The sequence below is a fragment of the Pelodiscus sinensis genome, chromosome 23 (assembly GCF_049634645.1).
Source record: "Pelodiscus sinensis isolate JC-2024 chromosome 23, ASM4963464v1, whole genome shotgun sequence".
Lineage (NCBI taxonomy): Eukaryota > Metazoa > Chordata > Testudines > Trionychidae > Pelodiscus > Pelodiscus sinensis.
The window spans coordinates 1132902-1202919 of NC_134733.1; the positions used below are offsets into that span (position 1 = coordinate 1132902).

At 55.4% G+C, this 70018-nt stretch overlaps 1 protein-coding gene across 1 annotated transcript; it reads right to left on the reverse strand.

Annotated features, from left to right (window-relative positions):
• Positions 1–11976: 11976 nt before the first annotated feature.
• EPHA2 (EPH receptor A2) lies at positions 11977–51731 on the reverse strand. The gene is made up of 17 exons (XM_075906114.1): positions 51519–51731; positions 39077–39144; positions 35177–35837; positions 27801–27956; positions 26731–27063; positions 26193–26317; positions 25467–25626; positions 24976–25075; positions 24326–24381; positions 23463–23588; positions 22992–23174; positions 22411–22472; positions 20247–20456; positions 19324–19473; positions 18371–18564; positions 17191–17346; positions 11977–14622 (listed from the first exon to the last, which is right to left on the reverse strand). Exons 1-17 carry the CDS (start codon positions 51601–51603, stop codon positions 14517–14519), a joined length of 2931 nt encoding a protein of 976 aa, XP_075762229.1. The 5' UTR covers positions 51604–51731; the 3' UTR covers positions 11977–14516.
• Between the last annotated feature and the right edge of the window lie 18287 nt (positions 51732–70018).

Here is a 70018-nt window from a genome sequence, read left to right on the forward strand (position 1 = left end):
GCGAGAAAGCGACGTGCTTGTCCGAAAGAGCGCGTCCGCACACACCAGCGCAGCGAGAAAGCGACATGCTTGTCCGAAAGAGCGCGTCCGCACACACCAGCCCAGCGAAAAAGCGACGTGCTTATCCGAAAGAGCGCGTCCGAACACACAAGCGCAGCGAGAAAGCGACGTGCTTGTCCAAAAGAGCGCGTCCGCACACACAAGCGGAGCGAGAAAGCGACGTGCTTGTCCGAAAGAGCGCGTCCGCACACACCAGCGCAGCGAGAAAGCGACGTGCTTGTCCGAAAGAGCGTGTCCGCACACACCAGCGCAGCGAGAAAGCGACGTGCTTGTCTGAAAGAGCGCGTCCGCACTCACAAGCGCAGCGAGAAAGCGACCTGCTTGTCCGAAAGAGCGCGCCTGCAGCACGAGCGCAGCGAGAAAGCGACGTGCTTGTCCGAAAGAGCGCGTCCGCACACACAAGCGCAGCGAGAAAGCGACGTGCTTGTCTGACAGAGCGCGCCCGCAGACACACGCGCAGCGAGGAAAGCGACGTGCTTGTCCAAAAGAGCGCGTCCGCACACACCAGCGCAGCGAGAAAGCGACGTGCTTGTCCCAAAGAGCGCGTCCGCACACACCAGCACAGCGAGAAAGCGACGTGCTTGTCCGAAAGAGCGCGTCCGCACACGCCAGCGCAGCGAGAAAGCGACGTGCTTGTCCGAAAGAGCGCGTCCCCACACACCAGCGCAGCGAGAAAGCGACGTGCTTGTCCGAAAGAGCGCGTCCGCACACACCAGTGCAGCGAGAAAGCGACGTGCTTGTTCGAAAGAGCGTGTCCGCACACACCAGCGCAGCGAGGAAAGCGACGTGCTTGTCCGAAAGAGCGCGCCCGCAGACACACGCGCAGCGAGAAAGCGACGTGCTTGTCCGAAAGAGCGCGCCCGCAGACACACGTGCAGCGAGAAAGCGACGTGCTTGTCCCAAAGAGCGCGTCCGCACACACCAGCGCAGCGAGAAAGCGACGTGCTTGTCCGAAAGAGCGCGTCCGCACACACCAGCGCAGCGAGGAAAGCGACGTGCTTGTCCGAAAGAGCGCGTCCGCACACACCAGCGCAGCGAGGAAAGCGACATGCTTGTCCGAAAGAGCGCGTCCGCACACACCTGCCCAGCGAAAAAGCGACGTGCTTATCCGAAAGAGCGCGTCCGAACACACAAGCGCAGCGAGGAAAGCGACGTGCTTGTCCAAAAGAGCGCGTCCGCACACACAAGCGGAGCGAGAAAGCGACGTGCTTGTCCGAAAGAGCGCGTCCGCACACACCAGCGCAGCGAGAAAGCGACGTGCTTGTCCGAAAGAGCGTGTCCGCACACACCAGCGCAGCGAGAAAGCGACGTGCTTGTCTGAAAGAGCGCGTCCGCACTCACAAGCGCAGCGAGAAAGCGACCTGCTTGTCCGAAAGAGCGCGCCCGCAGCACAAGCGCAGCGAGAAAGCGACGTGCTTGTCCGAAAGAGCGCGTCCGCACACACAAGCGCAGCGAGAAAGCGACGTGCTTGTCTGAAAGAGCGCGCCCGCAGACACACGCGCAGCGAGAAAGCGACGTGCTTGTCCAAAAGAGCGCATCCGCACACACCAGCGCAGCGAGGAAAGCGACGTGCTTGTCCCAAAGAGCGCGTCCGCACACACCAGCGCAGCGAGAAAGCGACGTGCTTGTCCGAAAGAGCGTGTCCGCACACAGCAGCGCAGCGAGAAAGCGACTTGCTTGTCCGAAAGAGCGCGTCCGCACACACCAGCCCAGCGAAAAAGCGACGTGCTTGTCCGAAAGAGCGCGCCCGCAGACACACGCGCAGCGAGAAAGCGACGTGCTTGTCCAAAAGAGCGCGTCCGCACACGCCAGCGCAGCGAGAAAGCGACTTGCTTGTCCGAAAGAGCGCGTCCCCACACACCAGCGCAGCGAGAAAGCGACGTGCTTGTCCGAAAGAGTGCGTCCGCACACACCAGCGCAGCAAGAAAACGACGTGCTTGTCCGAAAGAGCGCGTCCGCACACACAAGCGCAGCGAGAAAGCGACGTGCTTGTCCGAAAGAGCGTGTCCGCACACACCAGCGCAGCGAGAAAGCGACGTGCTTGTCCGAAAGAGCGCACCCGCAGACACACGCGCAGCGAGAAAGCGACGTGCTTGTCCGAAAGAGCGCGTCCCCACACACCAGCGCAGCGAGAAAGCGACTTGCTTGTCCGAAAGAGCGCGTCCCCACACACCAGCGCAGCGAGAAAGCGACGTGCTTGTCCGAAAGAGTGCGTCCGCACACACCAGCGCAGCAAGAAAACGACGTGCTTGTCCGAAAGAGCGCGTCCGCACACGCCAGCGCAGCGAGAAAGCGACTTGCTTGTCCGAAAGAGCGCGTCCCCACACACCAGCGCAGCGAGAAAGCGACGTGCTTGTCCGAAAGAGTGCGTCCGCACACACCAGCGCAGCAAGAAAACGACGTGCTTGTCCGAAAGAGCGCGTCCGCACACACAAGCGCAGCGAGAAAGCGACGTGCTTGTCCAATAGAGCGCGTCCACAGACACAAACGTGTCCACACTGATTGGACGCTCACTCACAGAAAAGGCCACCCAGAACCACTTCAGCCAGGGCTTTACGTCACCAGTTGCTTCCGAGTGCTGGTGCCGGAGCCTTGCAGAGACAGCGCGTAACGGGACCCCCTTGCCCCCGACAGCCGTTTCTCTGCTTCTGCTGGCTGCTTGCTCGCTCTCTGAGGGACGGCGAAGCGTTAGCGGTGCCTGCTGTGGCTGCCCTATTCTTTTTTTGACACCACCGCCTTTTCCTTTGTGCCATGGAGCCGGAGCTGCCGCTGGGATGCGATGGTCCCTCCCGGCCATGCTACAGTGTTTGCAATATGTTCAGCCAGCCACCTTCCTGGTCCTGCACAACCTGGACCCCGAGCTTATTCTGGGAACCCTCTCGGTGGCTGCAGCTGCTCCACTCTGGCAACTGCACCCCACTGTGGAGACGCGTTTCTGGAGGCTGGACACCAGTTCGGACTGGTTGGACCAGCTGGTCCTGGAGCTGTGGGATGACCAGCAGTGGCTCCAAAACTTCCGCATGCCATGTGCCTGGCTCGCCCCATCCTCCGGAGACGCAACACCCACCTGTGGCCGCCAGCCCCTGGAGAAGTGGGTCGCACTGGCCTCTAGCAGCTCGCCACCCCCGCCAACTACCAGTCAGTGGGCAACCAGCTGGCATGGGGGAGTCCGCCACTGGGGCCCTCCTCCTGGAGGTAAGGAGCTCTTGGGCTGCAATCCCTGTGGGGCAGGGGGCAAGGGAGAGTCTTGCATAAGGGGGACTCTCGGGAAAGGAGGGCTGGGGATTGTGGGGGAATGGAGTGGGGCAGGGGAGCCCTGTCCTCAGGGCTTGTGCCATCCCACCCTCACACAGCCCTGATTCTGGGGGAGGGGCAGCCTCATAGGAGGAGGCTCCTGGGGTGTTTGGGGGGCCGGGGGAGGAGAGCAGGGTGGGCACCTCCCAAGAGCTCAGGCATCCCCCCTCATTCTCTGTTTTGTGTGTTTGTCTCCTCGTGCAGGTTGTGAGGGCCATCAACTCCCTCCTGCTGTGGAGGGTCACCCGTCTGGGAGACCTGGACATGGCCGTGGCTGGATTTGCTGCTCTGGGGTTCCCAAACTGCGGGGGAGTGATCAATGGGACCCCCACGCAATCCGTGCACTTCAACATAGAGCGGCCCAGTATATGAATCGAAAGGGCTACTTCTCCACGGTGCTGCAGGCCCTGGTCGGCCCCCAGGGACACTTTACAGACATTTTGGTTGGGTGGTCGGGCAGAGCACATGATGCCCGCGTGTTCAGGCGTGTTCTAGCCTGTACTGCAAGCTGGAGGCAGGCACTTTTCCCCGTCGCTGGTGGGGATGTGCAGGTGTCACTATACATTGTGGGGGACGCGGCTTACCCCCGATGCCGTGGCTTATGAAGCCGTACACCGGCCACCTGGATCCCAGCATGGACCAATTTAATGCCCACCTGGACCGGGCCTGGATTCAGGTGGAGTGCGCCTTCCCCCATCTCAAGGCACATTTCTGTGCTTCCTCACTCGCCTGGACATGGGGGAGCACGTCACCGAGGTGGTGGCAGCATGTTGTGTCCTCCACAACATTGTGGAGAGGAAGTGGAAGGCCTTCCTCCTGGGGAGGGGGCAGATCTAGCCACAGCGAGGGGCCGAGCCTTCCTCCAGCCACAGACGGCTGCCATCCGCCAGGCCCATCAGGCCGAGGTGCGCATCCGGGAGGCCCTGAGGGAGAGGTTCTCTTAAGGATCCCAGTCATTCTCAGGGTCTCTCCACCTGTGGCCTGTGTCTTGCAGCCCTACCCCTTCCCCACCACAACCCCCCCCCCCCTCGCTCGTTCCCTGACCTCCCAATAAACACACCTGTCTGGGGTTTTTTAAATGCAGTCTGTTGATTATTCCAAAAAGGTGGGCGGGGGAGAGGGCTCATCACTGAGAGGGGGGGCCCTAGGCATCACGTGGGGAGAGAGCAGAGGCATAACGGGGGGCAGGTGGCGGGGGAACGGGCACAGCAGGGGGGCAGGAGGGTGGAAGCCAGGAGCAGCGGCATCAGGCGGATGTGGCACCATGCGCGACATGCTGGCACACATGGTGTCACACCGCTGCGTCAGTTGGTCCCAGGCGCGGTCCTGCCACTGCAGGTCAGCTCATACCTCAGGGGCGGCCCTAGACGAGCTGCCAGCAACGGGCGCCCTCGGCGAACCCTGCGATCGACGCCCCCCACCCCAAGGGCAGGTATCGACTGAGGGTTTGGTTCTGTGCTGGGGAGAGGGGAGCTGGGGATGGAGATCTGTAGCCGGGGGGGGGGGGGGCGGGGGCTGGGGATGGAGTTCGGGGGCTGGGGAGAGGGAACACGGTGCCAGTCGGGGGAGAGATTCCCCTGCACCCGCCTCCTCCCAAGATCACAGCCCCCCAGAGAGAAGCCGGCAAGCACCTCTCCCAGGGCGACACCCCCCCCCCCGTATTCCTCCTCCCCCGGGGCAGACATCTCCCCCCCCCCGCATTCCTCCTCCCCCCGGGGCAGACATCTCCCCCCCCGCGTTCCTCCTCCCCTCGGGGCAGACATCTCCCCCCCCCCCCCGCGTTCCTCCTCCCCTCGGGGCAGACATCTCCCCCCCCCCGCGTTCCTCCTCCCCTCGGGCAGACATCTCCCCCCCACCACGTTCCTCCTCCCCTAGGGGCAGACATCTCCCCCCCCCCGCGTTCCTCCTCCCCCGGGGCCGACCCCCCCCTCCTGTGGCACAGGGGAAACCCTCCCCCCCGCGTTTCCTCCCCTTCCTCCCGCGTGCTGCCTCTCCCAGGACTTACCCCCTCCTGGCCGCAGGGAAGCCGGGCTCCGGGTAAGGCAGGGAAAGGGGCAGGGAAATGGAAGGGGCGAGTTTGGAATTTGGCGCCCCATGTGGCTGCCTAGTTTGCCTGTAGGCAGGGGCTGCCCCGTCCTACCTTGTGTGCCAGGGTCTGGTGGTCGTCAGGAAGGACACTGACATGCTGCCGTGGCAGGTCCTTGTGCACCCTGGCGCCCTCGGGACCCCAGGCCCTGGCAGGTGGCTGTGGTGCGAGGCTCAGCCCTCAGGCCTGGCTGGTCCAGCTGTGGGGAGAGGGGGTCAGTCATCCCTGCAGACACTGTCCCTGAGGCTGTGTCCTCCTCTGTGAGCAGCCCTGAGGAGGGGGCTGTTCCTGGGGCAAAGCCATGTGTGGCCTGCACAGCAGGGCCTGTCTCACAGGGGCCCCAACATGCCCAGGGACCATGCCCCCCCCCCACCTCAGCCCATGGACAAGCAGCCAAGGGAAGTGTCCAGTCCCAGTGGGATCCCCTCATGGGCGGCAGAGGAGCTGGGAGAAACCTGGGCCTCCCTGGGGTCTGCACACACAGGTGTGTGGGAGCGGCTGCTGCCTCCCATGTGCAGGCATGCCTGTGTGCCGCGTGTGGAACTCCTCCGTCCGCGTGGGATCACGCCTGCGCGTCGCGTGTGGAACTCCTCCGTCCGCGTGGGATCACGCCTGCGTGCCGCGTGTGGAACTCCTCCGTCCGTGTGGGATCACGCCTGCGCGCCGCGTGTGGAACTCCTCCGTCCGCATGGGATCACGCCTGCGCGCCGCGTGTGGAACTCCTCCGTCCGCGTGGGATCCTGCCTGCGCGCCGCGTCTGGAACTCCTCCATCCGCGTGGGATCATGCCTGCGCGCCGCGTGTGGAACTCCTCCGTCCGCGTGGGATCCTGCCTGCGCGCTGCGTGTGAAACTCCTCCGACCGCGTGGGATCACGCCTGCGTGCCGCATGTGGAACTCCTCCGTCCGCGTGGGATCACGCCTGCGTGCCGCGTGTGGGACTCCTCCGTCCGCGTGGGATCACGCCTGCGTGACGCGTGTGGGACTCCTCCGTCCGCGTGGGATCCTGCCTGCGCGCCGCGTGTGGAACTCCTCCGACTGCGTGGGATCACGCCTGCGCGTCCCGTGTGGAACTCCTCCGTCCGCGTGGGATCACGCCTGCGCGCCGCGTGTGGAACTCCTCCGTCTGCGTGGGATCACGCCTGCGTGCCGCGTGTGGAACTCCTCCGTCCGCGTGGGATCACGCCTGCGCGCCGCGTGTGAAACTCCTCCGTCTGCGTGGGATCCTGCCTGAGTGCCGCGTGTGAAATTCCTCCGTCTGCGTGGGATCACGCCTGCGCGCCACGTGTGAAACTCCTCCGTCTGCGTGGAATCACGCCTGCGCGCCGCGTGTGGAACTCCTCCGTCTGCGTGGGATCACGCCTGCGCGGCGTGTGTGGAACTCCTCCGTCTGCGTGGGATCCTGCCTGTGCGCCGCGTGTGGAACTCCTCCGTCTGCGTGGGATCACGCCTGCGCTCTTGTGGCTAACCTGCTTCTAGCTGGGGTTCACCCCCTCACGCATCCATGGGGCAGGATGTGTCGCAAGATGGGATGAAGATGGACAGCCCGTGGTGGGTAAAGAACAGGTTAGGAACTATTTAGAAAAGCTAAACGTACATAAATCCATGGGTCCGGACTTAATGTATCCGAGGGTTCTGAGGGAGTTGGCAAATGTCATTGTGGAGCCTTTGGCCATTATCTTTGAAAAGTCGTGGAGATTGGGAGAAATCCCGGATGACTGGAAAAAGGCAAATGTAGTGCCCATCTTCAAAAAAGGGAAGAAGGACGATCCAGGGAACTATAGGCTGGTCAGTCTTACCTTGGTCCTGCAAAAATCATGGAAGGGATCCTTAAGGAATCCATTTGGAGGCACTTGGAAGAGAGGAAAGTGATTAGGAATAGTCAGCATGGATTCACAAAGGGCAAGTCGTGCCTGACCAATCTGATTAGCTTCTATGATGAGGTAACTGGCTCTGTGGACATGGGAAAGTCAGTGGATGTGATATACTTTGACTTTAGCAAGGCTTTTGATACAGTCTTCCACAATATTCTTGCCAGCAAGTTAAGGGATTGTGGATTGGATAAATGGACAATAAGATGGATAGAAAGCTGGTTAAAAGGCCGGGCCCAGCGGGTAGTGATCAATGGCTTGATGTCAGGTTGGTGGTCGGTTTCTAGCGGAGTGCCCCAAGGTTCGGTTCTAGGACCAGTTTCTTTCAATATCTTTATTAGTGACCTGGATGAGGGGATGGATTGCACCCTCAGCAAGTTTGCGGATGACACTAAGCTGGGGGGAGAAGTAGATACGCTTGAGGGCAGAGATAGGATCCAGAGTGACTTAGACAAATTGGAGGATTGGGCCACAAGAAATCTGATGAGGTTCAACAAGGACAAGTGTAGAGTCCTGCACTTGGGATGGAAGAATCCCAAGCATAGTTACAAGCTGGGGACCAACCGGTTAAGTAGTAGTTCTGTAGAAAAGGACCTGGGGGTTACAGTGGATGAGAAGCTGGATATGAGTCAACAGTGTGTCCTTGTAGCCAAGAAGGCTAATGGCATATTAGGTTGCATTAAGAGGAGCATTGCCAGCAGATCCAGAGACGTCATTATTCCCCTTTATTCGGCTTTGGTGAGGCCACATCTGGGCTACGTCTACACTGGCATGATTTTCCGAAAATGCTTTTAACGGAAAAGTTTTCTGTTAAAACCATTTTCAGAAAAGCACGTCTCGATTGGCAGGATGCTTTTCCGTAAACGCACCTTTTTCGGAAAAGCGGCCGTGGCCAATCTAGACGCAGTTTTCCGTAGAAAAGCCCCGATCACCATTTTCGCGATTGGGGCTTTTTTGTGGAAAACACAACTGTGCTGTCTACACTGGCTCTTTTGCGCAAAAGTCTTTCGGAAAAAGACTTTTGCCCAAACGGGAGCAGCATAGTATTTCCGGAAAAGCACTGATGATCTTACATGAGATCGTCAGTGCTTTTCCAGAAATTCAAGCGGCCAGTGTAGACAGCTGGCAAGTTTTTCCGCAAAATCAGATGATTTTGTGGAAAAACCTGGCAGTCTAGACACAGCTCTGGAGTATTGTGTCCAGTTCTGGGCCCCCCACTACAAAAAGGATGTGATTTAGTTGGGATTGGTCCTGCCTAGAGCAGGGGGCTGGACTTGATGACCGTCTGAGGTCTCTTCCAGTTCTATGGTTCTATGATTCTATGAATTCCATATCTTAAAATTGAGGGGGAAAAAAGACACTTCGAAAGTATCTCAGGGCCAAGGCAGGCAGGAGAGGAAAATTCACAGGTCCAGGAGCTCTGGGCATCTCTTTGTCTTGAGAGAATGATGGAAGGTCAGATCTTCTAGCCCTTAATCAAATAAAACTTCTCTTGTGAAGCACCTTCACTCAGGGTACATCAAGACTACAGGCTTTTGTCAACACAAGTTTTTGTCGACAAAGCTTCTGTTGACAAATAGCATCTAGACTACATCTAGTTCTGTTGACAGAGCAAGCCGCTTTGTCGACATGAGAGTGTAGACGCAAAGGACAGTGTAGATGCAATAACCCCTTCTGTCGACAGAACTCTGTCTACAAAAGGCGTTATTCCTCGTGGAATGAGGTTTACAGCCGACAACAAAACTGCTGAGTTCTGTCAACGTTATGTTGACCGAACTCAGCAGCAGTGTAGACGCAGGTTTAGTTTTGTTGCCAAAGCCCACTTTTATCGACAAACCCTGTAGTCTAGACACACCCTCAGAGACATTCACATGTGCTCAGTAACTCTCCGCTAGCCCAACCATCCTGTCCAGAAGCAATAGGTGTGAGGTGCTCACACACTATGGGGATGGGAAACATAAGCACCCCAGGGAGAGTGGGAACGTCTCTCTGCACTGCTGGCCTTCCCTGGGTTTAACCCCTTCTTTTCACCGCTGCCCTCACATCTCCTCTTTTCCGACTGTGACGCTGGTTCAGAGGGCTCGGCTGTTACTTCAGCAGAGTTCCCTGATCTTGGCACCGCCTCCATCCCCTCCTGAGGGATTCCTACTTTCCAGGCCATAACTAGCCCTTTCATATCCTACTCGCCCTGCCTCTGTAAACAAAACCCCCCTTCCCTGCTCCAGGGGCCCGCTCCTTTGCCGAACTCATATTCCACACCAGTGCCCATGCTGCAACTTAGCAACTCTGCATAGGCAGGTATCAAAGTTGGGGGGAGGGAGAGACTGCAGCCCCCCAGTAAGGATCCACGCCCCACGACTGTGACATTGGCAAGATACTGGCAGGTTCCTTCCCTTGTGCAGGGATGCAGCTGCTTGGAAGCAGAGCTGTGCTGCTGTGTCCTAAGCCTTGTACTGTGAACAGACACCAGACTCTCCTCTAGCTCAGCCAACAGGGACCCGGCTGCTGGAGAAGGTAGCATGGTGGGGAGTTCCCACTGGGCGATGGGGGGCGGGGAAAGATTTATGGCACTTCCTAGTTGGAAGGCTCTTCTGCCCCCCCCCCCCCCGGTTTATTGCTGAAATCCCAGGAGTCTTGGCTGGCAAGGGCTCATACAAAGACAGAGCCAGCTCCAGTGGCTGGGAGCAGAATCCAGACTAGGCCTAAATGCAAATTTCTAGGGAGTGTAATTCACCACTAGGCCGACTCCCTTCCATAGGCCATGGCAACTCCTCAAGAGGTGGCTGCAAATCAGCGCCAGGTGACCTGCTCTAGTGCAGTCCCCAGGTCTGGGCCTGTGCAGGAATCGCTGAGGGAGGGTCTTTTGGAACAGAGGCCAAGATCCCTTCTGATCTCACCGTCCACAGATCTGTGAAACAGCCAGGCTACGGCTACATTTACAGCTTCTTGTGCGACAAATATGCAAATGAGGCTAAGCATGGAATACAGCCAAGCCTCATTTGCATACCTAATGAGCTGCCATTTTGGAGCTGTCTACACACAAAGGCATTGTGCAAGAGGGGTTTTCCTTGTGCAAGAAGGGGCAGTGTACACAGCTCCCTCTGGTGCAAGAGCCTCTTCCGCAAAAAAGGCGGCTCATTAGGTATGCAAATGGGGCTCGGCGATATTCTTGTGCAAGAAGCCGTGAGTGTAGACATAGCCTGGCTGGTTCCTCTTTCCATATCAACAGCTTTCGCCAAGGGACTTCTCCCCTCCCTCGCCATTATTTGGAGGAATGCAACAGATGATGGATTTATTTTTCTTGGTTTTGAAGCGGCAAAAATGGTCCCTGTTTAGCTGCCTCCCTCCCCACGTGCAGAAAGGCCAAGCCACCCGGAAACCAGAGCTCAGCACAATAATTGAATTTTGAAGCCATCGTTTATCCCACGATTAGATGAGACGCTTGGGTTTGAAAAGAACGACAGGCTGAGGAGGGAAGATGCTCAGGGCTGAGCCAGAGCTCTTGGCCCGACACACCAACAGGGAACAGCTCAGCAAGGCCAACACTGCTTGGTTGCCATCTCTGAACCAGGCTTCAATTTAAAGGTGGAATCCGAACCTAATTGAATTGCTTCTGGTTAACAATCCAGGCCGAGGCTCTGGGAGCTATGCAGCTCCTCCAGCCAAGGGACACTAACTTGAGAGCTCTTGGCAGGCTGGGCGAGGTTACATTCCTGCTCGCTTTAGGCAGACATTGGTTTGGAGAGAGCACGGCCACTTGGCACCACGGTGCTTGCCTTAGCGCAGCTGGAGCCGCTCAGGGTAGAACCACAGTGTGGCCCCTTTGACAGAAGGCAGCCATGCAGAGCCACTGACTTGCCCATGGCAGAGGCAGAGGGCTTCAGCCCTAATGGAAGTTAGAGCCTAACTCCAAGGACTTAATGGGAGTTAGGCACCGAAGCTCAGGGCCCGAATTGGGACTCAACTGCCGGCCTGTAGTGCAGCTGCGTGAGAAAGGCTGCTTCCTATTCATTGGCCCAGAAGCTCACAGATTGATTGATTGGTCCCTTTGTGACATTCAACTTGCCATTAAACTTACCCCATGAAACTACCACCATCTTAGTCAGTCCTTGCCACGTGTTGCTGCCAGAACTCTGCAAAGTCTCACGCTGGGAAGCTGCATGTGCTTCTGTGCGCAGGAAACGCTCTTCCATGGGCCCTTTGCCTTTCCAGTTTTATCTTGTAACTGTCATTTGGGAGCCAGTCTCATGGGAACAGGCTTTGGCCGAGTCCTCATGTGCAAAGCCCCCGGGGCTCCTTTAGGAGCATTCAGAGCGGGGCTGGACCGATTTGTACACAGTGCTCAGGCACAATTCTTTCGAGGTAGTTTTGCAATCTCAGGAGGACGCTGCTGACTAAGCCGGGCTCAGCTGTGCAAATAAATCTCCTTTGCCTGCCTCTGTAAAATCCCGACTAACGGCCTAAGAACTGGCTTGGGCGGCTAGCAGAGCCAATTTGCAGCTGCAAGCACAGACCCGTTCCCACACAGCCAGCAACCTACAGACACCTCTGGGAACATGTGGGACATGCAAGGGGGAATGGGCTGGTGCCTGGCTCTGCAAAATCAGCACTGATACAACTCTGCTGTGGGCACAGATCTGCATGGCCGGGCAGGGAAGGGAGGAGAGCCTGGGCAGGGAAGGGAGGAGAGAGAGGAACACAAGGATTTCTCTGCCACCGCCCAGGCCTCTTCTTGTATGGTCTGAAGAGTGACTCGCCCATGGGAGTCACACCTAGGAGGTGTCTGACCACCCACCTGGGCTGAGTGGAGCCCTAGGAGCTCCCCTACCTATGCAATGAGCCATGGCTGAGCTGGCACTGGCCTGCCAGGGAGCTCACCAACTCCCACACTGCAAGGGGCTTGTCTACACAGAGGGGAGAGGTGCTCCACAGGACTGATTTTCCAAAGCAGGCGAACGCATTGGGCATGAACCGGACTGTGCAATGAAGTGCAGTTTAACCCAGTGCTATGTTACAGCAGGCTCAGGAACCTTTCGCACACACGTGCGAGGGCTCCATGGCTAACCATGTGCTTTGAGAATTACCCCCCATAAAGCCAATCAGCCCCTGTGGACAGTGCAGACATTCTGCCATGTGGCCGGGAGTGGGAGAGATCTTACTGCCCCTTACATCAGTACAACGCCTAGTGTGGATGCAGGTAAACCACTACCAAAGTGCTTTATCCCAGCAGGGTTTATTCCCCTGCCCATCTAGGCCTAGTTGCACTGGTTAGCAGCATCCTGCTGCATGCATTGCACACCTGTGGGATCCAATCCTTACGTCCATTACATTATATTCACTTCAAGTGATATAGCTTTTGGGTGTCAACAGGCCCAAAGCCTGTGGCGTGTACCCCCCATTCTTCTTTCCAGAGAGGACAGCCGTGTCTCCCGCCTGCTGCTGCTGCCTTGGGTTCTAATGCCCAAAGAACCCCGGGAGAGATTTACCAAGGGCAGGGCAGGTTGTCTGCCTGGCAGCGTCACCAGAGTCAGACCTGGTGGCCCAAGTGTGATGCTGCTGTTAATTGAAAGTGGCCTGCCACAGTGGCACGTAGAGCAAAATCGGAATGAGTACAACTCCTCCGCTCTAATGTGGACACAGGCTAGCTCCATTTGAACATCTCGTGTCTTCCAGTGCCTCCCCATAGTTCTCCTGAGCCCAGTTTCTCTCCGTCTACCTATTCCCTGCTTCTGGATCAGAGCTACTGTTTGGAAAGCTCCCTCAGCTCACGGGCTTGACATCAGCAAATACAAAAGTCCCACTGAAGGCACAGTGAAACTAGAACTACATGGTCAGTCCCAGCTGATGCCCCAAGCAATGGGTCATTATGTATGGCTTAATCAATTCTCCTAATGGTATGCAACCAAGAAAGTATACCCGCTTGTCCCCTGCTCCACGCAAGAGTGCAGGCTCAGTGGAAAGTTGTTTAAAAAAAAAAACCCACACATTTTATTTAAATCACAGAACAAATTTTCCTGGAAACCACGAGTAAACTTAATTCCGTTGGACGGCCGCGGTTTTAATCTGAACAGCAATTTTGAGAAAACACAAAAGGCCTTTGATTTCCATCAATAAATATAAAAAAATATAATAAATTACATTAAAAAAAGTTCAACACTGACAGACTAGCAAAGGGCGTCTTGTGAGACGCAAAGGAGCAGAGGGTGGGGAGTGGAGTGGAAGAATAAATAGAGGAGGAAAACGATTCCATGACCTTGAGGCACAGCTCTCAACCATTATCTGCAAAGCCACTTCACTCGCTACCAGGGGAATGTCACATTTAAGGCACTGGCATCTGCCCGTTTCTCGCGGCACCAATCGAAGCAAAAACAACTTAGAGAAAGGTCCCTGATTCAGCCAGTTGGTTAAAAAGCGAACACCCGTCCTGGAGCAGCGTCTCTGCCCCACAGCTGGAAGCTCGGTTGTTTAGAAGCTTAAATGGCGTCATTTTATTTACCATAAATCTTCATCCTCTTATAAAGAGCAAAGGAAGAATCAATGTCGCTTTGTCACAGCAAAGTCTCAGCCCAGCCTCTGCCTCGAAGGGGGCTTGGAAAGGAACGGAGGCCATTCAGGAAAATCCACACACTCCTGTCAGTCAGGAGAGGGTCAGCGGAGGAGGGAATGAACTAGCACACAGAGTTCCCTGTGCTTTGGCCAGGCAGCAGGTGGAGGAAGGCATTTGCTCGGCCCAGCTAGGAACCTGCCAGGTGTGAGGCTGCGCAGCTGGAGCGCTGGGGGGCACTTTCCAAGGGTGGCGGCTGGTGCCCTGGCCAAAGAGAACCAGGGGTTTCCCCAAAAGGGGCTGTGGTCTAGCACCTCTTCCTGGAGTCAGTTAACACTGCACAGCAGCAGCTGCAGTTTCCAGGCATGCAAGAATAATCATAATAATCGCAGCAATAAATACAGCGCATGCCCTGGAGGTGTAATGGTGGGTGCAGGGTGGCAGGAGCGACTGGCCGACTCCGCTCTGGGCACTGCCATTCAGTCTGCCCGGGGCTGCTGGCCAGTGTCCTCAGCGGCTCACGGCAAGGGGGCAATGCCAAGCGCACTTCAATTCTCCACTTCAAGTATCTCCCGGTTTGCACGGCCACCGAGTGTCCCTCTCTCTCCTGCCGCGATTCCGTCTCCCCGCAGGGGGCGAGGTCGGCTCCGGGCCAGCGCCAGCTCAGATGGGGATGCCAACGGTGCTCACCTGCTCCTTCAGCCCCAGCAGGCTGTAGGCGATGCGTTTCTGGTGACCCGGCAAGCGCACCCCGATTCTCTTAATGTCGCTGGGAAGCAAAAAGGCAAAGGGCAATGTCAGCAGGCCAGAAGGGCCCAGGCGCTACCACCACGTGCGGATGCCAGAAGCAGGCGTAACGTCAAGGCCTTCCAGTACAAGCTGGTTTGAACTGATCTCCACAAGGTGATCAACTGGTATTCTCGGAGGGGGGGGGGGGGGAAAAGAGGGAAAGGGGAGGGCTCATTTACCAAGCAGCCATGAAAGCTGACCTGGCAGCCCATGTGTGGGGCATGGCCAGGGAACAGAGGCGTGGCCAGGGAAAAGGGGGCGTGGCCAGGGAAAAGGGGGCGTGGCCAGGGAAAAGGGGGCGTGGCTGGAGTGCCTCCCAGTCTGGTGTAGCAGCCTCGCAAGGTCACAGGCAGCGGGCAAAGCTGAGAGCAGCCTTGAGGCTGCCCTAAACTACACAACAGATGGTGCTGAGTTGGCCTCAGGACCAAGGAGACAACCCCGCCCCTTGTGATCACCACTGAGGAACGGCCTCTCTACTGTCTCCACATGACCTCCCCCTGCTCTTCTTCCCCATCCTCTTGGCTACTTCCCCCCAACCCAGCCTGAATCCTTCCCTGGAGCCAGTGGCCGATGCCCCAACCTGAAGTCAAGGGGCAGATCCCCAGACCCCAGCAGGTTCCAGGAGAAGCTCCGTGTTCCCAGCTGAAAGAATCTCTCTCGTGCCCTCTCATGACACTGCTTCCTTTTGGCAGCCCCAGCGCGTGAACAGCACAGGGAGGGCAGAGCAGCCTCTCTGTTAATGAGCCTCTCCCTTGTTTCCCCATCCCGTAATGCCAATTAATTGCAGGGTGCGTGCTCTGACAGGACCTCTTGAGACATCATTGTGGGCTAGGCCAGGGCCAGTGGAGAAAACAGGCAGCTCCACACAGCTCCCCAGGTTACGTAACAAAGGAAATGCGTCTTGTTCTGCTCCACAGCATGTTTGGAGACCCTCCCCAGAGGGCACTGAGCCCTCGCTGGGGAACCCAGCACAGGCATGGCGGTGCCTCCTGGCATATCCAATCCCCCTAACTCTTGCCCTGTGCTCTAGCCACTAGGCAATGCTGCCTCCCTGGAGACACTGAAGGACAACCCAACAGTCAGCCAGGTCCTGAGGATGGGCCGAGTCCTCCCAGCATGGTTGGCAGCCTAAGAACACAGAGAGGCCCCAGCAGGATTCCGGCATCAGGGTCGGCTCTTGTCCTGAACTGGCTTGTCCAGCAGGCTACTGGCAGAACTGGGACTAGAGCCTAGGTCTTGTGTGCCACACCAGTGCGCTAGCCACTCGACCACACTGCCTCCTCTGCATTTAGAGCAGGCAGCCCTGGAGATTAGACAAGCCTCAGCCTGGGCTCTACGTACCCAGGCCAAAGAGGGACTCTGGGGGCTCTCACCCCCTCCCAGGCTCTAGGTGCTAGGATGAGGCCCTCGGCAGCCGGATGCCTGGCAAAGACTGCCCAGGCTGGGTAGCAGAAGAGGATGCTCTCAGGCTGGACTGAGCCAGCTTTGCATAGGGAACATGATGTTCTGTAGCTCTCCCTGGGTGCTCCCCTGGGTTCCCAGCCTGTCCAGTGGCCGGCCAGCCCTGCTGTTTACACAGGCTATATTTAACCCAGGCAGCTTGGGGGCTTGCTATTTCCTGGGAATGAGGATTTGAAGGCAGGCACAGGGCTGCTCCCTTCGGGGTGACTCTGAGCAGGGTCCTAGCACAGAGAAAGGCATAGCTTCCCGTGGCTCTGCTGGAACCCAGCCCTTGGGCTGTGGGAATTCAGGCCAGGCTATGGGGAGCAGGGAAGGTAGGGGGCAAAACTGAGCTGAAACCACCAACTCCTAAGAAAGAGAACCCCCAAAGGGTCTCCCGTTCCCTGCCGTGCCCTGGCGCCTAGCGCCCGCACCTGGACCAGTAGGGACAGCGGCCATGCAGACAGGGGAGGGGCAGTAATTAGCACAGTGCAATGCCACACGGAAGCTTTGGGCTCGGATCCTTCTTCCAGGGCCAGTCAGAGCTGGGAGCACTGGAAAAAGACAAAGTCCCTGGGGGCAATTGGCCTCTGAGCAGGCCCAGCTGACAGCATCCTGTGGGAGCGAGGGATGCCAGATGGTGCCAAGTGGGGGAATGACACTGGCGGGGGAAGGGACAGCTTCGCTCCAGAGATCGGACGAACAGCTCAGAGGGCCTCGGCCTGGTGGCCCTAGGTACCCAGTCCAAGGGGGGACTCCGGTGGCCAGTGTGGCCCTGCATTAGAGCTCCCACCCCCTCCTAGGCTCCGGGCATTGGTGTGACTGGCCCTCAGCAGCCAGTCCTTAGCAAAGATCAGGGGGGGATTTGGCTCCTTTCCGAGTGGCGCAGGCAGAGACAATCCAGCTCGCAGGAGGTGCCCTCTTGTCTGACCTGTGTGGGAATGCCATTAAGCAGGCACTCTGGGAAGGGGTACATGTGGGGAGCCAGGGAGCACTGGCCTGTGGGGATCAGCCCACAGCCCTGCCCTGGAAACGCTGAGGCAAGGCCTGCCAGTGAGCGGGCAGACGGGAGGCAAAGGCAGCGGGGAGATGGGAGCGCAGGACTTACTCGTTGCTCATCTGCACCACCTTCTCAATGGCGTTGTAGCCGCACGACAGGAAGTTCTCCGTGTACTGGTTCATCTTGATGGACTCCAGCCACTCGGACACAGTCCTGAAGGGGAGGCCCTCTGAGCCGCTGGTGCTGGGCAGGCGGATAGACACCCTGCCAGGACACAAAGCCCCAGATGTTAGCGTCTCAGATCCCCCAGGACAGTTCAACCAAGGGGGAATGCCAGAAGCCACTTCCTCCTCTATGAGCCACATGGGTAACAGCTGCAAGGAGATGGGCTGAGCTCAAGCACACTCCTCTCCCAGCACATACCCTGTGCAGGGAGACCCACACCTCCCCTCCACTAGGGAGACATGTTTCCATCTCTCTCCCTTTCACCTCCACGGGAGGGGCGCTGAGCTAGACATACGAGTCAGGACTGGAGAGTGGACGGCATGCCCTAATCAGCTGAACACAGGGCCAGGAGACAGGATCCCTGACTTTCTAATCTACCAGCTTGCTGGGAGACCTTGGATAAAGAGCTCGAGCGGTGCCTCAGTTTCCCTGTCTGTCTGCGGGAGCTGTGGCTAACAACCCCTGCTCCCTGGGGCATGGCAGTTGGGAGGGTTAATTGCCCCCCTAAATGCTTTTGCACTATCCCTCATTGTTACCTGGGGGAGACTCACTGTGCCCATCTGCTTGGGAGACCGCCAGGTGGTCCAGGCCTACAGAGCCAGCTTAGGACCAAGCATCACAAGAGCTCGGTTACAGGGGACCGTTACGGGGTCTCTGGCCCCACTGACTCCAGGGATGAGTACGGCCCTGCATGCCCTGTGCTTGATTGGAGTCCTGCCCCTGGCACAGCCCAGCCCAGTCACCCCACCGGCACATCCCCAGCCCCCAGGAGCTCAGGTTCCCCCTGCAACAGCTTTTTGCCAGGCAAACAAGTGCCCTGGGACACTGGCACCCTGAGCCCAGCTCTGGCTGCGGGGTCACCCCTTCTGGTCAGGGCTGTGTGGAGACACCATCTCCTTTAGCCAGCGGGGCTTGGTAGCTGCTCTGCCTCCTCTGGGACCCAGCCCTGCTCGAGCCCCTGCGATCAGGCTGGCTGCATCTGCGGCCCTGGTTTGTGACCAGAGGAATCCCTGGCTGAACCAGGCCCAGGCCCTGTGGGGGGCTCTGGCAGCCAGCTGCCTACCGGGGGTCGAAGTCAGCCAGCGTCTTCAGTGACTCGGGGGCCCGGATGAGCTTGTCGAGGATGCTAACGATGTCGTTGAACTTGGGCCGGCGGCTTCTCTCCTGCTGCCAGCATTGCATCATCAGCTGGTAGATGGCAGAGGGGCACTCCATGGGAGCAGGCAGCCGGAAGCCTTCGTTAATAGCTTTCATGACCTGCCAAGGGAAGGGGCAGAGAAGTGAGGGACATGGCCGGCAGATCAGAGGCACCGCTCCCACGCACAGCCGCTGCCTGGAGCCCACGCTTGGCTCACCCATAAAGTCCCCAGTGAAGTGGGAGATCTCCTTGTCTCCTGCTTTGGGAAAGGCCAGCTTGGTCCGACCACATCAGGGCTGGGCCTGGACTCGTCACCCTGGCTGTGATGGTACAGCCAGAGCTCTGCTCCATAAGGGGGTCTCACCCTGCCACCGGGAGGGCTCCCAGGAAGGCCATGTTCATTGCACCCATTCCTGATGCCCAAGGTGGCGGTACTACAGCGTACCAGGCTCACAACAGCGCAAGCGTCCCCGGCCAAACAAGGAGCTTCGTGCTCACAGCCCAACTGACTGCAGGCCACGGAGGTGGGCTCTGTCCTGGAGACCCCTGTCCCTCGAACTCTGGGCCCCCGGTGACTTTCACATGGGCCTCAAAGGGCCATCGGTCAGGACAGCGTTTCACACCATGCCGGGCTGGAGTCCTGTCCTGGGCCCCTCCCTGTGCCTCCAGCCATGTCCAGGCCCCTCAGAAAGGCTGATGGCTGGCTGCAGAGATACGCAGGCTTTTTAACCTCCCACCAGGTCCCTTCAGCACCCAGCCCGTTGCCCTATCAGCACTCAGGCAGTGTGCATGGGCACAGCTGCCATTCCCGGGGAGCTCGGCAGGCTGCCGTCAGGCCAGCTGGGCCCCACACCCCGTGCCCGGCCAGCAGCGCTCACCTCGTGATTGGAGAGCTCCCAGTAGGGCCGCTCGCCATAGGACATCACTTCCCACATGACGATGCCGTAGCTCCACACATCGCTGGCCGAGGTGAACTTCCGGTAGGAGATGGCTTCTGGGGCCGTCCAGCGGATGGGGATCTTGCCACCCTGCAAGAATCACGCAGTTGGCCTTGCTGGCTGTGCAGCATGGAGAAGGCTGCTCCAGCTGGCTGGCAGGGGTCAGGGCCAGGCGTTCTCTGGCCAGCCAGTGGTGGGGCTGGGTCGGGTCCGCCATGGACTGCTCCAGCTCCTACCAGTTAACTGGAACCAATAAACCTCCCTCCTCCCCGGCCCTGCCTCTTCCTGTCCCTGCTCTGATCTCATTGTACCCCCAGCCCAGGGGGCTATTGGGGGCCCTGGTGCTAACAGCCAGAGTGCCCCCCGCCCTGCACTCACCACGGTGGTGGGAAGCAGCGTGACCTGGCTTCAGCCTGCTACACTCCCGAGCGTGGCTCCCATCCATGTCGCTTGCCGCAGCAGAGCGGCTGGGGCTGGGGCGCTTGGTTTTTCACCACCACGGTGAAGCAAGCAGGTGGCCAGGGCTGGGTCACTCTGTTGTCCATGGCCCCCACGGCTGGTGAGTTTGGGGACAGGCCCAGAACCTGCTGCTGCTGGTAGTTCCCCAGGCCACCCTGAGCCCCATGGGGCCCCCTCAAGCATGGGGCTAGGGCGTCTGCCCTGAAGCCTCTTATGGATGGGAGAGCTCTGGTCTGGGGAGCTGCCTGGGTGGGGCCAAAGCTTGGCCTAGCAAGAAGGGCCACAAATTGGGATGGAGAGGCCTTGACAGAGAGGGTGGGGCCTTTAAGTAGCAGGGGGATGCAGTCTCCCCACCACAGAAGACACCCTGGGGGAGCAGGGCAGGCCAGCCCAGTAGTGCTTACACTGGTAGTGTACGTGGCCTCGGGGTCGTCCTCCAGCACACGGGACAGGCCGAAGTCGGACACCTTGCAGACCAACTGGCTGTTGACGAGGATGTTGCGGGCGGCCAGGTCCCGGTGCACGTAGTTCATGTCGGCCAGGTACTTCATTCCCGCCGCGATGCCCCGCAGCATGCCCGCCAGCTGGATCACACAGAACTCACCGTCCTTCTCCTGTGTGGCGAGAAGAGATGTGCACAGGATGGTAAGTGCGTGGTCCTTGCGACCTCCCTGCACGCTCGGTGCTCCTGTTACCATCGCCCATTTACAGGGCTCAAGGAGCCCAGACCATGCCATGCACCTGGAATGCAGCCACCGCTGGGTTAGAGAGTGGCTGTCCATCCACACACCAAAGCAATGGGGCAGGGAGAGGGCGTCAAGGCCACGGCCACTGGCACAAATCGAGGGCTGGGAGATCTTTCAAGCCCAGGCAGAGCCTAGGAATTACGGGCTTGACTCCCATACAGGACATTGCATGCAAGTCTAGGCTTGACTGTCCTCTCATTGCACCTGCAAAGGATTGTGGGATATGCTGGGTTGTGGGTTGCTGGGCAAACAATATTGAAGGACACTGGGTTAGACAGTCCGGCTCTTTTTCTTATTAAGTTGTGGTAAAAAAAAAAAAAAAATCTGTCTCTTAAACAGCCAATTCCCTTCCTTGGATTCCAACTCCCATGATTCAGATCAGGAGCATTCTGACACCCCCATGGACTTTGCCTCACTGGTGCTGCTCCGTTATTTTGCATTTTGCCCAGCTCCAGATGTGGATTTAGGTTGGTCAGAATTGTCGGATTCACTTCCCAGCTGGGATGCATTAGTCCAGGGTGGAGATGCCAGGGATGCAAAGGGTGAGGGCAAAGTTTCATAAACTCTCATCCCTACACAAGTTTACAACCACAGCAGAACTGAAAGAGCTTGAAAAACAAAATGCAGGACTATGTAGCACTTTAAAGACTAACAAGATGGTTAGTCTTTAAAGTGCTACATTGTCCTGCATTTTGCTTCAGCTACACCAGACTAACACGGCTACATTTCTATCACTATTCTACTTGAAAAACAATGAGTAGTCCTGTGGCACCTTAGAGACTAACAAAATATACACATAGTACAGTTCTTCTGAGGAAGTGGGTTTTGCCCATGAGATTTTATATATTTTTTTTGTTAGTCTCAAGGGGTATATCTAGACTACATGGCTTCGTCAACTGTCCACGAGGCATAACAGGGATGAGGTTTACTGGGGTGGTCGACAAGGGCTTGTCTTGTTGACCGCGGAGTGTCCAGACTACCGCGCGGTGCTGCCAAACAGCTATCGGCACAGCGCGGCAGCCATTTTGATGTAAATGAAGCGGCGATTATTTAAATCGCAGCTTCATTTCTCTATGTCTAGAAATCTCATCTACATGGCTCCGTCGACTGAGCCATGTAGTCTAGACATACCCTAAGGAACCACAGGACTACTCAATGTTTTTAATGTTATAGACTAACACAGCCACCACTCTGAGACTTGAAAAAGCTCAGTCATTCCTTTCCTTATTATTGGACACAACCTAGATCTGAGGTGTGGCCTGCAGTTCTTGACATTGTCCCTTTCAAGCAGATGGGTCTGGCTAGGACTGAATCCTGCTCTCGGTACGGATGTTAAATATCGGTTAATTGAATAGTCGATTAGCCTCATGAATTCTTATCAGTTACTCGACTATTCAATAGTCCCTGGGGGTGGGGCCAGCAGCCAGTGCGCTCCAGTCCCACTCCCGATGAGCCCCCCGTCACCCTGCGTTGCTGCCTCTGTATCAGAGGCAGCAGCATGTGGCGGCAGGAGGGAGCTGGTCCATGAGAAGAACCAGTTTAAAGCCCAGCTTCCCTCTTGGACCGGCTGCCTGTCGCCCCCCGCTGTTGCCTCTGATACAGAGGCAGTAGCGTGGGTTAGTAGCAGCCCGTCCACGGGGGTGGGGCTGAGCTCCCAGAACCAGCGCGAGTCAGAACTGAGCTGGGGTGCTGGCCAGCCTGCTAAAGTTTTACTTTGGGGAGAGGGGGATGCATGTAGTCTATAGCATTAGTCTAGAAGCTGTTGCTCATCAGTTCATCGACATCCCTAGCTCTCGGCTCACAAGCAAGGAAGCACACCTACCCGCAGGAACTTGTCCAGGGCTCCATTCTCCATGTACTCAGTGATGATCATGAAAGGTTTGTCTGAAAAGAGAACCGGAATCATAGGAAGTCCCGGGAGAGCTTCCTTGCCCAGACATCAGCACCCTCGGGCATACGCGCACAGCACAGGAAAGGGGCCTGGGCCACCGCCTCTCAGAACAGGCCGAGAAGGCAATTCTCCGGATTTTTCAAAGTTCCACTGACTGGGGGCATCATCTGCACTGATGGGCACTTGTCAGGGAACATGCTTGGGAGAGAGCCTCTTGCAGCCTGGCTTGATTGCCAGTCCCTGCCAAGCTGCTACATTCAGCTTCAAGAAGCCGTTTGGGTGCAGCCCGACGATCTGGGCACCTTTCAGCAAGTCTAATCCTGGGCAGAGTCTGCAGCGAGGGCTGATGGGATATTTCCAGCTGAGTTTAAGAGCTGCAACTTTCCCGGAGTTGCCCCAGCACAGCCTGGCCGTTTGTCCAGCCACGTCATTGCTCTTGGCAGGAAAAGCCCTGGGCTGTCCCGCAGGGTCCCCTGGCTGAGAAGGAGTTACTGGGGGGGTGCAGCGCTTACACTTGGAGACGACGCCCTCCAGCCGGATGATGTTGTGGTGGCAGAACTGGCCCATGATACTGGCCTCGCTCAGGAAGTCGATGCGCTGCTTCTCCGTGTAGCCAACCTTCAAAGTCTTGATTGCCACTGGGACGTCCTTCTTCCCATGCCTCAGTGACCCCTTGTAAACTTCCCCAAATTCGCCTGGCAGGGGCAAAGGAGGAAGAGCGTGACCCTCCTGAGGCTACTGGAGACGTGGGCACATCCACCACTGGCTGATGCAAAGGAAATGCCCATCTGCCTCTTCTATGGAGGGAAATCCGTCCACCTATAGGCTGCAACACAAGGCCAAGTCCCTCCTACTAAGAGGCTGCAACCCAGCCCCAGGCTACTTAAGGAAGGCAAGTCCTACCTACCCCCACCATAGGCTGCTTGAGGAAGGTGGGGCCCAGTTTCACCAGCCACTCACAGCGAGAAGAGGGAGCGACCTACCTGCACCAATCACCTTCTGCCGGCTGATGCACGAGGGGTGAATCTCGGTTGTAAATTTCAGCACTGCCTGGTTGGGGTCTTCATAGGTGTGAGGGTCCACGTACGTCTTCAGGGGCTTCAGCTGCTCTGTGGGGCAGGGGAGGGCAGGAGGTGACACATGGAAGCAGGCATGAGGCTGGGGCTCAGGATCCCAGCGGGATCTCATCTTCCCAAAAGTACACTTCAGCTCAGGGCTGTTTGAAGCCCCGCTGCCCTCAGCCCAGCACCCGTTTCCTCTCCGCGGGTGGGTAGGAACGCTGCTGATGTCGCGCTGGCAGAGGGGGACAGTCTCCCTTGAGCCTGCATGTACATTTATGGGTCATGCTGTGGGGACCTTCGCTCACTGGGATCTGTGGCAGGCCCAGAGTTCCGGGGCCTCACCCTGGAGGTGGCCCTGGAGGTCATGATTGGACCCTTTCTTCAGCAGCGGGCCGGGGACCCCAGCAGGCCTGCGACAGAGGGACTGGGCTTGTAGCGTCTGATTCTGCCCATCTGCTGCATGGGCATATCCCTGAGCTGGGTCTACTCAGGAGCAGATGATCATTTTGTGGGGCCCAGGGCAGCCCAATTTCGCGGGGCACCCCTTTGCCACAGCGCATGCGCGGGGCGGCCGCCCCGCTCGCCCTGCCCTATATCTGCCCCTGGGTCTACTTACAGCCTCCTGGGGGGAAGAGCTGTCCCTGCCCCTAGATAGCCTGTCTCCACCCCTCCGTCCCAGCTGAGCACACAGCTGGGATCTGCTGCACCCGTCTCCGAGGGACACCAGCCACGCGAGTCCCAGAGAGCAGAGTCCAACGCCGCCCCTGCTGGACTCTTTCACTCACCAGACTTAGAGAAGTAAACATCCTCAGATGACTGGCGGGCCCGAGAGCGCCTCCTCCTACATCGAGAGGGAGAATTAGAAGCCTGCAGAGGCTCCCCACTGCTTCCCGAATCACATGACCAGAAGCCTCCATGAAGGAACAAGTTCACCCCTTCCCATACACATACAGAGCCACCTGCCCTGCCACCTAGTAGGGAGGACCAGCTCCTGGGGGGTCCTGCACTCCATCCTTCCTCAGGTAAATCTCCCAGTGACACTCTGGCTGGGGTAAGTACCTGAGGGCCCAATGGGAACAGACTCATCGGTTTCACTTCTGTCTCTGGTCAGTTGCACATCCTGGCTCTCCTGCCAGGATCTCTGGCCAGTCTCTCAAGCAGAGAAATAGGCTCATTTCGGTTGCTCTCACACAGCTTAAGCTGGATCCAACCCTGCCCATTTCTCTCAGCAGCTGGGGCCAGGTCAGCAGTGGGAAGAATCACATCGTAACAGAGGTCTGGGTTGGCAGCAGACAGATGTTAGCTGCCTGCAATGCTGCCCTCACCCCGGGGTACACTGGCTGCGAGGGAGGGAGGTCCCATGGGGAATCGACAGGCAGCCGCTGCTGGGCTATGGATGCCCTAATGGCAAAGGAGGGGGAGGGAAAGCAAATACCTTCGGTGAAGGTAGAGGCCCACAGCTACCAAGCCCAGGATCAAAAGGATCCCAGTAACAGAGCCCCCGACTGCTGCTGCCGTGTTCATACCATCGGAGCCTGAAGGAGGAAGGAAACACTGTGAAGGAAACCACAGGGAAACTCGCCACACACTTCCAGCATGGCCGGACTCTGCCCAGGCTTCGCCAAGGGCCATGGCCGGGCAGAATGAGTGCGCAGTTCCTGTCGCACTCAGTTCCCTCCATTCTGAGCTCTGGCCAGCCCTGAGGGCCAGGAAGTTTTGAACAGGGGGCACAAGGAGAGGCAAGGCTGGGAGCACTGTGGCAAGAGATCAGAGCTGGGGATTCAGCAACAAAAGATCTGAGTTCTAGTTCCACAGACTTTGCCACTGACTTGCTGTGTGGCCGGGGCCAAGTCACTTCCCCTCCTGGTGCCCGGCTGGGAAATGGAGGGAATAAGAGGGGGCTCTGCCCCTCTCTCACATACTTACCCTCAGCACGTGTCTCAAATTCATAGTCCATGCTGTAGGCCCCCTGGCCTTCTTGTGTCAGGGCCTGGACCCGCACCAAGTACTTGGTGCCCGGTGTGAGCTTGGGGAGGGTGACCGAGTTCCCTTCACAGCGCAGGACCGAATAGCTGTTCTCATCCATCTTTGGAAAGCAAGCACACATCCCCCAGCACAAAGGTGAGCAGCCCCGCAGGACCAGCCAACGCCCCAGAGCCCAGCGTATGCAGACGGGGCCCTGCTGGCAACTGGAGACAGGAGAGGGGGCAAACCAGTGACAGGATCACCTGGCTCAAGGATCAGAGGCTGAGGCCAAGCCAGTGAGGACAATCTGGCTTCACCTCCAACCTACCACCCCAGCCACCTGATGTCCCTGTGGGTGTGTCTAGACGACATGGCTCCATCGACAGAGACATGCAGTCTAGACACACCCTGTGAGTCTTCCTTGGAGCACTCCAACAACTTCACTCATAATGTGACTTGTGCATTCGAGCCAGCCCCCCCCCCCCCTTCCAGCTGGCTCCATGAGCCCCACTGTTTTCCCTCCCTGTTCTCTAAGCCCAGGCCCCAAATAAACAAGGGGCTTAGGCGAGAACAGGAAGAACTCAAGACCTAGCCAGCACCGCCCCACCCTCCTGTATTCTCAGGTATTGGAGCAGCTGGGTAGAGACAGCGGACATGGCTAGCATGCAGAGCAGATGGACAGCGAACCTTCTTGCTGTAGGTGACCTCATACTTCCAAACACGGCTCTGCTGCCGGGGCTGGACAGTCCAGGAGATGCTCAGGCTGGTTTCAGTCTGGCTGTCCAAATTCACTGATGTCACCCGGGGAGGCTCTGGTCAATGGAGAAGGCGACAGTCAAGTGGGAGCTGGGAGGTGTGAAGCCCTCACCTCATTCATGGGGTGGAGGAATGCCAGCCCAGTGGCCCCCAGGGCTCTGGCAGAGCTGCCAATATGCAGGTGTGGCCAGTCCACCCATCTAACTACACATGAGATCTTCCACTTTACCTTGCTCATCCATGGCTGGTCTCCTCTGTAGGTCACAGGTGACTTCAGCTGCTCCGCCCCCTCGTGTCCTGCCCTAACTAACCTTTCTCTGTTGCCTGCCCACCAAACCCAGTCAGGAGATTAACAGCGTTCCCATATGAACTGGTGCACATCCCTCATCTGGATAGAAACCAGGCCCCCGGAGGACCCCGCAGGGACACCGACACAATCCCATCCGCTCTGTATATGTTCATGCTTCACCTGTCTGGTTGACACTGATGCTCACAGTGCCATAGCTGTGGCTGGGGCTGAAAGAGGACACGCCGTTCCTAGCCTCTACGGTGAAGGTGTAGTTAACGTGTGGCTCCAGTTCACTGATGGTCAGAGACGTCCTGGTCAGCCCCTGGGGCTGGTCTGAATAGCGGATGCTACTGTCACAGGGCCGACACTCCCCTGACTCCGGCCAGCACTGCTCACATGTGATGCTGTAGGTGATGTCCTTACGACCACCCGTGTCATGGGGCGGTGACCAGCGCAGCTGCACCTTGGCTCCCAAGCCAATGGCCTTGACGTTGTGGGGGGCAGAAGGGGGACCTGGATGGGGGAGGAGAAAGGTCAAGGTGTTAAGGGCATTTCTTTCCTTCTGGGGGCAGAGCAAGATGAGCTGGGAGCTTCTGGACCTGGAGGAGTGAGACTCAAGTGACATGGCCCATCCCCATCCACTCCTCACTGCTGGCCCAGCCAATAGATTCACTACTTGAACAACCTCACGATGGGAAGTGCCACCCTCAAAGGTGCAGACCTTTCCCTAGGGATGAGGGGCGGGACTGCCGGTCATGGGGGTGTTCCCAAGGTGGGTGAGGAGACGGAGTTCATCCCAGCATGCAGGAGGTGGCAAGAGTCTAGACTGGGCTGCCTCAGACTCAGCCTGCCGATCTGGGGTCTCAGAAGGAGAAGGGGGAGTTATGGAGAGAGCTGAGGGGCTGTGTAGCTCTGAGACCTGGGGCCTGGGAGGCAGGGCTCCTGGGTTCAATTCCAGCTCTGCCACTGGCTCACTGGATGAGAACGGGCAAGCCCCTCAACTGCTCGATGCCTCAGTTTCCCCACTTATGAACTGGGGAGGGGGAAAGGCACTTACTTCCCTCCTGCACCGAAAGCATGAATGCTCACAAGGCACTCACCAATCCTTGGGGCTCAGTACAATTCTAGATTAGCAGAGAGTTTATTACAGGTCAGGAAGATGGAGCAAGGGCCCTGACCTGCCCCGGGGACACTGGAAACACAGGTGATAACAGCAGAGGTTGGTCACCACAGTAGGGTCTCATACTTACGGGTGCAGGGAAAAGACACTGGATCCTCTGGGGCCCGGAAATAGCCTTCCTCACATTGGCACGACGTGGAGCCTTCAGGAGAGGAGAGCGTGTGGGAGGGACACTTGGCACAGGTATCACCGGAGACGTCTGGCTTGAAGAACCCAGCAGGGCAGGCTGTGAGGGGAGAGCATGGGCCAGCTTAGGCAAGGTGGTACACAGAACAGCCTGAATGTGCGGAGGGGATTGGCCAGTGGAGCCACCTGACAGGAGGTCTCCCACTCTTCTCTGCATGGGAATAGACAGCGCCTAGGTGGCCTGCTCTTTGGGGCAGGGCAGTCTCTTCTCCAAGTTTGTACAGCACCTAGCGGGACAGGGCCCTGATCCCAGCTTGGGACCCTGAACGTGCCAACCAATCAGAACCGTGCTGCAGAGAACAAGCCTGTGGTCCCATCTCTCAGTGGCAGAGGCACAGATCACATTAGCAGACGTGCAGCTGAACAAGCCTTTGATGGTCTGCTTAGGTGTGTGGAGAGAGCTGGCAAGGGGGTGGTTCCAAGGTTCGTGTGTCTGTTGTGGAGAGTGTGCTTGGTGGTGAGTGTGTGTTTCAGGTTGTGGGGGAGTGAATGAAAGCAGGGAGCGGCCTGCCTACCAGGACAATCCTCACGTGACTTACTCCACTGTAACTTTTCCCTTCCTTCCAGCTACTCCAGCCTACGGCACCTTTCTACCAATATGCCCACGCACACAGTGGGGCCGTACCACCGTAATCAGTCCATTCAGACGGATACAGTTAAAACACCACAGGACAAGGTGACGGGCCCCAGGAGACAGCAATGGTCTAAGGCAGGAAGGTCCCAGCTAGTTTCTTTTCTTTGGTTTCTCTAAACAAAGAGAGGAGCGGGGGAGGAGGAGCCTGCCTCATTCCCCATCCGATCTGGGTTTTCCACAGGAACCCAATTTCCGCCTCCTCACCCACCCTAGGCTGTGGGAGTTGCTTCCTCCAGTGTTCTGAAGAGGAAGCGGTTGTGGAAGCCATGTAGCTTGAGTTTTCAGGAAGGCCCTTTCCTCCGTCTGCCGGAGCACTGCCACGGGGCACGGATTCCCCCTCCATTGTAGTGTTTCTTTAACAAAACACAAAGATCTTGACCAAACGCTCAGATAGCTCTGGCCCCAGTGCCCATCTGCAGGGGTCTGCAGGCCGGCCCAGCTGTACAATGGCCACAGCGATGGGTGGTCATAGGGAAGGGGTATTTTAGATGTTCACAAGTCCCTTCCTCTGCAGCAGCTAGGTTAAGAACCGCTTGCCCCCAGCCCTGTGTTAAGAAAGTTTCCCCTTCCCTCCTGCCTCTTTGCCTGGTCTATTACAAAAACACACACTTCTCCAAAGAGAAACTGCCCCTGCCCAGTTCAATATTTTGTGTGTGGTCTTCACTTGCCCAGCTTGGTGGCTTTGGCTGCCTAGGGCAGTAAACCTGTCAGGATTTCACTGGTGCCCAGAGACTGGCTTCCTTCCCCTGGAGGGGAGGGAGCAGGAATCCTGGGTCTCTGTACAGCAATGTAACTCACAGGAATTAGTTTCAATTATTAAATACTGCTGATGGAGGAGATTGAATAGATAGATGGATGGGGTGTATGGAGATAGAGATAGATCAGATGCCCAGGCACGTTGCACAGGGTACAGACTGCTCTGTAGTGTTCCCCTGGGCGGAAGGAGGCGGTGAAGCCTTCATGAAGGTGGGGGGGGGGGGGGGAGGAGGGGAGTTCTGGCAGCAGGAGGAGAGCTGGGAGGGTAAGAATATTTTGTTTATTCCTGGAGATAAACTCCTTTGTTTCCTGCCAGCGAGGCTCCCTTTCACACAGGCCAGCAGGCTCTGCCATTGCTCCAGGAGGTCAGAGAATCTCTCTGCACAAAGGGCACATTCCATTCTCCATCCCCACCCCCATCCTGGGCAGGAGGCAAGACCATCCCTCCAGGGACAGGTCACAGCACAGGGCAAGTGACCACGGGAGCAAGGTGCTTGCTGGCCCGCCCAGACGCCGAGGAAGCCAGTTGGGTGGTAGCCACCACTGGAATTAGGGTTGCCAGGTGTCCGGGTTTGAACCAGACAGTCTGGTATTTGAGCTTTCTGTCCAGGAAACAAACTGAGAAAATACGAGATATAGAAATGTCCGGTATTTTCTATACAAGTAAGTTTTATTATTATCGTAAGTATCAGTACATAGTTGTGTATTGCCTGGCTGGTAGACATGCTAGTGCAGCGTGAGCGTGTCTACCAGCCAAGCAGTACGCAACTATGCAGTAAAGAGGAGGGGGGTGGGGATGGGGCCGGGACAGGATGGACTCCCCGGGGCCGGAGTCGCCCGTGCGCCCCACTGGAACCGTGCGCGGGACGGGCAGCACCCCGAGATCTGCATGCGCCCAGGCCAGCCCCACTTCCCACCGGCTGGTTTACCCCTTCCCCGCCAGCCCTGCTCCCCCCCAAACCTCTCCTGGCCAGCCCTGCTTCCTGATGGCCGTTCTCTCCCCACCCCTCCGGATCTCCTCCCGGCCAGCCCCACTCCCCTCCTGGCCGGTCCCCATCCCCATCTGAGATCAAGTATCTCCAGTTTTTTTTTAAATCATCTGGTAACCCTAACTGGAATGTGGGGCACTCCCCGTGACTCCGCCTGGCTGGCCCCTCCCTCCCTGCTGCCCCAAAGACACTCCACAGGCAATCGTGGGGCGGAACCCAACAGACAGTGATGGGCATCCCTGAGGACCTCAGACTCATCACAGGAACAACCCCTCATATCAGGTCCAGCTTCCACGAAGGCCTCCTGGAACTAAGGCTCCTTGGGATCCATGGTCCTACAGCAGCTGAGTCCTACTCATCCTTAGGGGATCCCCCCAACATTGTGTCCTTCCTCAAGGCCCAGGGTAGCTGCCATAAGCTGGCTGGCAGGGCAGGAAAAGAGTGGAACGTGCCTTTATGGTCACCCAAACTCTGCTCATCTGAAGATCTCCTGGGCTCCTAGGCAAAGCACTAGCCATGCTCTGCTGCCATCGTTCCTATGGAGGCACGGCCCATAATGACTCCAGGTCCCAGCATGCAATGCTCCACCTGGCCCCAGACAAAGGGGCAGCCCATGGCAACCCCTGCTTCAAAGACGCAGTACTCCACTGTGATACCCACAGTGCCAGGGCAGGTTCCTGCTCTGCAAGCTGAGGCTTGTAGTCTCTGTGGACTGCTTCACTGGCCACAAGATACAGGGCAGCTGGGCTCTGGATTTCTGTGAGCTGCATGTGGGCCTCCTGGTCAGGACTCGCTCAGCCCCCGGGGCGGAGGGCAAGAGACCACCAAAAGGCCAAGGACGCCCCTGCAGGGCCACCACCAGAGGCAGCGGGAAGAGCAAGGCCTGTTTGGAACATAGGGAGGTGTCAGAATCCGAGGGGATCACAGTCTGAAGGGATGTATGAGCCCATCAGAGGGCAAGGTCCCTGCCCCCTGCGCGTGCGCGCACACACTGCTCCATTCAGCCAGAGAGCACGAGTGTCTGCACAGACACCCTCTCCCAGGGTGAGGGGAGGAGGATGCAAACTCTTAGCAAGTCTTGTTTTCCTAGGACGATGGGGGGTGGCAGGAAAACATGGGTACGGCCGCGAGGAAGACAGATGGAGTGTGGATGACACACAAGACCATGGAGGAGGGGGAACTACACTGCTGGGGGGAGGGGAGATATCTGTCAATGCCACAGGCCCAGGGACTCGAGCGGCTGGCACTGGCAAGGCCAGCTGGCATGGCAGATGCCCAAGGAATGCGAGTGCAGCACTCCATGCATGCGCTTTGGTGCCCTGGCACTCTCTGCTATGTGGCTGGCACTGGGGCCAAGGGGTGTAGCCACAGGGCCCTGCCCTAAAGTGTCTCTTGGGGAGCTGGGAAGGGAAAGGGGAACCATGCAAACTCTCCCGCAGCTGATGAAGAAGTAATGAGGAGGCAAAGGAAGGGCAGAGGGGAGCAGCACCTGTCCCATGTCAGCCTGGGGCGGTTTGGTTCTTGGCTGAGGAAGGTGCCCTGGGGATCTGGCCCACTCTGTCCCAGGGAGCCCACATGGTGGCTGCTGCTTGCTCCCTCATGCCCAGCTGGACACCGAGGGGACCAGAGGGCAGCTAGGCTGCCTGTCACTATGGTGACCCACTGGGCCCACACCATGGTTAAACCTGGCCTGGGGGAAAGCCCTCTGTGGACTGGGGGGAATCAGTACCAATAACCCTGCTGCAGACAGAACAGGGTCACCCCCCCCAATCAAGTGAGACTCCAGCCCCTTTGTCCGCTGTTTGATGGCAAGCCAGAGAGCTGCTCCCCCACAGCTCGCCAGTCTGGTCCCAAGGGCAGAACAGAGGCCAGACGGGAGCGTGTTCCCCCTGCAGCTACAGAATCCAAACCTAACCCCTACACAAGCCCCACCTAGGCCAGGCTCTGGAGCACAGCAGCTCCTGTTCCTCTCCCAGGGGCAGGGGGCCGCACTTTTTCTTGCCACCTGCACACTGGGGAGCGAGGAAACAAAACGGAGGCTGTGGAAACACAGGCGCCAAGATGCCACAGGGATGAGCACTGCATAAAAACGACACCAGGACAAACAGATCTCTGGGCTGGGAGTTATGCAGGGTGGATTTTTGTCCTGCAGATCTTTCCTTTTGGGACAGACAGGCAGGGCAACAACCCAGGGCTTGCCAAAAGCCCAAACTCCCAGAGCGAATGGACCTGACTCCTTCAATGGCTGGAGCAGTCCCCCAATCCCTTGCCACCAGAGCCCACCAGCTCTCCACTGTTAGTGAGTAAAATTACATGGTTTAACTTCCGTACTGAGTGTTTCCATCCATAGCCATAGCCTGGGAGCTCTGGGGTTTACCCAGACGGGCTGATAGGAAGGCACAAAAGCTGCTGGCATCAGGGGAAGGGACCAGTTACACTGAGCGCCCGCAGCTTCCGTGCACTGAAGGCTCCTGATCTGCTCTCCCTGAGGTGCACGTGGGCGAGGGCTGGACTCAGCACTGAACGGCCCCTGGGTATCTCCTGCCACATTCCTGACCCCAATAAAATAGAGGGGGCCCCTCCCTGCCCTTTATCTCTGGTTTGTGTCATTTCCGTCCTCTCCGCCCCTGGGGAAGGCTGAGTTGTGCAGGGAGGGTGCCCCCAGTCAGGGCGTGTTCTGTGCATGGGCTGCGACGGCCCCTCTGCTTTCCCCCGCGCCAGACTCACAGGTCCAAGGCCGACTATGGGGCACCAGAGCCAACGCTGGGATCCAGAACCCTCCACTCCCACAAACAACAACCAGGGATGGCACTTGGCACCAGGGCAGGGTCTGAGTTGGCACAAAACTCCCTTGAACTTGGGGGTCTCATGACCTGCCAGGTGGCAGCGCAGGGACTGACCCTCCTTGCCTTCTCCCAGAGCAGAGTCCCCACAAGCCAGGGGTGGCCGACCAGCCTGTGCTACAGGGCTGTCACCAGACCAGTCCAAACGGACAGAACCACGTATGGCACTGCCAGGGGTGGGACTGCTCTGCCATGTCGTGTGGGCAGCCCTGCCAGTGCCCCTCAATCCTGACCCACAGCCTCTGGCTATCCCAGCCCTGTGCTCCCCACACAGCTGGCCAGCGCCCCTCAAGGACGCTGAGCACCCTGCTGATATTCTAGCCCCAGGCTTTGCCGGTGTATGACACACAACCTCCTGTTCCCAACTTGGGGCAGACGGCTGAGAGCGGACCCCCCAGGGGGACGCCATCCCAGCCTCCCACAGCCTTGGTCCCAGCCCACCCTTTCCTAGCAGCCAGGGACACAGCACCTAAGACTGGAGCTGGTGACCCTGGAGTCCGAGCCAGGTGCCCAGGGGAAAGCACGTCCTGATGTATTGCTGCTTCCCTGCCCTCAGAAGGGCAGATCTGTGTCCCACAGGCCGGCCCAGCCCTGGGGGCACAAGGCTGGGCAATTCATAGCCTCCCCGCTAGCTACCAGAGACGCATGCAACAGGATCCAGGAGCATGCCTCACCCTGACCCTTAGCCCAGAGCTCCCCACAAGGGGCTCACACATGGCACCTTATTCCCCCCTCTGGTGGGGCTGACAAGGCCCTGATCCGGGGAGGGGCAGATGCAGAGCCCAGGCGCAGCTCAGACACCAGGGCGGAGCAGGGCTCTGTGCCCCCCCGCACTTGGCCCACGGTATTTCTCAGGCCCAAGGCAAGGAGCTGACTGCAGCTGGGCAGCCAAGGACTGATGGGGCCAGTATCCCTCCTAGAGGGGTCTCTCTGGGGGCACCTGGCCCGGGTATGCCAAGCTGCTGTCCATGCTGGGCTTGTCTGGGGGTGGGAATAGACACCCGGGGTCTGCAAGCCAGCACTGCACTGGGGGTGTCTCTGGGTTAGGGGCCGTGCTACCTTGGGGGCATTTGGAAGAACAGCCCCAGCACCAGGCACCACGGGGACTCCTGCAGGGGCAGGGGGCTGAAAAGCCAGAACAGGTCCACCTTCCTCCCCCACTTCCAAGACTCCAGGCTGCTTTGTAAAAGAGCTAATCCCCATAAATCAAATCCTTCCCGCTCCTTGACCCCGGGCCCCCCCGATCAGCCGAAGGTCGACAGCAGGTGTGTGTGTGTGTGTGTGTGTGTGTGTGTGTGTGTGTGTGTGTGTGTGGGGAGGGGTGTTGATTCCACCCTGGCAAGCTCGGAGCCGCCCCTCCCCCAGCTGCACTTTCTGCATTGCTGGGGTTTATCTCCCCTGTCCCAAGGAGGCTCCCGACGCCCCCGCTCCCAGCACATTCCTCACCACTCATGTCACAAGGGAGCTACCAGGCCGGCACAGGCATCTGCTCCATTGCCAGACCCCCAGCTCCTCCCCCCTGCTCCCAACACTGATGCCTATTGTTTGGGAAGGGTTAGCAAGGAAGCTCAGATCTCTGCTCTCTGGCCCTGCTGCCCTCCCAGAGCAGGGAAGTGAACAACTGGAAATAGATGCCCTTGCCCAGGGCTAGGAGAGCAAGGGGGCTGAGGGGCATCTGCTGAGCTGGGTGGGGAGCCCAGGGGGAAATAGTGGATGGAGGGGGCTGCAGGTCGGGCCTGAGGGGCTCCGGCAGAGCTGGGTGCGGGAGTATAGGAGGGATTCTGGGGCTCTGGCAGCGCTGGGTGGGGGGACAAAAGAGGACAGAGGGCTGCTAGCATTGCTGTGAATGGGGCAGCTTGGAGCCAGAGCGGAGGGTACTGGAGGTCAGGCCTGCCAGGTGAACATGTGGCACTGAGCGATCCAGACAGTAACACTGGTATTGAATGTGAGTTCTGGGCAGTTGCTGCCCTGGCACCAGCAGCCCCATCCACATGAGAGCTTGCCACCCCCCGTGCATACCCCAGCCACATGCCTTTACCTTTGCAGATCTCCTCCGCCTTCTCGTAGCCCGCCCGGCACAGGCACTGTCCGATGGGCACCAGCCACTCCCCATCCGAGTTGCAGTGCATGCTGGGCTCCTCGCTGGCCACCGCATCCTCCACACAGGTGCCCTGGACCTTGGCCAGCGCCTGCGAGTCAGCCCCGGCGATGGTCTCGGGGAAGAGTGCCATATGCTGCAGTACGCTGGGGCACTTCTTGTAGTAGATGCGGACGGAGAGCAGGGCCACGCAGGCCCCAATGTCCTGGAAGGCCAGGTAGAAACCCTTGCGGGTCAGTGGCCCCACCGACCGCACCTCCACGTTGAGCTTGACGTTGCGGGTGGCGAAGTCATCGCGCACGGTGATCTCGTCGGGCGCAATGGTGTCAATCTTCCTGAACTGGCGCTTCTGGAAGTTGGTGCCGTAGTCCACGTCTGACTCGGCGTAGTACAAGTTAAAGGTCTCCTTGCAGGAGCTGGCCCCTCCTGGGAAGCTGTTGCAGTCACGCACGGTGAACTTCAACTCGATGAAGATGCGCTGGGCTTCGCTGCGGTAGATCCAGTTCGTTCGCAGCCAGTTGTCCTGGTCGCTTTCCATCACGTTGCAGACCGAGTACATGTAGATGAGGGATTCGTTCATGACGTTCTGGAGAAGATCCCACTGCCGGGGAGAGCAGGCGTTAAAGGAAGGCAAAGGGGGCTGTTGGGGCTGGGGCTTAAATGATCAGAGAAGGAACAAGAAACCCTGCAGGGCCCCTGGATAAGTTTCTTCCCGACCCCCTCAGCTGGAGGCTGGCGCACACCCTGAAGCTGGGGGCTAGGACTGGCTTATGCCGCAGCTACCTTGGCTCTGCCCCATGCCAAGCGTCTAACTAAAAGCAGCTACTGGTGGCTTCATCTCAACACTGCCTTGCAATTGCCCCTAGTCTCTGTATGCTCGCCCCCGGCCCCCTTCCGTTGCCTGCAGGCTTGGCCCCCTGCGGACATGTTGCCATTGCCCTGGAGGGACGCTGACTCGTCCACCCTCTGCAGAAGGAAGGTCACAAGGCCAAACTCAGTTCTACAGACGGAGAAACAGGCCCAAGGTGGGTCAGGCCTCAGATCGTGGGTGCCCAACACAAGCCTGCACAGGGCAAACTCCCTGCTCATGCCAGCGCTCTCGCCCAGCTGCTCTGTTCTCACTGCTCCCCAATTGTGCCACACACTGGAAACGAAATTAAATCTCACGCTACTTCTGGGGAGCCCAGCCAGGCAAGGGGACCTGAGCCTCAGAATCCAGCCTCAGGCCTGGCCGGCCATCAATGGGATCCCTGGGAGCTGGATCGGGCTGTCAGCATGGCCTGGGTGGTGGCTTTCTGGGTGAGACAGGAGGCCTGGGGTTTGAGCCATCTGGGTTCAGCCTGGCCCTTGGAAGTAGCCGAAGTTTAACAAACCCAGCGGATTAACTTGTCAGGACAGTCCTGTGGGCGGAGAGCAGAACACCCGTCCAATTAACCTCCTGCATGGCCCACAGGAGGGCAGGAGATAGGAAACCTACCAGGAGAGACCAAAACAAGGGGCCAGGGGAGGAAGAGGAAGAACAGCCAGTCTGGGGGGGTCTTTGCACAGCTGCAAACAAGGGACACCTGATCCCACCCAGGAGATGCCCCCCCCCCCGCCTCTTTGCCCTCCTTCCCACTGCATGTGGCTGTGCCTCGGGAGCCAGGGCTGGAATGTTTCTCAGGGATCTGGCGGGGCCAGACAACAGACTCTCCCAAGAAGGCAGGAGGGGGTAAGTGTGCAGGCCAGATTCATCCCACGCTCAGGGGAGTCACAGCAGGAGCCAGGTGGCCGGGATGGTTTGTCTGGCTGCAGCAGGGGACGGATGCCGAGCTGTTTGACTGAATGAGCGGAGAGCTGCAGTTGCCCTAGGGCTCAGTTCTGGTAAGTGGTGGGCCAGGATCCCCAATGGGCCACCCTGCTATGCTGGCAGGTGCCTGCACCCCCAGTGTGCCAAAGCACCTCTACCCAGCAGCCCCTCGCAGCAATGGGCCACTGCCTGATCTCGAGCCTGCATCCCATCCAGAGACCCCACCGCACAGCCCCCATCTTCCTTTCAGAGCGTGATCTGCAGCTCCGCGGTGGGAGAACTGCCCTATGCTCTTCCCTGCCCCGCCCTGCTGGGCAGCTATCAGCAAGCAGGGCCTGCTTCTTTCCCGAGGCCCTGGCACAGCTCCACCCCTGCCAGGGCCAGGGTCCTTCCCATCCTTGTCCCACCCTCCTGACGGAGTCCTTCCCCAGGAGAACATGGCTACCCCCTGCCGGGCAGTTCAGGGCCTGAGCCAGGACACTGGACACAGAGAAGGCAGGTCCTGAAACTTGGGGAAAGAGGGATGCAGACCTAGACCTGCCCAGTAAGTAGAAGTGAGCCAGTTTTCTCCAAATGCATCAACACAGCCCAACACTCACAGTCTCCAGCCAGAGTGTTCAAGGGGAAAGTGTAATAGTCAGAACAGCAGGGACCAGGAGCCAGGGGACCCAGGGCTAGTTAGAGCCGGGAGGAGAGGATGGGAGCCAGGAAACTCAGGGCTGGTGAGAGCCAGGGAGGACTGGGAGCCAGGGCACCTGGATTCAATACCTGACTCTGCCACTGTCAGTATGTGAGCACATCTCTTCCCCATCTGTGCCTCAGTTTCCCCATCTCTACACGGGTACAGTGACAGTGACCTATCTCACCAGGGAATAGAGTGTGTCTGTGTCTGTGTCTGTGTCTGTGTCTGTGTCTGTGTCTGTGTCTGTGTCTGATTAATCCAGACTGAAAAGTGCTTTGAAATCACCCACTGAAGGGCTGGAGTTTGAACTGACCTGATCAACTTTAAAAACCAATCACTGAAAAGCAGCGACTGCGGTGATCCCTGAAAGCTACCACCCAAAGCCCCAGGGCTTCTCAGCATCTTAACGGGTGATGCTTACTGAGTAATGGTTAACCAGTATCCAGAGAGCAGAGCAGCAGCCCTGCAGGGAAGCAGCCTCGGAAGTGACAGAGGCTCTTCCTGCCATGGGGTGGCCACCGGGAGTAGGCCCCCACCTGCCCTCTTTTTAATCAGCTGACTGTTCAACTTAACATTTAACCAGTTAATTAATTAAACAGGCTCTTACATCCCTACTCCCACTTATGGGCAGTAAACCAGATCTGCTTATGAAGGGACAGAGTCCCCCAACCCCACCCTGTGCTTTGGCCCCAGGCCCGACTTGTGTTTAAAGCAGATGTTCCCTGTAGAGTCAGGGCCGAGCAATGAGTAGCCAGGGGGCTGGATGTGGTTCACCGGGGTAGTCCCAGTGGGCCGCCCGACACAATTGACTTGTGCATCTGCAGGCATGGCTGCGCACAGCTCCTAAAAGCTGCGGCTCGCCGTGCTCAGCCAATGGGAGCTGCAGGAAGTGGCGCAGACCAGGACACCACTTCCTGCAGCTGCCACTGGCTGGGAACAGTGGCCCTCTGAGGCTAACTCTGGTGAGCCACGTGCTGGCCGCCCCTGAGCCCAGTCCGCTGACCCCAACTGTAATTCCAAAGGCAGAGGTGGGCGTTCCCTTTGGATGTGAGAGCTGAGTTTGAAAAACTCCCCCTAGGACTGGCCACGTGCGGCTGTCATTTGCACTCAAGCAGTTCTTCTGGATTTAAACTGAATTGAGAGTGAGCAGGATCCAAGAAGGAAAGGCAAAAAATTCCCTAAGCCCCCCATGGCTGCTACTTCCAGTGGTGGGTCACCACAGGGCACCAGCACCGCCTCATTCTCAGGTTCTCTCTAGATGCCCAGGCAGCTCTCCTCTCGCCTAGCTCAGGGTGATTTGGCAGTGGGTCTGTGGAGTTATGCCAGGGCCCCTGAGAGCTTCCTGCTGGCACTAGAGGTTCAGACTTACCCCCTTCCCATAGGGCTCATTCAGCCAACCGAGCTCGCCCTGGGCCTTGGCAAAATCCAGCAGCACGACTGAAAGGAAAAGCAAACGACATTGTTAGACCAAAGGAGGGAGAACACACAGCCTAGCAACAGGCACTTCCTCCCGCCAACAGACATTTGGCCTGGTGAACGCTCTGGGCCCCTCTGCAATGGTAGAAACCTCCCCTCCCCCAGATCAGAGCCCTCTGCTCACACACTCTGGGCTCACATGGGTGTGAGCGAGTGGCCGTGGGCTGGCTTCTCTCATGTCTACACCTGCCACACAGCACGGAGAAAACCCTTCTGTGTTAAAATCCAGCAGCCATGCCCCTATGTGGCCAAGGAACCCACCCACCGAAACAAGGCATCAAAGGCCTAACAGCCCCAGGCTGCACAGAGGCAGCAACTTTTGTTTTTAAACAAACCTTGGACGCCTCCCACAAGTACCACAAGGGAGTAAAAAAGCCCAGCCCCTTGGTTTGGCTCATCCCTTGCCCAGATGAGCACTCAGCTCCCTGCTCTGGTTCAGCTGGGGACGGGAGGGAGGCTGATGGTGGCCACAATGGGGCAACACAAAATCCAGGTGGCCCTGCAGCTCAGTGCACAGCCGAGGCAGGGCAACTCTGTCCAAGCATGGCCTCTCAATGCAGGCCCCCATTCCCTCTGGACCTTGGCCTCTACTCTCCCCAACTCCCTTTGTGCCAGGTGCCCAAAACCACGGGGCTATAGCAGCAGCTCACCCCCAGCAGAGAGCAGTCACCATGGGGTGGGGAAGGGGTAGACACACCAGTGCCCTTATCCCACACTCATCACAGGGCTGCTCTTTGTTTGCCCTCGTTATCCATATTTGAGCGGCTGACTCACAAACCAGAGACTTTATTTAGGAACAGGGTGGCAGCCTGAGGGGAAAGGGCAGAGGATCCCAAGGTGTAAGAGGAGGTTCTGGCAAAGGTCAGGCCAGCCCAGCTGTGATCATGGTTAAAAGGAAGCCAGGAGGGGTTAGGGCCAAATCATCCCTGGTGTAATGCCAATGAAGTCAATCGTGTTACGCCAGAAATGAATTTGCAGAGGAGACATCTGCACTAGCTGGGAAAAGGATCATGAGGCTATCAGCCCTCACGCTTCAGGGCACCAGCTCAGCTGAGGTCAGGCAGGAATTTCCTCCCCCTATCACTACAGCAGAAGGTCTGATGCCTGGCTTGGAAGCATCCGGCTTTGCAGACAGGATACCAGGCAGGATGCCCCTTTGCTCTGCTAACTCCTGTGCTGGAGCATCCAATTCAGTCCTTCCTGCTTGCATGTCTTCCCCTCCCCCCGATACACTGGCCCTTTACCCCAAGCAAGCAGGATCTCTGCTGTCTCTGGAGTTTTCTTCTGTAGTGCTCCCATTTGCCAGAGATTTTTCCATTGTGGGGAACAAAATCTCTTCCAGACACTGGTTTGGATTCAGGAGCTGCTCACAGCTGCCAAAGCTGCAAACCATTCATTAACATTAGGCTGTAGCTTGCAAACCAACCCTGCTGTCTCCTGGGGGCTGGAACAGCCAGGGGAGGGGGGGGGGCTGTCTCCCTTCTCCGGGTCTCAGCACATGTGCTGGGCTGGGATAGATGGCAGAACCTCACCCCCATTCATTCTGCTTTTGCTCATTCCCTGACTTGCAGCATCGTATCCCCACTGCCTTCCTGCTTTACATGCTGGGAGTCAGGATAGATCCTGTGCTATAAAGCTGTGCCTGGAAGAAGGGCTGGCGGGCGATGGGTAACCTTTTCCTAGCTCTGGCCAGGGGATATAATGAGCTTAGCAGGGACCACAGACTGGTAGCCTCCTGGCTTATAAATCCACAGAACCCTCCCATTTTCACACATCATGCTGCTAACCTGCGTAACTCACCACTGCAGGATTCCTAAGCATTTCCGCAGCCTTGTCACTCCAAGCTCATTACCAACACATTTATCCCCATAATCCTCTGAGATGAGGAGTGTAATTATCCACATTCTAACATGGGAAAACCGAGGCTCAAAAGGCATCAGCCACTTGCCTAAGATCATCCAGGGAGCCCGTGAAAAAACTGGGACCAACAGCCAGCCCTCCTGAGCCTCAGCCCAGGGCTTTAACCAGGAGGCCATCTTTCCCCATCAATGCAAACATTGCAGTTGGGAGCCTTTCAGAGGCCAGGTCTCTTGTGCAACCACAAGAAAAAAGGTGATAACAAGGCACAGCCACCCAGCACAGGGATCAGGAAATAAATACGCCCCCTAATCCTCCCCCCCGCATATGAACACATCCCCATTATAAACACAGCACAGACGCTGGGCACTGGCAGGCTTGACTGGTCCAGCCTCCGCCTGCCAGATCTCATCAGACATGTCCAGACATGCTGGGCTGGACTCTACTGTCCCTACCAGCGCAGGGCGGAGGCTGGGACCTGCCAAGGGATCAAGTGGGTTTGAAAAGAGGAAGGAAAGAAGGGAAGTAAAATAAATAACCCAGCAGCCGCCTGGCAGGCGGGGAAAGCAAAGGGCGAGTGACCAAGGCCTGAGCGGAAGCAATTACCCAGCCTGGCAGGGCCCTGCCAAGCCCCGGTGAATCAGCCGGCCAGGAATGTGATCGCATCGGGCCATGTGAGCGAGCTGCGAAGGGCATCATGCAGGCTGGAGGCTCCTGGCTTGCGCTGCCACAGAGCCCATGAGGCTGGGCAGTTCCGAGGCTCCAGACTGGGGACTGTCCAGCTGGCCCCCTCAGACCTGCGAGAGCCGGGGCAGCCTGAGTGGAGTCAGGCCTGAGATCTCTGTGCCAGCGCTGCAGCTTGGGCACCAAGGATCCCCAGGCCACACAGGGTAGGCTGCCGTCCTTGCTGGGATGCTGGGAGCATGCATCTCTTTATGGCTCTTCCCCTAGTGCAGGGGTTCCCAAACTTTTTGATACAGGGACCAGTAAATCCATTCACAAACTTTTGGAGGACTGGTAATGTTCATTTGCATATTCATTAATCGAATGATGAATATTTAAATAAGTTGTTTCTGGTCCTCCCAAAACCCCCAGTGCCAGCTTTAGCAAAGCTTTTGATATGGTCACCCACAATATTCTTGCCAGCAAGTTAAGGAATATGGACTGGATAAATGGGCTGTAAGAAAGACAGAAAGCTGGTTAGGCCAGGGTTTCCCAAACTTTGTACTTTAGTTGGAACCCTTTTTTTCCAGTACTGCTTTTTGCAGCCCAAAAATATAAACACACAAAAACCAAACTGAGAAAATACCAAACACAGAACATGTCTGGTATTTTCTCACTAGGGAAGTTGTATTATTACTAGATGTATCAGTTTGTAGTTTCGAACGGCCTGGCTGGTAAATGTGCTCAGGCTACATGAGCGTGTCTACCAGCCACACAGTTCGCAACTACTCGAGGGGTGTGTGTGTGTGTGGGGGGGGGGACAATAGAATCTCCGGGCCGGACTAACTCATGCTTTGTACTTTGCGGGGGGAGGAAGGGGGGCAGCGCCCCAAGATCCACGTATGGCCGGGTCAGTCCCACTCCCCGCAGGCCAATTCATTCCTCCCCTCTGCTCCCCCCGCTGCGCCTCTGGCCAGCCCCACTTCCCCCAACCCCCTCCCGGGCAGCCAGTTCTCCCCCGCTTCTCCTCCCAATCTCCCTTGGCCAGCCCCACTGCCTGCGTCCAGCCCTCCTTCCGGCGGCCGCTTCTTCCCCCCACCCCCCACATCTTCCCTGGCCAGCTCCCTGCCCCCAACCTCGTACCCCCCGGCAGCCTTGTTCCACCAGCCCCCCAATTTCCCCAGCCTGACCCAACTCCCCCGTCCAGTGCTGCTTCCAGTGGCCAGCTCTCCCCTCCTCCTCACCTCAGAATCCCCTGGCACCGGCACCTTCCCTTAGCCCTGCACCCTCCTGGTGCCTCCCCCTTCCCTCACTGCCCCTGCCCCCTTTTTCCCTGATACCCACCCCCTCAGCACTCTCTGCCCCATTCCCCTCCTGCCCCTCTGTGCCCTCATACGTCTATCTCCATCCTGGCCTTCCTCATGCCTCCCCCTCCAGCTCCCAGTGCCCTTCCCCTCTCCTCTCCCAGCATCACCCTGTCCCCCTCCCACTGACACCTCCCCTCCTCCCCTTTCCCTCAGTCTGCACTTGGCCCCCTGGCATTTGACTCTCTCTCCTGCACCCTGTCCCTTGGTGCCTTCCCCTCCCCCCGCCCAAGCCCCTTCTCCTTCCACCCTTCCCCCTCTGCGCAAGCCCGCGGGGATACTCTGAGGGGGAGGGAGGAGGACGTGTGGGGGGGGGGGGGCGTGGCCAGCGGGGGGAGGGGGCCGTGCTCACGCGAGCCAGGGGAGAGACCCAACTCCACATATCAGTGGAGCAGGGCCCCTGGCTCTGTAACTCGCTGGCACTTCCGGGTTCAGGGGCGTGTGGCCTGAATGGGGCTAAGGCCGGCTCTGCCGGCAGCCACCAGGCATGCTGAGGCCCGGTATTTTTCTCCCGCGGCCCATAGTTTGGGAAACGCTGCCCTAGGGCAACAGAGCTGGCTCCATGCCCCCATAAAGGAGCGCTGGTCAGATCACCTCATTGCAGCCTGCCAGCTTCCTTTACGAAACGCCCCCTTGCCACCCCAGCCAGACAGGCATGAGAAACAGCAGGGCCTGTGTCCCCTGTTCCTCCTAAACACCTGCAGTTCCCACTGCCCTTCCTCCAGACTCTGGGGCCACGGCAATTTGGAGCAGAAGGAGCTGGGCTCTGCCTGCTGCATGGGGATCCCTGGAGCTCCCAGACTCGGCATTTTGGGGTACACGGCCAAGAAAGCTCCTGCCCAGGGAAGAGGTGCTGGCGCCCCAGAGCAAAGTGCAGAGGGGAAGTCTGTGCTGCAGGACTATAAAACTGCAGCGTAGATGCCCAGACTCACAGGCTGTGTCTAGACTGGCAAGTTTTTCCGGAAAATCAGCCGCTTTTCCGGAAAAACTTGCCAGCTGTCTACACTGGCCGCTTGAATTTCCGGAAAAGCACTGACGATCTCATGTAAGATTGTCAGTGCTTTTCCGGAAATACTATGCTGCTCCCGTTTGGACAAAAGTCTTTTTCCGAAAGACTTTTGCGCAAGAGGGCCAGTGTAAACAGCACAGGACTGTTTTCCGCAAAAAAGCCCCGATGGCGAAAATGTCGATCGGGGCTTTTTTGCGGAAAACCGCGTCTAGATTGGCCACAGACACTTTTCCGCAACAAGTGCTTTTGTGGAAAAGCATCCTGCCAATCTAGATGCGCTTTTCTGAAAATGCTTTTAACGGAAAACTTTTCCGTTAAAAGCATTTCCGGAAAATCATGCCAGTGTAGACGTAGCCACAGTTTCCGAGCCCAAACATCCACCCTGCAGCCCAGCTCAGGCTTTGAGTCTTGGGGCTGCATTTACTATAATGCGGATGGACCACAGCTCCTCGGGGGAGCTGGCTTGCAGGAGGACCAAACAGACCAGGCTCACGTGCAAAAACTGGACAAACTGGCTCCCATGTGGGGCCCTGCACCCCTGAGGACTCTACGCCCAGCGCCTACCACATGAGCCAGACTGGGCCTCACTTTTCTATTTGCCCCAGACCCCATTTCACCGTCACACGTCCCTGATTACACCCAGCTGAGACCATGTCTGTCCTCCGCTCTGCTCCTCCCGCCTGCAGTGGTGCAGCTAAGAGCAGATCCTGGGAGCAAATCAAGGGAGCTCTATGGGGGCAGCTGGATCCAGCCTGCGGCTCTCTCTTTTGCTACCTGCCTTCAGGCCCCAGCCCAGTTCTAGGGCCGGAAACACCTTTAATCCACGGATGGATGCACATGTGGCTAAGACCACCCCAGCAGAGCGCTTGGGGGTGAGTACTGTGGGACTGCCCAGCTCTGCCAGCCCCCCCTCCTCCTCACTTTATCTAGGTGCCAGCCTCCCCTCTTCATGCAGGGATAAAGGAGGTGTCGACTCTGCGGCATGACCAATTTGCATACACTCCCTAGCACAGATCTCTTCCCAGCTCTCCTGTGCTCTAATGCAGTGTTTCTAAACCGCTTTTTGATAAAATACCCATTTAAAAAAAGTTATAAGTACCCCCAGTCCCTACAGTTTTCAGACACACCATTTTTCTTCTCCTGTTGCAACACATTTGTTTAAACAACTTAACCATAGCCAGGCAGGCGATGACATTTGAGTGTAAGAAGTACAAAAATAATAAAGCGCTGTAAAACTTAACACAAAATGCAGTTTTCTCCAAGTGTCAGTTGTGTTGCCGTACCCCCCAGACTTCTCTCGAGTGCCCTAAGGGTACTCACACTCCTGGCTGAGAAACACGGATCTAGCATCCCCTGCAGCAGTGAGGCAAGGCACAGCCATGGCAGTGAGCTGAGTCTGAGAGTTCTCAGCCAGGGAACAGCCCTGCCCCCTCCATGTTAGGGATGTCAGACATGGTGTAATTGTGCCAAATATTATTTTATATAATTAGTCTCTATTCCCGAGGGGGTGTGCTGGCAGCAGTGCACTCCCAGCCCCCTCCCAGGGAGTCCCCTGTCACACTGTGCTACTGCCTCTGGATCAGAGGAAGCCGCACAGGGTGGCAGGTGGGAGCTGGTCTGTAATGGGAGCCCATTTTTAAACCTGCCTCCCTGCTACCTCTGATATAGAGGCAGCAAGGGGGCAGGGAAATGTGCGTCGTTCATAGGATTAATGATAAGCCCAGGCTAATCGTGTAGTCGACTACATAACAGCCAGCATCAGGGGCAAGCCCCTGGCCAATGCAGGCAGAAGGTGCAGCCTCCTGGGCTCCTTCAGCAGGTTGAACCTGGCAAGTCGCAGCAGGATTTGAAAGACCAGCCCAGGAGCTAAAGCCACACAGTGTCCTCCTGGGTGCCTGGGAAGGGGCAGGTCTTTTGTGAGCTACACCCTGAGCCAGGCGACTGTTGGGAGGACAGTCAGCAGCCCCAGAGCAGGACCTCCACTAAACACAGCGGACTCATCATTGAGTCACTGACGGACAGTGGGGTGTACTCTGGCTCCCACACTAATTAATCCCACCTGGGTATCCCTATGCCCTGGTCTGGGCCCTGTGCTCCTGGAAGAGGCTGGCAAACCCAACAAGGCTCCTAGGGTTCTGCTCACTCTCCCCCCTCCCCCCTCGGGCAGCAGATGGAAGTGATATATCCCAGAGCTGGGTTCCCACAGCAACCTTCCAGCACTGCTGTATCACATGCTGGGACCTGCGCCTCCACCAGCCGCGCCTCCATATTAAAGATGGGGGTGGCTCAATCCACAGGCAAACCGGGCGTGGTGCACCAGCTGCTGGCGAGTCACCAGCACAGCCGATGGCAGAGCCAGAGGCAGGAACCCCCAACCCAGAGATGGCTGCAGCAAAGCTCAGAAACTGGGCTGTGCATAGAGCTGGCGCCCGCACCAGGGATTTCACTCAGGCCCTTAATTTCTTTTCTCACAACCGCAGTCGCCTGTGCCAGCACCACCTGTCTCTGCCACTGCCCAGCTAAAACCCCCTCACTGGGTCAGTTACATGTGATGGTGGGCTCTGCTGGGCTCCATCATTGTCCCAGGTCAGAATGCTCCCCCCCTCCTTTGTTCACCCATTTATCTCCCTCCAAAGATTCCCAGGCCCCGAGCACTTTGCAAAGATTCAGCTCAGCCTCCCAAAACAACCCCCTCCCGCCATTTTGTAGCTCATGGGGCAACTACAGGGCTGACTGCTACTCATTCTCCTGCTAGGGAAACTGAGGCACGGAGCAAGGCAGTGATGCAGTACAGTGAGTCCAACTGGCAGAGCCCAGAACCCGGATCTCTTGACTCCCAGCCCCAGCCTTTGCAAGCTCCAGTTTCAAACCCAGCTACACATCGAAATCCTTTTTGATTTCCGGGGGGCATTTAGGCGAGGACCCCCAAAAAGTTTTAGGTTTTTAATTTCCAGTGAGAGTTCGGAGCCTAAATACCTTCAAGAATCTAAGCACAGTGCTTCCATGGACTTCACCATGTGCTTAATTGTCATGCCAGATCAGGGCCTCAATGAGCAAAGCTCCTCCCTCCACCATGTGTGCGCTGTACCTTCAACTATCTCCCCCTCCAACCTTCTAGGACTGTGGTGTCCAAAGTTCAGAAGCAGTAACTGGCCAAATGGACACGTGGCTAGTACTTAGTGTGTTAGACACCAGCGCTCTAGGAAGCCCTGTTTGTTCTCTCTGTGGAGGAGAAATAGCCATCACATTCTCGTCAGCGGAGACCAGCCTGGGAGCTGGGATTAGAGCTCTAGTTTGTAAAGCTGCACTCAGACCCTCAGAGCACAGGACGGGTAATAACAGTGCTCTGCACTACTGGCAAAGATCTCCTCTGGCCTGGCCTCCATGCTGTGGACTGCATCGACCATGTTTTGCTCTCCCTTGTGCTCCTAGAGTAGCGTAGAGTAAGAGCTGTCATGCTTATTGGAGAGGAGAATTTCACCCTGTCTTGTAAGGTTATAGCCAAAGGACTGGTTTGAAGCCTAGTTTAAAGCTGGCATAAAAATAGACTTGGGGAGCTTACCAAGTAACAAGCCCTTTTCTAATTCCACAGCAATGTTAATTGGAAACTTCATTGGAAACTTCAATTTGGCAAGAGATTAGTCCACATTAGACACCAATTACTTTTGGCACTTGCAGACACAAACGCAATGCTAATTTGAAAAACTGCTGCCGTCTTCCAGCAGCTCCGACTCTTGGGATCTAATCAAGCTGCCCTGGGGAAGGTGCTGTAGCGATGCCTGGTTTTAAAGACAATCTAATATTCCAGAGTGGCTTATAGTTGTGGGTGACCAATTTGAGGCACAGTGATCTTGGGCACCCAAAAACCTAGCTCCTGTGCGGAGTATTTATAAAGCCAAGCACCCAAAATTAGCAGCTGCTGCTAAATTGTTGTTGGGAGAGGGGTGATATTTCCCCTTAAAGCTCTGTTTACAAGATAGATTCTTATGCTTCCTTCTGAGCAATTACAGCCCATCTTCCTAAGCGTGCATATTATTCCAAATTCCTCCCTGCCTAAGCCACATTCAGTTTTGTTTTTTAAAGAAGTCCTGCCTTCCCCAATAAATCAACATCGGACCAAAACCATCCTGATGTCACATGCCAGCACCTAGGGCTTGGATTTCTTTGCAACATTCCTTGTATTTATTTAGTGATACTCACAAAATGTCAAACTTAGATCTGTTTGCTCTCTTTTCTAATGACTTCTTTAAATGAAAGATGGGGCAAGACAAAAATCCTTGGCCCAAACATTCAGCTCTGGGTTGGAATTTTGTAAACAGATCAGAGAGAACGTAAACTCCAGATTGGAACAGCTCCAGGTTTTCTGGAATCTGGACCCGATCAGAAGCTGGGAGTCATCCTGGGGCCTCCAAGCAGCATGCCTGAGCTGCTCTCTGGACCTAAGCCAAAGCTCAAAGCCAGTGGGAGTCCATCCACTCTGCAGATCAGTTACTGACCCCTACAATAGTGATAGAAATGTAGCCGTGTTAGTCTTACCAACCACCACAGGACATACCACACTAATACCAACCCTGGTACCTTCCCTTGCAACAAACCCCGTTGCCAGCTTTGTCCACATATTCATTCTGCTGATACCATTATTGGACCTAACCAAGTGAGTTATAAGATCAAGAACACATATTCCTGCGCATCCAGAAATATAATCTATGCTATCATGTGCCGAAAGTGTCCGTCTGCTACGTACATTGGACAAACATCTCAGACACTTCGCCAAAGGATTAATGCCCACAAAACAGATATCAGACAAGATCACAAAGAGAAAACAGTTTCTTGTCACTTTAACCAGAAAGGACACTCTCTAAATGACTTAGCCACCTGCATTCTGCTACAAAGACCTTTTACATCTGCACTTGAAAGGGAATCCTCTGAACTGTCATTCATGTTAAAATTCGACACTTACCAACAAGGACTTAACAAGTCTTTGAACTTTCTCACCCATTACCAAGACAGTTTCCCCAATTATCACCTGTAATACCATTAACTCACAAACATCCCACTCTCCCTACCTTTAATATCAGCAATTCACAGACACTTACCTTCCTTCCTCCCCCTTCCCACCCCCCCGCATCCCCCTTCTGTTCTGCAATGTGATTTGTCCTTTTCATATTTGTTCATTTTTTTAATTGTATCCTTTGGTATATATGGTTGTGACTACTTTCTTCCACTATTTGATCTGAGGAAGTGGGTCTGGCCCACGAAAGCTCATCACCTAATAAACCATCTTGTTAGTCTTTAAAGTGCTACATTGTCCTGCATTTTGACTCCTACAAGTGTGTCTGCACAGTTTTTAGTTGCAACTGGATGACTATATTGGCTTAGAATCATAGAACACTAGAACTGGAAGGGACCTTGAGAGGTCATCGAGTCCAGGCCCCTGCCCTCATGGCAGGACCCAGTACCACCTAGACGAGGGTTTCCCAACTTATGGGTCAGGACCCAAATATGGGTCGCCATTACATTTCAAAAGGGTCACCAAGTGTCTCCCTAGGTGGCTCTGCCCTCCCTTCTCCCCGTTTTTAATTGCCTTGGGTCACCAAGTCTTCCTGAATTGTCAAAATGGGACCCCATCTGGAAAAGGTTGGGAATTACGGATCTAGATCATCCCTGATAGACATTTAACTAACCTGCTCTTAAATATCTCCAGAGAGGAGATTCCACAACCCCCCTGGGCAACTTATTCCAGTGTTTAACCACCCTGACAGGAAGTTTTTCTTAATGTCCAACCTAAACCTCCCTTGCTGCAGTTTAAGCCCATTGCTTCTTGTCCTATCGTCAGAGGCTAAGGAGGACAATTTTTTCCCCTCCTCCTTGTGACACCCTTTTAGATACCCAAAAACCGCTCTCATGTCCCCTCTCAGTCTTCTCCTTTCCAAACTAAACAAGCCCAGTTCTTTCAGTCTTCCCTCATAGTCTTCCCTTCTCTAGACCTTTAGTCATGCTTGTTGCTCTTCTCTGGACTTTCTCCAATTTTTCCACATCTTTCTTAAAGTGTGGTGCCCAGAACTGGACACAATATTCCAACTGAGGCCTAATCAGTGCAGGGTAGAGCAGAAAAATAACTTCTCATGTCTTGCTTAGAAACAGAACTCGTTGAAGCAGTGCACAGATGCAATTATACCAGGAAAAAGGTGCTTTTGCTGGCATAGCTTACTCAGAAGTAGCACATATCCACTGAAACACCCTTGTTCTCATCACTGTAACTGGGGGAAGAGTGAAAGATGGGGGAAACTTTATTTGATTTTAAATGACTCTTAATATTGTCGTGATATTGCCCTAATGACCTGAGGCTGGAATTCTGCTTCCAGTTAACTCCCATCTCCTTGAATCTGCTCTGATTTGTCTCCCAGTGAAGCAATCCCACGGGTGTAGGTGAAACCCTAGAGCTCTGGGAATATTTCAGACAGGGCCCAAAGCCTGGATTTAAATTCTGGAAGAGTTTTGACTGGGAGCTCGGACCCACCTGGCTAGAATCAGTGGGTAGCAAATCAGTAGTTTCCCTCTAGCTGCCCCCACAAATGAATTTAATAATTCTGGCTTTCAGAATTGAAGACCAGGGCCAATGGGGAAAGTCTGGCCCAGCTTTACTAACAGCCAGGGGGAGGACGAGCCCAGACTTACTCTGGTGTAACTTAAGGCAGAAACTGGCCCTCTCTCAGGCACGATGGGTGTGCGGGTCTAAAGCAGGAGGAAGACGAGACTGATCTAAACCGGCTCTCACAAGAGCAGCATCCAGGCAACCCCTGAGCGATGGCCGGCAACGAGCACTGACCAGAGCCGCATGGGAAGCGCGATCCTGCAGGACATCACGAGGAAGCCCCCCTCATCTCCCTTCCTAACCGGGGCCAGATCGCTCCGCTCCCGCCCGGCCCGAAAGGCTCTGTCCCCGCGGGGGGTTGTGTAACAGGGTGTCACCCAAGCGTGACAGCGCCCTGACTCAGGCACCTGGGGGGAGAGGCGACTGCTCCTTCTCCGGGCGCCAGGCTATTCCCAAGGATCCGCAGCGGCCGGGGAGGGGGCGAGTTCCTCCCGCCGCCCTCAGCAGCGAGCCCCACGCGGGTCACAGCCCACACCCCACTGGCTCTCTCGCGTGCGCCCCCGACGAGCCAATCAGTCGGGGGCCGCCTAGGTACTAGCGCTCCTCTCGATCCGGAGTCACGCCCAATTCCCCACGCCGTTAACACAACCTGTCTGGGCGCCGGCCAGGAGCCGACGGGGCCCTCTTCTCCGCCTCTTGACCCGGCTCCGGCCCCCGAGTCCCCTGCAGCCCCTTCCCGCAGCACACGCCCCGCGATCGCGTTTCCAGCAGGGCTGGGACCCGGCCTGTCAGTTTCATACCGCAGGGCCAGTCCGAGGCCCCCGGCGAGCCGTTCCCACGTCCCTACCTTCCTCGGCCCGGCAGCGGGGCAGGGCGCCGGGCAGCAGCAGCAGGGCGAAGTAGAAGGGCGCTTGTGCCCACCCGCGGGCCATGTCTCCGGCTTTCGGCTCCACAGAAAACGATCCGCCTCTCTCCGGCGGCGGCGGCGGCTGCCTTACGCGCCCTCCTGCCAGGAGCAACTTCGTGGGAGTTTGTGGGAAACTTCGGGGCTGTTCATTCATGCCCTGAGCTGATGTCACCCAAGCCACGCCCCGAGGATTGCCTCACGCGGGACCTTAAAGAGACAGAGCAACAAAGTGAGCCAGCAAAGGGAACTACTCAGACCCAGCGGGTTTGCCCGGGAGCTTTGATCTTTTACCACCTCTCACCTAAGTGCCATCCTGTTCACCCCAGGGAGGGGGGATCCTCCCACGGCGCAGAAAAGCTTCACGCAGGGACATACGGTAAATCCTCGGGAAAGGAGTGAGATGAGAAACGCCTTCATCCTGCCTCCTCCTGAGAGAGAAGGAAGGACACGTTTGGGTGTGAAAACAGAGTGTATGTAAGAGATCTCTCACCTTTTCCAGCTGGGCACCTGACACACACACCGAGATATCCTCACTGTCCTCCCACTACCGCTGGACACATCCCTACACACAAGTGCACTCAGTTTCATTCAGTAATTGTGAAGAAATGTCCTTGTAATATTCTAATCCCCAGTAAACATGCCACACTCCTTCCATGCAATTAACACTGATATGCCTCTTTCTTTTCACCTGTCCAGAAATATTTTTTAAGTTTCATCCTTTCCCCCACAGCTAGGTAACATTTTTTAATGCCCAGAGCAGAACTTGCACTAAGGCCTGGATTCTTGAAACTGCCTGGTCTGGGACTCACAACCAGAGCCCAGTTTGCAGAAGTGCTCAGAGCACTTTTTAAAATCTAGCTCCAGTTGTGAGCTCCAAGCACTTGAAACCCTGGTCCCAAGTGCTTTAGAAAGCTCAGCCCCATGGGCCATTCTCTGAACCCCACATGTCACTGGAACCTTCCAAACACCCTGGACATCCTTCTGACGCTCTCAGGGCCTCAAGTCACCAACTGATTTGCTTCTCACAGGCCATGAACCAGGAGGTGTCTCCACTGCAGCAAGCTGGGGGCAAGCAGGCCCTCATTTCTGTGGGGAGGAGATTTTGGTGGGCCCTTGCATGAGGCTGCTCTCCCTGCCAATGGTTTGACAGACCCTGGTGTGACCCCACAGAGTGGAGTAATGGCTGAAGGGGCTTGAGGAGACTCACGTGCTGCAAACAGACATTGGTTCTTTCTGCATGGGCTGGCTTCACCTGAGGTGTTGGCTACAGGGAAGTTAGTTCAGATTTCAGCTTTAAGTTTGAATTAGTCTTCCAAAGATCCAGAGGCTTGTTCACAGGCTTAACTATGTTCTTGGACTAGGACCAGTAGCGGGTGCGAGGTAACAAATGTGTTCCCCAGCAGTAGGACTGACTCTCCTATCACACAGCACTTTGGGATCTTTCTACCTTTTATTAGTAGCTTTCTATACAGCCGATGTAACCCCCCAAGCCTGCATTCTGACCAGCTGACAACAACTCCCCAGGGGCTGCTTCCGAACAGCCCTGACAAATGAAAGGATTATAGGTAAGCCTTATAAAAATAACCCAGGGTGGTATTTATGCTGCCACCATAAACCCTAATGAAGAAGGAACAATCCCATAAAGCCCAGGGAAGGGCCTGAGGTGCTGAATGCCATTCCAAGCCGACAAAGCGCTCATAAAACACCAGCCTTAACCTCATGTTTATTGTAATGTGATGGCAGCGCAATTCTGGGAAGTGTGAATTATGATAACGTCCCTGGAGCCCTTGTCACAGCCTAGTCAAGATTAGGGGTGGCCTTGAACTCCTATCTGCTGCATGGACAGAGTTATAGAATCCTAGAATCCAGAGGAGACCTCAGGAGTCATCGAGTCCAGCCCCCTGCCCAAGGCCAGGCCAACCCCAACTCCATCATCCCAGCCAGGGCTTTGTCCAGCCGGGACTTAAACACCCCTAGGGATGGAGATTCTGCGCCCTCCCTAGAGAACCCATCCCAGTGCTTCCCCCCTCCCCCCAGGGAAATAATTCTCCCTAATATCCAACCTAGATCTCCCCCATTGCAGCTTGAGACCATTGCTCCTCATCCTGCCATCTATCACCACTGCCTCTCCATCCTCTTTGGAACCTCCCTTCAGATAGTTAAAGGCTGCTATCAGATCCCCCCTCACTCTTCTTTTCTGCAAACTAAATAAGCCCAAATCCCTCAATCTCTTCTTATGTGTCACATGCTCCAGCCCCCTCATCATTTTCATTGCCCTCCGCTGGACCCTCTCCAGTGTGTTCTCATCCTTTCTGTAATGGGGGGAGAGGCAGAATTGGACGCAATACTCCAGATGTGGCCTCACCAGTGCCGAATAAAGGGGAATAATCACCTCTCTAAATCTTGTGGCAATGCTCCTCCTAATGCATCCCAATATGTTGTTAGCCTTCTGGCTACAAGGGCTCCCTGTTGACTCATCTCCAGCTTCTGATCCACTGCAATCCCCAGGTCCTTTTCTGCCAAACTGCTGCTTAGCCAGTTGGTCCCCAGCCTGTAACAATGCTTGGGATTCTTCCGTCCCAAGGGCAGAACTCTGCACTTGTTCTTGTTGAACCTCATACAATTTTGTTTGGCCCAATGCTCCAATTTGAGTAGGTCACTCGGGACCCGATGCCTATCCTCCAATGTAGCTACCTCGCCCCTAGCTTAATAATCATCTGTGAACTTTCTCAGGGTGCAATCCATCCCCTCATCCAGGTCATTAATAAAGATGTTGAAAAAAATGGCCTCAGAACCAACCGTTGTGGCACTTTGCTTGATACCAGCCACCAGACAGACATCGAGCCGTTGATACTACTTGTTGAACACGACAATCTATCCAGCTTTCTAGTCACCTTACAGTCCACACTTCCTTAACTTGCTGGCAAGAATACTGTGGGAACCGTATCAAAAGCTTTGCTAAAGTCAAGATATATCACGTCCACTGACCTTCCCATGTCTACAGGGCCAGTTACCTTGTCATAGAAGGCAATCAGGTTGGTCAGGCACGACTTGCCCTTGGTGAATCCATGTTGACTAATCTGATCACTTTCCCCTCTTCCAAGTGCTTCAAAATGGATTCCTTGAGGGTTCCGTGAATTTTCCAGGGACTGAGGTGAGGCTGACTGGTCTGTAGTTTCCCAGATTCTCCTTCTTCCATTTTTTAAAGATGGGCCTTTTTCCATTTTGCATTTTTCCAATCATTCGGGACCTCCCCTGATCTCCATGAGTTTCCAAACATAATGGCCAGTGGCTCTGCAATCAGCCAAGTCCCTCAGAACCATCAGAAGCATTAGATCCAGCCCCGTGGATCTGTGTATGTCCAGCTTTTCTAAATAGTTCTTTCTCCACCAAGGGCTTCCCACCTCCTTCTCATACTGCATTGCTAATGCAGCAGTCTGGGAGCTGACCTTGTCTGTGAAGAAAGGGGCAAAAAAGCATCGAGTACTTTAACTTTTCCTACATCATCTGTCACTGGGTTACCTCCCTCATCCAGTAGGGGCCCCACATCCTCCCTGATCACCCTCTTATTGCTAACGTGCCTGTAGAAACCTTTCTTGTTACCCGCACATCCCTTGCTAGCTGCAATTCCAATTGTGCTTTGGCCTCTCCCCTGAGTGCTAGAGCAATCTAGTTATCCTCCTGCCTAGTCATCTGTCCAAGTTTCCACTTCTTGTCAGTTTCATTTTTGTGTTAAGCTCCCTACATCTCGAAAGTGCTGCAAGACTATTCATTGTTTTTTAAATTTTTCCAGTTACAGACTAACTCGACTACCCCTCTGAAGGGTTTCACTGCTAGGCCATGCTGGCCTCCTACCATATCTGCTTTTCTTCCTATGCATCGGGATGGTTTGTTCCTGCATCTTCTTTAAAATCCAGCCATCTCTCCTGGATTCCTTTCCCCCATCATAAGCAGCGACTCCTAGGACTCCTCGCTGCTTTTTCAGATTCAGACTAACATGGCTACCCCTCTGATACTTTCCCCCTCATGTTAGCAACCCAGGGGATCCTGCCCATCAGTTCCCTGAGGGAGTCACAGGCTGCTTGTCTGAAGTCCAGGGTGTGTATTTTGCTGCCCTTCTTTCTCCCTTTCATCAGGATCCTGAACTCGACCATCTCATAATCACTGCTGCCCAGGTTGCCACCCACATCTCTTCCCCTACTATTTCCTCCCTGTTTGTGAGCAGCAGGTCAAGCTGCACATGGCCCCTGGTTGGTGCGTTCAGCCCCTTGTACCAGGAAGTTGTCCCCAACATTCTCCAAAAACTTCCAGGAGTGTCTGTGTCCCACTGTATTGGTCTCCCAACAGCTGCCAGGGCACTTGAAGTCCCCCGTGAGAACCAGGGCCTGCGATCTGGAAGCTTCTGTTACTTGTCTGAAGAAAGGCTTGTCTCTCTCTGATCCTGTGGCCCCTGGCAAGCACCCACCCAACAGGGTGAAGTTTAATAAAGACAAATGCAAAGTGCTCCACTTAGGAAGGAACAATCAGTTTCACACACACAGAATGGGAAGCAACTGTCTAGGAAGGACTGTCTATGAGCCTATGGACATTTTAAGGGGGGAGGGATAGCTCAGTGGTTTGAGCATTGGCCTGCTAAACCTAGGGTTGTGAGTTCAATCCTTGTGGAGGCCATTTGGGGCAAAAATTTGTCAGGGATGGTACTTGGTCCTGTTGTGAAGGCAGGGGACTGGACTCAATGGCCTTTCAAGGTCCCTTCCAGTTCTAGGAGATAGGCAATCTCCATTAATTTAAAGAGTACGGCAGAAAGAGATCTGGGGGTTATAGTGGACCACAAGCTGAATATGAGTCAGCAGTGTGATGCTGTTGCAAAAAAAGCAAACATGATTCTGGGATGCATTAATAGGTGTGCTGTGTGCAAACATGAAAAGTCATTCTTCTGCTCTGCTCTGCGCTACTTAGGCTGAAAGAATTGGGTTTGTTTAGTTTAGAAAAGAGAAGATTGAGGGGGGACATGAGAGCTGTTTTCAGATATCTAAAAGGGTGTCACAAGGAGGAGGGAGAAAACTTGTTCATCTTGGCCTCTGAGGATAGAACAAGCAGCAATGGGCTTAAACTGCAGCAAGGGAGGTTTAGGTTGGACATTAGGAAAAACTTCTTGCCTGTCAGGGTGGTTAAACACTGGAATAAATTGCCCAGGGAGGTTGTGGAATCTCCATCTCTGGAGATATTTAAGAGCAGGTTAGAGAAATGTCTCTCAGGGATGGTCTAGACAGTATTTGGTCCTGCCGTGAGGGCAGGGGACTGGACTCGATGCCTCTCGAGGTCCCTTCCAGTCCTAGTGGTCTATGACTCTATGGACATTACCCTTGTCACCTAAGTGGGGTTTATTCAAGTGGAAAGCATCCCCAGCTGGGCCTGAGCCAGTCAGCTTGCCTCCTGCAGGGAAGATTCTGATCCCCCTGCCTGGTGCCTTCCCACTGACATCAAAGAGGCTGTGTGGGGCAGCTGGAATCTGCCTGCACTAGGATTGGGGCCCAGCTGGCTTCCATAGAGCCAGGGTTTGCAGGATGGGCAGACGCAATAAATCACTGAATGATGGAACTTTCTGGAAATGAATCTGTGGCTGCAGAGGTCACTGTGACTTTTCAATGGAGACTCACTCTGTTCTGCGTTCTCTTGTCCTCCTGCCATTTCCCTGTTAATTCATCAGTTATGTTCCGTCTTGATCCTGGACTGTGAGCTCTTGAAGGCACAAGGGGGCTGGGGCAGCGTGCCTGAGGGCCTTAGCTGCAATATCCTAGAAATAATTTGGGGGAAGAGGAGCTATCTGGAATAACATGCAAAATCCCGGGGAAAAATCAAGGTTTCGTTTCATGTTCCATTGGAGGCATCGCCCTGCGGAGTTCAATCTGACAAGAGGAGGAAGGGAAGCTTGAAAGGTGGTCCAGAGTGGGGGCTACACTCTGGAATGCGGTGGCCCTGGGTCCTGAGCCAATCTTGTTTTCAAGCAATACCCACAAACTGCTCAAAGCTGTCAGCACTGGGGGGAGTTTCCAATGTCCCGTGTTTTCAGTGTGAACAGGGCAGTTTCATCTTGCATCAGGGAATAGTCCACCATGAAAGGGCAACATTCTTATCCCAGCATTGGGCATGGTAAAAGGGTGCATCCCCTCGTATCTGACCTGGAGCAGCATGGACTGGGTACAATGCTAAGCATTATCTGGGCCCACCTGAAATGCTTCGCCATAGACTTGAATGGGGATCAGACTTGTCCCTGCAAACTCAGGGCCAAGCAAAGGTCAGTGAGATCCAGGAACTAGACTTGCAGGGTGTGATTCAGAGCAGGACTAACAGCCATTGGGAGGAGGAAACTGGAGACAGGTAGAGCAGGGGCTGAGGTCAGGAGCACGGAGGGGCACTGGCAGAGATGTGTTTGGGAGCCCCAGGACTGGAATTACAGGGGGATGCTGACTGGGACTGAGGTACAGTCACAGGGCTGGGAGGCAGCTTGTGGAGCTCCTCCAGTCCTGAAGATGAGCAGGCTGCCAGGCCTCAAGGGAGGGAGTGTCTTTTTTTACTGGAACCCTGTGTCATGAATGGAATTCACCTGCAGGGCAAGAGCTCCTCTGCTGGATGAGTGGGCTGGTGAGACACCGGACGGTACCTGGCCCCAGGCTTATCAGACCACGATTATGAGCATGATTCCCTTGCCCACCATGTTAGTGCTGGGATGGGGTGTAACAAGTGGGCACAGACTCCGCTACCCCCGTGTGGGTCAGTGGCTTGATGCTTTGAGGTGTGGCAGTGGGAGTGCCCTGTGCACAAAGGCTCCCTGCAGTAAATCATTGACACTGTGACCTGCTTTCAAGGTGAGCATCACGGCCGTGACTTCTGCCTGAATCAGTTAGGTTCCACATTCCTGCCAAGTCCTGCCCATTAGACAGCAAGCATAACTGTAGCTCCTGCCTGCCACATCTTGATCTCCTGGTTCAAGGCCAGCATGCCCCATCCTAGCCCTGCCAGTGCCCCACTCTACTTCTGACTGGCAGCATCCTCTGCTTCGCTAGTCCAAGCCCCCTCAGCTTGCCTGCTGCATCCCTTGATGGTCCTGCCTTCCCAGGTCCTAACAGCTGTGCTGAGTCCTTTGATCTCTTTTCAATGGCAGGGGCATGGCCATAGAGGGAACATGGCCAGACAGATAATTGTATCCTTTGGTATATATGGTTGTGACTATTTTCTTCCACTATTTGATCTGAGGAAGTGGGTCTGGCCCACGAAAGCTCATCACCTAATAAACCATCTTGTTAGTCTTTAAAGTGCTACATTGTCCTGCATTTTGCTTCAGCTGCACCAGACTAACACGGCTGCATCTCTAGCACTAGACAGATAATTGGCACCCACTTTAATCACACGTCTGGCAGCCTTGGAGTGTGTGTCCAACCCCTGAACACAAGGAGAGGCTGAGCCACAGGGGCCCTCCAGGCAACCCCATTTCACTGAACACAAGGGGCCATTCCTGGTGATTCCCTCCCAGCTTTCCACACCCTGAGAGGCTGGTGGGTGAACACTGGCCATGGACTCTAAGTAGCAGCTTCTCTGGCTCACTAATGAGCTCCTTTGCCTTCCCCCTTTCACCCTCCTAGCAGTCTGACCATTTTCTTGCCCTTTTCCATCCAGTTTTCCCAAGTGCCTGCCTGGGGTGGGGCAAAACGCCTGTAGGAAACTAGAGTGTGAGAAACCCAGGCCCCCATGGAGATCCCAGGGGAGGTCAGCACATGGGTAGGGGCACGAGTATCACCTTCAGCCCTCTCAGGAAAGGACCTTCCCATGGGAAGCAGCAGCAGCTGTGAGCTTCTCGTGCAGGGATCGGGCAGCACAGCAACCTCAGTGCTTCTGCATTGGACGTCGGGTGCAGCAGTGATGGTGCGGGGCAAGGTAGGGCTTTAATCTCAGTCCAGCGGCTCTGCACCGCTCCCCACTATGCTGTTCCCAACAGGAAACGGGTTCAGTCTCGAGCACCCTCACTCCCTGAGATGGGTGAAGCTGGACGGCTGGTCACCTGTTGTGTTCCCTCCCTCTGAGGCAGCTGGCGTTGGCCACTTGCAGCAGACAGGGCATTGGGCTAGATGCGCCCTTTGGCCTAACCCAGTGCGGCTGTTCCTGTGTTCTTATGAGCGAATCCCTCCTGTCACTCAGCCACCCCTGCTCGGGCTGAGCAAAGCCCAGCATCTGGGACAACTTTCACCAGTGGGATAGTCAGGGTACAACTCAGGCTGCAACTGTGGGGTAGATTCTGTGAGGCTTGCCCAGAAAGTTCTCCTCCCTCCCTCTCCTCCTTCCTTCCAGTGCCCTTAGCACCTCACTTGCAAGCAGCATCTGCTTTCCTTGATTCTGTTGAGACCTTTCCTTCATTCTCCTCTCCACAATCCCTTCCCCACCATTTACCCAGAGCTGCCAAGAACTGGCTGCCCTCATCTTAATCTTGTTCCTCCTCACTATGTAACCGAGAGCCGGGCCAGAGCCGTGTGCCTGGAGCCCTGAGACAGGAGCAAAGGGAAGTCTGGTAAGAGCCGGCCAAGTGACCCACTGGAGCCCTGGAGAGGGCAAAGGACTCTGCCCACAGAGAAAAGAGCTTAAAAGACTCAACTGCAAGGCTGCCCGTTAGCTCCTTAATGCTCATCCCTGGTTCTTCTCCCAAAGGCTGCACATGAACATCTCAGAGCAAAAGAAACGAGGCTTAAATGGAGCCAAAGCGGCACAGAAATATTTCGGGTTTGACTAGGGATGGACAAGAGAGCCCTCGTGGGCCACCAAGTGAATTGATCCAGCCCACAGATGCCCTGCTGCTCCCCCACCCCCAGGCCAATTGGGGCCTTAGGATGGGGAAGCACACAAAGGGTCTGTCTACACTAGCCTCCAGGTCGAACTAGGGTGGCTAATGGAGGCATTCGAACTTGCAAATGAAGCCCGGGATTTAAATATCCCAGGCTCCATTTGCATGTTCCCGGGCGAGCGCCATTTTTAAATCCCCTTAGTTCGAACTGACTGCTACACGCAGCAGTCAGACGTTAATACGAACTAAGTCCTTAGTACAGATTAACTGTTATGCCTCATTGCCAGCCATCGTCCTGGCTGGCTCAGAGAACTGGGGATGAGATGCAACAGGGTTTTCCTCCAGCTCCCTGTCTTGCATGTCCGGGCGGGGCTTGTTCCTGAACTCTGAGCCTGTGAGAGATGAGTTCCAGGGAGCTCAGCATTTCCCCAGTGGGTAGGAATCCAAACTTAGTACTGAGTGACCCCATAATGGCAATCTCAGCAGAGAGGCCTAGTGGTGGACGGACCAGTAGACAGTGCGAGTAGTGAGTGGGCTTAGCTCTTCCAGAGTGACAAGAGATTTTAGGCATCTCTGCTTTTGAGTCATCATAAAAGGGCTTGATCTCCAGCCCCTGACTTCTGAAAATCCAGCTTTTAAGGGGGGGGTCACTCAAAGTTACCAGTAGGATGTGGCTCAGCGCTGAGGCACCTGGGCAAGGCTGCAGGGGGAATTCGGGGCCTGGTCATTCCAGACTGCGCGGGCTTGGCTATCGGGGAGTCCGCTCCCTTGGAGGTGAGCCGGCAGCTGGGTTAGCAGGAGATAAAGTCCTCTCGGGCCTGTGTCAAGCCATTTCACAGCAATCAGCAATTAAAGGGCTTGTTAACCTTTCCTCCCTGCCCCTCCCCTTGCTCACTGCCCCAGAACAAGGCCCCTTGAGGGACCTGGCAAGGTAGTCGCCAGGCAAACCTACAGGCCTGTTTCCAAAGCAAGACCTGTGCACCTGAATCGGGTAGTGAGGGACGCCCATTGTTTGTGCTGTGTCCCCTGATTTCGGTGAGGGTTAGAGCAGGGCTGGGATGGATGGGCCCAGGGTGGCCGTGAGTTCTTTGCTTTGGCTAAGCCAGGGACGGTAGATTAGTCATGTCTCCATCGCCCAGCATGCCCAAGACAGGACAGTGCTGGTCCCCCCACTGTGTAGAGCAGCAATGGGCAACCTAGGCTAGTGAGTGGCCACACGCGTGGTCTCCTTCCTCTCATAAGCAAGCCAGTCTCCTGGGCCAGGGCAGTTTACTAACAGTGCTCACGTGCTTAGAACATGCAGGATGTACCAGCCGAACCCTGGCGGTGCTGGCATTGGATGCAGAGGGAGTTGTGCACAATCAGCACGTGCCTCATTTCACAGGCCCTGGCTTTTAGCATGTGTCCCTTTAGTGATACCGGTAGGAAAAAACGACTCAGATGGAAACCGGCATAATCCAGCAACCCTGCAAGTGGGAACAGTAAATGAGGAAGGGGAAGACTGTATTCGGATGCAGATGGGCTAACCTTTAAAGCAAGGAGGGCTTTGAACTAGGTTCAACAAGGGCAGATAACCGAAACCCACAGGCAAGTGAAGAACATGGAGATGGGAGATGGGTCGGAAATGGGAGGGAGCGTGGGCTATAATAACAGAGAAAAAGGAGGGACAAGGCAGAACTGGGAGGCAAGATCAAATCAGTATCTTAGGTGCCTCTATACAAATGCAAGCAGCATTGCTAATAAGCAAAAAGAACTTGAAGTGCTAATAAATAAACACAACTATGACATCATTGGTATCACAGAGACTTGGTGGGATAATACACACGACTGGAATATTGATATAGAAGGTACAGCTTACTAAGGAATGATAGGCAGAGAAAAAAGGGAGGACGTGTTGCCTTATGTATATTTAAAATGTATACACATGGACTGAGGCGGAGATGAACGTAGGAGTCAGATGTGTTGAGAGTATCTAGGTTAGGTTAAAAGGGGTAAAAAACAAGGGTGATGTTATACTAGGGGTCCACGACAGACCACCTAACCAGGGAGAAGAGGTGGATGAGGCTTTTTTTAAACAACTAACAAAATCATCCAAAGTGCAGGATTTGGTGGTGATGGGGGACATCAATTATCCAGACATATGTTGGGAAACTAACACAGCAGGGCAAAGGCTATCCAATAAGTTTTTGGACTGCACTGGAGACAATTTTTTATTTCAGAAGGTTGAAAAAGCTACTGGAGGAAGCTGTTCTAGATTTGATCTTAACAAATAGGGAGGAACTGGTTGAGAATTTGAAAGTGGAAGGCACACAATCCTGCTGGAAGGGCATAACAAGTGGGGTTCCACAGGGATCTAGGAGTCATAGCAGATGTGATGGGGTGCACCCAACCCCGTGCCCTCCCGCGGACGACCCCAAGACGTCCGGCGTTTAAAGGCGAGGCGGACCAGCTGGCAGGGGGCAGAAGCAGCCAGAGACGCCGGGGCGGAAGCGGCCGGGGAACGCCCGGTCGACAGAGGTGGCGGGGTAGGCCGGTGAGAGGCGAGGACGGGAGAGGAGAGACCGCGAGCCAGCGGGGAGCCGAGCCGCCAGAGGAACAGGGCAGCGGCCGGGGGGAAGGACCGAGGAGCCCAGAACCTAGGACGCGCGCAGAACCCACGGCCGGGGTTGCCGGGGACAACACCCCTTGGCGGTGTTCACAACAACCCCCAGGAGGGGCCGTGAGTAACCCCACGACAAGCGGCAAGACCTCCCCACCCCAAACAACTGGTGACTATTACCCAACCGTGGGGAGATATACGGCTTGCAGGGTGGTAGGTTGGCCTCCCACGAGCTCACCTGCGTGGGCCGATACCTAACCCCCTTCACTTTACAAGCCCAGAACAAAGGTAGGGACCGGGGCCTCCGTGCAGTCAACGTGAGGACCCGCTCCCACATGAGCTCGGGGGGTTGGGGGCGGGGGAGACACGTGACAGTGGCCCACAAGCTAAAGATGAGTCAACAATGTGACGCTGTTGCAAAAAAAGCAAACACGATTCTAGGATGCTGTCGCCGCTCACAGGTCATGGCCACACTTGGCCCCTGGGGCAGGACCCCTCTTTTCAGCACAGCAGCCTCCTCTCAGGGAGCCCACTCCACTCCAGTGCAGCGACCCTCTCCTGGGGGGCCCACTCTCACCTGGGGAGGTCCGCCCATCCGCCTCTCAGGCCTTCAGCTGCCTGCCTCCACCATGAGCCCCTTCAGGGGGTCCCCTCCCTCCGGACCCCCAGGGCCCCCACGCCCAGAGGGAAACATGCGGCCCGGTTCTCTAGACCAGAGCGACTCAGCCAGCACCAAACAGAAGGTTTATTGAACTCTGAACACAGCAAAGGATCTCTCAGGCTGTAGGCTGAGGCCCTCAGCCCTGCGCATCAGACCCTGCAGCTAGCTGAGTCTTGCCTGCTGTGCTCTCAGTCCCCCAAAACAGCCCACTGATCTCCCAGCAGAGCCTCCAATATCCCCAGCAACAGCTCCCCCCCCCAGTCCATTGTCTTCTCTCCAGTCGCCTGGGCCCCTCTCTTCTCCGCCTCTTCTCTCCTCCGTCCAATGTTCTCCCCTCACTGGGACCAGCTGGGCCAGTCACTGGAGTCTCCCTCTGCAGCCCATTGTCTGTGGTCTGGCCAGAACTGGCTGTGTCCTCTGAGCAGGGCCGGGGTCACCAGGGTACCAGACGCCAGTTCTGAGCTGTTCTCTGAAACAACAAACTCCCCCAACCCCTTTCACATTAAACCAGTAACATCTGGACACTGACTGCCCCCCTGCATGCAACCCCCCAAACTCCCCAATTCCTCACAGATGCATTAATAGGAATGTTGTGAGCAAGACATGAGAAGTCATTTTTCCACTCTACTCTTCACTGATTAGGCCTCAATTGGGGCATTGTGTCTGGTTCTGGGCACCACATTTTAAGAAAGATGTGGAGAAATTGGAGAAGGTCCAGAGAGGAGAAACAAGAATGATGAAAGGTCTAGAGAACATGACCTACAAAGGAAGGCTGAAAGAACTGGGCTTGTTTAGTTTGGAAAGGAGAAGGCTGGGAGGGGACATGAGAGCGGTTTTCAGGCATCTAAAAGGGTGTTACAAGGAGGAGGGAGACAAATTGTTCTCCTTGGCCTCTGAGGATTGACAAGAAGCAATGGGCCTAAACTGCAGCAAGGGAGGTTTAGGTTGGACATTAGGAAAAACATCCTAATTGTCAGGGTGGTCAAACACTGGAATAAATTGCCCAGGGCGTTGGTGGAATCCCCATCTCTGGAGATATTTAAGAGCAGGTTAAATAGACATCTATCAGGGATGGTGACAGTGCTTGGTCCTGCTGTGAAGGCAGGACTGGACTCGATGACTCTCGAGGCGAACAGGTGATTGCTAACAGGGAGTTTTGAGAGGGAGTTCTCCAGGTGAAGGAGAAGCAGATCCAGGACTCTTGAGGGAAGTGTGTTTTGTTATTGGGGCTTTCTCAGTGTGTGCAGAGCTGTTTGGTGTGTGGTGGTTTGTGTTTTTTTTTTTTTTTTTTTTTTTTTTTCTCCCTCCTCCCCCCCTGTTTGAGTGAGGCTTTAGAGGGAGAGTTCTCCAGGTAGAGGAGAAGTAGATACAGGAGTCTTGGGAGAAGTGGGTGTTGTGCTTGGGGCTTTCTTGCTGTATGCTGAGCTTGTGTTTGTGAGTGAGGGTTGTGTGTGTTCTTGTTTGTTTGTTTGTTTATTTATTTATTTATTTATTTTCCCCTGTGTTTGAGAGTGAGGTTTTTTTTTTTTTTTCCCTTCCCCCCTCCCCTTGATAGAGTTTGTGCTGTGATTGGCAGGTGGAAACTATTGGCTTCTAATTAAAGTTTGAATTGTAGAAGCCTCTGCTGATTGGCTGAGCCTTGGTAGGGGGAGGGGCTTTATAAGGCAGTGGGCAAGCGACCAAGGAGCTTGTGAACAGGTGATTGCTAACAGGGAGTTTTGAGAGGGAGTTGGGAAGGGGAGAGGGAAGGGCGGGAGGTTCTCTTGTCTTTCTTTTTAAATCCCTTCTCCAGGACAGCAGCGATGGTTGATGATGCGTCTGCTGCTGTTGTTACCTGCACGGCATGTGCCATGTTTGTCTTCCTCCCGGAAGAAAGAACGGATTTCATCTGCACCAAGTGCAAGCTGGTCGAGATTTTGGAAGAAAAAATTAGAGGACTGGAGGCCCAAGTGTCGACCTTACGCTTGATCAGAGATGATGAAGACTTCCTCGATAGAAGGCAGCAATTGATCCTTCAAGCACGGCAGGCAGAGGAGCCAGTGAGGGCAGTACGCGACCAAGAGGAGAACTGGCAGCATGTAACTTCTAGAAGGGGAAAAAGGCCAGCACGGGATTCCCCCGATGCTATAGAGGTAAGCAATCGCTTTCAAGCTCTCTCCACAGGCTCTGCAGTGCTGAATGCTCTGGAAGGGACCTCACAAGGTAGAAACCAGAAGGGAGCACCATCTACTGAAAGGCATGGGATGCGTAGTCCTAGGGATGGGGGTTCCACGGCCACCACCCCCAAAAGGAAACGACGGGTGGTGGTGGTCGGGCACTCCCTCCTAAGAGGGACTGAGCCATCCCTCTGCCGTCCGGACCTGGAATCTCGAGAGGTGTGCTGCTTACCGGGAGCTCGCATTCGGGATGTCACTGAGAGGCTTAGTAAGCTGATCAAACCTTCAGATCGCTACCCCTTCCTGCTTCTCCATGTAGGAACGAATGATACGGCCAAGAATGACCTTGAGCGGGTTGCTGCGGATTATGTAGCACTGGGAAGAAGGATCCAAGACTTTGGAGCGCAGGTGGTGTTCTCGTCCATCCTCCCTGTTGAAGGGAAAGGACTGGGCAGGGATCGTCGAATTGAGGACGTAAATGCGTGGTTGCGCAGGTGGTGTCGCAGAGAGGGCTTTGGTTTCTTCGACCATGGGACTCTGTTCCGGGCACAAGGATTGTTAGGAAGAGATGGGATCCACCTAACGAAGAGAGGAAGGAGCATCTTCGCGGGCAGGCTTGCGAACCTAGTGAGGAGGGCTTTAAACTAGGTTCGTCGGGGGACGGTGACCAAAACCCTGAGGGGAGTGGGAAAGTCAGATACCGGGAAGAAATGCATAGAGCAAGGAGCGAGAAAGGAGAACCCCAGTTTCGAATGGAGAAGATAGTGCAATCAACTGGTTACCTGAAGTGTTTGTACACTAATGCGAGAAGCCTGGGCAACAAGCAGGAAGAACTGGAGGCCCTGGCCCAGGCCAAGAAATATGATTTAATTGGGATAACAGAGACTTGGTGGGATGACTCGCATGACTGGAGCGCTGTCATGGAAGGGTATAGATTGTTCAGGAAGAATAGGCAGGGGAGAAAAGGAGGAGGAGTTGCACTATATGTAAGAGAGCACTATGATTGCTCTGAACTCCAGTATAAAGAGGGAGAAAAACTTGTTGAAAGTCTATGGGTCAGGTTTAAAGGAGCAAACAGCAGTGATGTTGTGGTTGGTGTCTGCTACAGGCCACCGAACCAGGTGGATGAGGTAGATGAGGCTTTCTTCGAACAACTGAGCGAAGCTTCCAGATCGCAGGCCCTGGTTCTCATGGGGGACTTTAATCACCCTGACATCTGTTGGGAAACCAATACGGCAGTACACAGGCAATCCAGGAAGTTTTTGGAGAATGTTGGGGATAACTTCTTGGTACAAGTGCTGAAGGATCCGACCAGGGGCCGTGCGCAGCTTGACCTTCTCCTCACAAACAGGGAAGAACTAATAGGGGACGTAGAGGTGGGTGACAACCTGGGAAGCAGTGATCATGAGATGGTAGATTTCAGGATCCTGACCAAAGGAAGAAAAGAGAGTAGTAAAATACACACCTTGGACTTCAAAAAAGCAGATTTTGACTCCCTCAGAGATCTGATGGAAAGAATCCCCTGGGATGTTAACATGAAGGGGAAAGGAGTCCAGGACAGCTGGCAGTATTTTAAAGAAGCCTTATTGAAGGCACAGAAAGAAACCATCCCGACACGTAGCAAGAGAGGCAAACCTGGTAGGAGACTGGATTGGCTTACAGGGGAAATCCTTGGTGTACTTAAGCACAAAAAGGAAGCTTACAGAAAGTGGAAACTTGGACAAATGACTAGGGAGGAGTTTAAATGTATAGTTCGAGAATGCCGGGGGGTTATCAGGAAGGCGAAAGCGCAAATGGAGTTGCGACTGGCTAAGGATGTGAAGGATAACAAAAAAGGTTTCTACAGGCATGTCAACAAAAAGAAGGTGATCAGAGAGGGTGTGCAGTCCCTAATGGATGAAGGAGGTAACCTAGTGACAGAGGATGTGGGGAAAGCTGAAGTACTCAATGCTTTCTTTGCCTCTGTATTCACGGACAAGGTCGGCTCCTGGACTCCTGTGCTAAGCGACGCAAGATGGGAAGAAGATGGACAGCCCTTGGTGGGTAAAGAACAGGTTAGGAACTATTTAGAAAAACTAAACGTACACAAATCCATGGGTCCAGACTTAATGCACCCAAGGGTACTGAAGGAGTTGGCAAATGTCATTGAGGAGCCTTTGGCCATTATCTTTGAAAAGTCGTGGAGATCGGGAGAAATCCCGGATGATTGGAAAAAGGCAAATGTAGAGCCTATCTTCAAAAAAGGGAAGAAGGACGATCCAGGGAACTATAGGCCGGTCAGTCTTACCTCGGTTCCTGGAAAAATCATGGAAGGGATCCTAAAGGAATCCATTTTGAGACACTTGAATGAGAGGAAAGTGATCAGGAATAGTCAGCATGGATTCACAAAGGGCAAGTCGTGCTTGACCAATCTGATTAGCTTCTATGATGAGGTAACTGGCTCAGTGGACATGGGAAAGTCAGTGGATGTTATATACCTTGACTTTAGCAAGGCTTTTGATACGGTCTCCCACAATATTCTTGCCAGCAAGTTAAGGGAATGCGGATTGGATAAATGGACGATAAGATGGATAGAAAGATGGCTAGAAGGCCGGGCCCAGCGGGTAGTGATCAACGGTTCGATGTCAGGATGGCGGTCGGTTTCTAGTGGAGTGCCCCAAGGTTCGGTTCTAGGACCGGTTTTGTTCAATATCTTTATTAATGACCTGGATGAGGGGATAGATTGCACCCTCAGCAAGTTTGCAGATGACACTAAGCTAGGGGGAGAGGTAGATACGCTTAAGGGCAGAGATAGGGTCCAGAGTGACTTAGACAAATTGGAGGATTGGGCCACTAGAAATCTCATGAGATTCAACAAAGACAAGTGTAGAGTCCTGCACTTGGGACGGAAGAATCCCAAGCATTGTTACAGGCTGGGGACCAACCAGTTAAGTAGTAGTTCTGCAGAAAAGGACCTGGGGGTTACAGTGGATGAGAAGCTAGATATGAGTCAACAGTGTGCCCTTGTAGCCAAGAAGGCTAATGGCATATTAGGATGCATTAAGAGGAGCATTGCCAGCAGATCCAGAGATGTCATTATTCCCCTTTATTCGGCTTTGGTGAGGCCACATCTGGAGTATTGTGTCCAGTTCTGGGCCCCCCACTACAAAAAGGATGCGGACGCATTGGAGAGGGTCCAGCGGAGGGCAACCAAAATGATTAGGGGTCTGGAGCATATGACTTATGAGGAGAGGCTGAGGGACTTGGGTCTGTTTAGTCTGCAGAAGCGAAGAGTAAGGGGGGACTTGATAGCAGCCTTCAACTTCCTGAAGGGAGGTTCCAAAGAGGATGGAGAGAGGCTGTTCTCAGTAGTGACAGATGCAGAACAAGGAGCAATGGTCTCAAGTTGTGGTGGGAGAGGTCCAGATTGGATATTAGGAAAAACTATTTTACTAGGAGGGTAGTGAAGCATTGGAATGGGTTACCTAGGGAGGTAGTGGAGTCTCCATCCCTAGAGGTGTTTAAGTCTCGGCTTGACAAAGCCCTGGCCGGGTTGATTTAGATGGGATTGGTCCTGCCTAGAGCGGAGGGCTGGACTTGACGACCTTCTGAGGTCTCTTCCAGTTCTGATTCTATGATAAGGGGATGGTTGGATGAAATAACATGATCTTGGTAACTAATTGACCATTCATTTCCAGTTGGAAATAGGTCAATGGAGGGATGATAGGAGTTGCTATAGGGAACTTTCTGGGTGTCTGGCTGGTGAGTCTTGCCCACATGCTCAGGGTTTAGCTGATCGCCATATTTGGGGTCAGGAAGGAATTTTCCTCCAGGGTAGATTGGCAGAGGCCCTGAAGGTTTTTTGCCTTCCTCTGTAGCATTGGGCACAGATCACAGCTGAAGGACTCTCTGCATGTTGGGGCCTTCAAAGTATTGGAAGGCTTCAATATCTGAGACATAGGTGAAAGGATTATTCTAAGAGGGGTGGGTGAGATTCTGTGGCCTGCACTGTGCAGGGGGTCAGACTAGATGATCATAATGGTCCCTTCTGACCTTAAAGTCTATGAGTCTATGAGTCCCTTCCAGTCCTAGTGTTCAATGATTCTAAGGCAGCCACAGAAGAGGCTGCTGGTGTCGGAAGGTGTTTGGCTCCTCCTGCCATGCAGCAAGGGCCAGAGTGGCCAATATGCCACCTCTGGACCAGCCAAATGC

What these genes read in the sequence shown, in the direction of transcription:
- EPHA2 (XM_075906114.1), bottom strand. Translation starts at nt 51,603, where the DNA reads ATGGCCCGCGGGTGGGCACAAGCGCCCTTCTACTTCGCCCTGCTGCTG. An exon ending in TGTTTACTTCTCTAAGTCTG is followed by an intron (nt 23,589 to 24,325) that starts GTGAGTGAAAGA and finishes CCTGCCCCACAG; the next exon opens with AGCAGCTGAAGCCCCTGAAG. An exon ending in CTGGCTGACTTCGACCCCCG is followed by an intron (nt 17,347 to 18,370) that starts GTAGGCAGCTGG and finishes GTGTCCTGGCAG; the next exon opens with GGTGTCTATCCGCCTGCCCA.